This window comes from Lynx rufus, unplaced genomic scaffold, assembly GCF_022079265.1.
Source record: "Lynx rufus isolate CCGP_SWC_20201006 ecotype Redwood Valley unplaced genomic scaffold, mLynRuf1.p SCAF_9, whole genome shotgun sequence".
Lineage (NCBI taxonomy): Eukaryota > Metazoa > Chordata > Mammalia > Carnivora > Felidae > Lynx > Lynx rufus.
The window spans coordinates 30617721-30689809 of NW_025814897.1; the positions used below are offsets into that span (position 1 = coordinate 30617721).

Genomic DNA, 72089 nt, shown 5'->3' on the forward strand with positions numbered 1-72089 from the left:
AACAGAGCATTTTTCTTTAGGCCCCTGCCAGGAATCCACAAGTCAGGACACTTCACCAGTAGGAGAGGAAGAAAGTCGTAGGCTTCACAGTCCTAAGGAAAAGAGACCATACTTGTAGCACCTTGGCCCCAAACCATCCTTTCCCTTGGCTCATGGAAATAAATCTTTTTTTTTCACTTGTACATGAAATAAGGGAGGGTATAAGGGGGTAGAGAAATCCTGAAGCTTCCCCTTGTGTCCCAGGTAAGCTGAGTCCCTAGGTCAGTCATCACTTCCCTGCATAAACCTGTTAGGAATCTGACTGTATCTCCAGTGTCTTCAGGGTCCTCTTACTCTCACCTGAGCTAACATGATGAAAAGCCAAATTACTGATGCTGTGGGAGTCTTCAAATGGTGTTTCCTGTGGGTATTATTTCCAGCCTAATGTTGTATTAACATAGCTCTGCTTGGTGATTACTATATTATTATATATTAATATATATTAATCATAGGATAATGATGCATACTCACCTTGCTTCTCTCCTCAGTCAGTTAGATCCTACCTAAAGCTCAAGGCACAACACCTGCTCTCCCTGAATCTGCACCCCCATCCCACCCTCAGGGGTCAACCTTGGGCTTAGCACCCCTTCTTACAGGTAAAGTCAGAGGAGGATAATTTTGTGTGTGTGTGTCTATGTGCCAAGCTAACAGTGTCCAAAACTGGAGTTTGGAGCCCACGAGTCTGGACTACCAATTAGCCCTCTTTCTTACCCTTAATTGGGGAAAGGTCTTGAAGGCAAAATAAGGTCCAGAAGAAATGAAAGATGGCTTTGATGGCTTTCTGGGTCCAGAAGGAGAAAAAGACTGGAGCTATGGCAATTTGAGCCTTGTTAACTCATCCAAGTACTGATTTAGCATTACTTTGTGCCAGCATTCATTCATTCATTTAGTAAATATATGTTCAGCCTTTATTTGGCAAGTATTTTTTGAGGCAAAGAAAGAGATCCTGCCCTCATGGAACTTTATTTCTAAAATAGTTTCCATGACAGGCCTCAGAGATACAACAGTGAAAGGTTGTTGTTCTTTACCACTTACTGGAGACAGTCAAACCAGTCATTTAAGGGTGTGGTCCAGGTCCTCACTGGGACACTGACTTAGAAGGAGAGAAAGATACCCCAAAGGGAGAAGACTAACTCCCTGACATCAAGGAATATATAATCTAGTAAAAAAGAAGTACAAATGAACATATTACAACTGATGAGGCACCAAAGAACCAAGGGAATGTGCCACTGAAATGAGCCTGATGGAGCTATCAGGGAAGATGTCATAAGAGTATCTGCTCCAAGGGGTCAAAGCCTATGCCTGTGATTTATACTTTTCCCTTGAAGGCCTGTGCCTTTCTTCAGGAGTCTTTGTATATCATGAAGGCCATTTATACATGCACACCCACAATATGACCAGGGCACAGACCACGTCCAGACATAGGGTATAACGTCCTGTGCTTAATGGCTATTAATGATGGTAGAATGAAAAGAAGGAAGCTAGTGGTGGTGATGATACCAGAGATAAGAGGATTTCCTAGGCAGGAGAATTGGTAACCTGGAGATAATATAAGCATATGCAAAGATCAACCCACACCAATTTATTCACAAGACATGTGCACTACAGGGAATTTGTTCATCTTACTTATCTTTGTATCCTCAAGTAAGCACTCTACAAGATGGCTCTCAATGCTCTTGGACTTCTTGTATCCATGTTTTTATACAGTTCCCTTCCTTAGGGCTGACCAGTGTTTCCAACAGAGTGCTATGGATGTGATGGTATGCAACTTCCAGTGTTGGATCATAAAGGTATTGTGGCTTCTGCCTTTGTCTCCTGAATTACTCACTCGGAGGAAGTCCTTGCCATGGAGAGGAAATGAACACTCCCACCAGGAGCCAGAGCCATCTTGGCAACATGTGAGTAAGCCACTTTGGAAACGGGTCCTCCAGCCCCAGTCAAGGTTTCAAATGATGACAGCCCAGGCTGACACCTGATTATAATCTCATGTGAGACTCCAGGCTAGGACCACCTAGCCAAGCCACTCCTGAATTCCTGATCCACAGATACTATGAGAGATAATAAATGTGTGTGGTTGTTTTAAAGTTTGGGGATGATATGTTATGCAGCAGAAATAACCAATACATACCCCTAGTGTTAGCACAATTCCCAGGACACAGCAGGTGCTCAGGAAATATTTGATAATTGAATGAGTGAATGAATGAATGAAGCCTGTTAGCAGAGGAACTACATGTCAAACATTGTGACCATTGGTGGGAAAGGGGGAGTGGTCATAACCAGAACAAATATTCAAAACTTGGAAAGATAATAAGACTTAACCCATAAATGTGCATGCTCAAGAAATGTCCTAGTGCTTCATTTTCTTTAACTCAAAGTAAATTGACTCAAAGCCACTATTGTTACCCAAGATCCCTTTCTACCCCTACTTCAGCTTCATTCAAGAATCTGAGAAAAGACCCCATATGGGGGAAGTGCCTCTACTCCCCAAGTCTATTAATAGTCACCTCTGACGCCTTCAAAGCCCACACACCCTGGCTCCTTAAAGCCATACTACTCTATAACTATAGGGACTTTCCTGGAAGTCTCAATGTCCAGAATATAGTCTCTTAGAAATACAATAAAGTCAATCTCTTCTGGAGTCCTACACTTCATTTAGTCATTCATTCAACAGATATTTATTGGGTACTATATTAGGGGTCACCTGACAAAAAAGATCAACACAATATATAGAGAGATACACATATAGGGTTACATACAGATAGGTAGATGGATGGATGGATAGATAGATAGATAGATAATAGATGATACATAGATACATAGGTAGACACATATAGATGATAGATAAATAGATACACATAGATAATAGAAGATAAATAATAGCTACATAGATAAATGATAGATGATAGGTAGGTAAGTAGATAGATGATAGATAGATAGATGATAGATAGATAGATTTAAAGGAACTGGCTCACATGATTGGAACTGCAAAATCCAAAATCCCTAAGGCAGGCTATCAAATTGGAGACCTGGGGAAGAGCTGATTTTATAGCTCAAGCCAAAGGTAGTCTGCTGGCAGAATTCCCTCTTTCTGGGGTGACCTCATTTTTTTTTCTCCTAAAAAGAGAAGGCCTTCAACTGATTGGATGACCCACACACTTTATGGACTGTTATCTGCTTTACTTAAAATCTACCAATTTAAATGTTGATCCCATCTAAAAAGTACCTTGATAGCAACTTCCCGATTGTATTTGACCAAATATCTGGGTACCATGGCCTAGCCAAACTGACACATAAAATTAAACATCATAGCTGCCATTAACTGAACTAGGCATGAGGCTATAGTAGTAAACCAAAACAGACAAAATCTTTGGCCTGCTGGAGCTTTTACATTCCAGGGGTGGGAAAATAAACAAATAGTCACATACATATATGCCAAGTAGTTCTGATGTTAAGAAGGAATATAAATCGGGCATAGTGAAAGAAACCACTGAAGGTTGCCATTCCTGAAAGGCTGGTTAGGGAAGGTCACCATGGGAATATAACGCTTGGGCAGAGACCTAAATGAAGTGAAAAAAACAAGTCATATGAGTATCTAGGCAGAAGAACCCTCTAGACTGAGCAAACAGCAAGTGCAAAGGCCCCACTTATCAGGAAGGTTGGGCATGTTTCACTCACTGCTGACACAAGAAGGACCCTTGCCCCAGCCCCACCCCTCTGATGTTCTCTTCCCACCTCTTCCATTCCCAGCAGAATTCTTCCAAGGAGCCCAGACTTTCAGGAGACAAAAGCTGGGAAGGAAATTTGTGAGCATGTTCTCTTTTGGCAATACAATCTGTTTAAGCAAGGGAACAGAATGTAAAAGACCTGGCTGCTTTCTTGGAAAGGAGTGGGGTGGGGAAAATATAAAAAATAAGAAATTAATTTCTCAGAAAATCAAACAACCACAGGAACAGCTGCTCCCCACCCCACCCCCACTACCAGCTGGGGTCTTCAGGCAGATTTGGGGGTGAGGAAAGGGGACCCAGGTTGGAGAAGCAAGAACTTTCTCAATTTTAGAACTTTCTGATTCAGAAGAATTCACAAATTTCCTGACAAAAATTAAACTGTAAACTAAACCAAACTGTAGGCTTCTCCTTCCCCAAGAAATCCAACATAGATTGGTGGGCTGAGCACTGTAAAAGGCAAAGGGGTAACTCTCCTTTCACACAACCTAAGAAACAGGAACCAAGAGCTCCCTGGAGAGAAAGCCACATGGCACCTGCTATACATGACTCCAGCCTGGGGTCAGGCCCTGGGGGCTGAGAAGAAGCCTTCTGGAAGCCATCCCCAGACAGATTTGAAGCCATAGTGACCACTCCCCAAGGGACAGGGAGTCAGTAATGGGCAGTGGCCTCCATGATTGAGCCGTTATGGACTTAAGGTGGAAAGACTGGAGGAGAGGTTAACTGACATTCAAAATCTTCTGTAAGAATACTGAGCCTAAAGCCAGAGACCTGGAGGGAGGCAGGAGAGGAAAAGGGGTCAGGATGGCTTAAGGCCAAATGGTCATGAAAAGATAGTATGGCTCCCCTGAACCTTTTCTCTCCCTCACCCTCTTACACTCCAGCTCCGACACCCACCCACACCCACACATGCACATGCACATGCACATGTACTCACACACACAGCCCCCAGAAAAGGTGGTATCCAGGAAATTGAAATCAGTTCCATTCAACAAATCTGTATCCATTAATTCTCTCCTCCATGCTAGGTACCCCACCAGTGCTGGGAACGCCAAGAGAAACAAAAGTCACCTCCTGCCCTCTAGAAGCTTACCCAAGGTTGTGGCATGAGAACTGGTGTGTCATTGTTATGAATAAAGTTTGATAAGAGTACAGAGGAGGAAAAAATTAATTCTGCCTAGGGGCTTGTGCAGGAGGAGCAGATTCCTCCCAGGAGGTGACATGTGACCCTTGGAGACTGAGTTGGGGTGTGCAAAGATAGCAGCTTTGTCAAGGGTGAATGGCAGTGCTCTTCCCAGAGTGGTCTCAAATGAGGCTGGGGAGGGGCCTGTAGTCCCATTATGAAAGAAATTGACCTTAAGGCAATTCCTTAAATTAAATATTACTAAACAGGGAAATGCTCCTATGAACCCTCAGCTGTATCATCAGCATGGGGTGAGGGTGCAGTAGAGGGGAAACGTTATCAAGGAGAACATGGAAGAGACTGGCAGTCCAGGTCAGTGGTCCTGCAAGAAGATTTGCCAGCCCCTGTGAGGATGGAGAAGAGAGGCATATCTAAGCAAGATTTCAGTTGGAATACCTAGGGTTGGGGAACAGCCAAATAGGGCAGATGGGGGCATAGAGCACCCAAAGATCACTCTCAGGTTTCTGATTTGGTTGGAAGAAAATGGGCTAAAACATGAGCCCCATGAGGGCAGGGCTAGATCTATCTCATTCACTGTCATCCCCTAGCCCTAGCACAGTGACCAGTAATAGAAGGCCCCAGTAATGTTTATGGACCAAATGAGCAGAGGAATAAAGGCAGAGTGGTGAAAAGGAACAGTCAACTTGCCTGGCACTTTTGGAACTGCTATGCAATCCCTCCTAGGAACAGCTGTGTTTCACAAAAGGGCACTTAACACACAGGAAGGGCCCACTGCTGACAGAATTCTGAGCATCACTGTAGAAAACATTTCTAGTTGGTGGGATCTGCCACTTGCTCCTGCTCTGCCTAGCTTTCAGACTAGGGTCCAGTGGTGAGTGAGAGCAGCAGACTCTGTAGTGAAATGAAAGCTGTCAGGAGGCAGAAGGTACAGTGACCACAGCAGAACAGGCAAGAAGAGAAAAGCAAAAGAACTCAAATCTATTAACAGCAGGAAATCCTTAACTGGGTCTGAGGCCAAGAAAGGGATTTGCAAAGAAAATTCTATTCACGGCGTATTTCCTTCTTATCACAGTAAATGGTCTGCCAAAGTGGTATTGCTCTGTATTAAAAACGTGCTATCCTTTCAAAATTGCACACAGACACCCATGCATTGTATCTGCTGTGTGTACATAGAGAAACATATCCATAGCTGCCATTCACAAATGCAGGGCCTGAGGCATTCTGATTGAGGTGGGGTGGGAGAGCAATTTCTGTAGTAGAAACACTTGTCCCTGATGCAGGGTTCATACTACAATTGTGGATTATCCTAGAACTTGTGCTTCTGGATAAGTTCCATTCCTTCCCTTTTTAAAGATATTTTAATTTATTTAAAAAGTATTGACTCCCTTTTCCATTGGTGTATAATTATGTGAGTTTTTACATATGTATAGATTCATGAGACCACTACCATGACCAGGACACCTAAGCTGGTCACCCCCCAAAAAACTCCTTCAACCCTCACCTATTCCCTCATCCCTACCCCTCACAACCATTGATTTGTCTTCCATTACTATCATTTTGCCTTTCCCAGCATTTCAAAAGCATACAGTATGTAGCCTTTGAGACTGGCTTTCTTACTCAGCACAAGGGTTTGGATATTCTCGGAGCTGTTACCTGCACCAGCAGCCCATGCTTTCTGTCTAGTTGTGTTCCACAGAATGGAGGAACTACAGTGTGCTCCCCTGCTCTTCTAGTCCACTTCATAAACCCTTAGTACCTTTCTCACAGAGTGGACTGAGAAAGAAAGAAGTAATGACCCACTGACTTTTCATCTTCTTTCACTCAGTAAGTACTGTCTGGGCCTCCAAAATGTGCCTGCCACTGTTCTATGCCTGGAGATGCACAGTGGAACAAAGCAGGCAGCACTCCCTGCCTTTGTGGGACTATAGTTCAAGAGCACCATGAACATATAAGCTAATGGTATGGGATGGTAAGAGGTGATAAGTGCAATGGGGAAAAGCAGAGAGGAGCAAGAGGAGTCAGAAGTGTGGGGAAGAGCCTGGGTTTAGAAATGGAGGAGACATTCAAGGACTTGAAGAAGACAGACTGTGCTTCTCTGGTTCCTGAAGAGCAGCCTGGCAGAGGAAGACACCTTTGTGAGGGAAAGGTCTGGAGGGTTCTGTGGATGCAAACTAAACAATGTGGCAGGATTTGGGAGAAAAGCTCAACCACCACCAAGCCCCTACAGCTCCCTGTCACTGCAACATCTAAGAACATCCAGGATAGCTAGTGTGTCTCAATCATCTCTTAATAGCCAAGTTCAGAAGAGGTTCTTAAGGTAGACTCAAGCATGTGCTCATGGTGGGGAGCCTTTGGCAGGCTTCCCTGAGCCCCATCATGACAGCCAAACCCGAAAACAACTCACAAACTGAAAGACTCCTGGGTCCTGACCCAAGAGACTTTTCTCTGCTCCCAGGAAAGTGGTATTTTTGTCACACTCTGCCAGCACTGCCTTAAGCCAAGGAGCCAATAGGGTACATCGGGGGTCAGAAACAACCTGAATCCTGGGGGCACAGGCCCCATGAAGCTGAGGTCATAGGGACAATTGAGTCTAGCAGGCATCCCTCAAGAAAGCTCTTATTAAACTCTTCTCCTAGAAGCAGTCAGAAGAGCACTGATCCATGCCTGAACCATTGGCTAGGGTTCCAGATCTCATTAGCATTTACAAAAATTGAATTAATCCTCCCCTGAAAATCTGGTGGTTATTGATTTTTATTTTTAACTCTTGTTTTATGAAGATAAATAAAGTGCTTTCAGCAGCACAGATGTTCCCAGAGGTGCAGAAAAACAGGAGAGAAGGGAACCAGGTGTTCAGACAGATCAAAGGATTTCTTGTGGCCTGGACAATCGGTCCTGGGAACAAGATAGTATGCCAGAATGTGGCCAGTCAATTCAACTGATCAGGAGCACAGAAGATGCCCAAAGAGGACATAGAGACCCAAAACTCTAGTGCCCCAGTTAGGACCATCTGCAGCTGGTAGAGACAGCTCTGATTCATCTTAATCACATGCAAGTTAAAAATAAACACCAATAACCAGTGCCTGGAGAAAGGGGGTGAAATTTTGAGGTGCAAATGAAGTGGGAAGTCCCAAAGCTAGGCAATAAGAGTGCCCAATCTTTGATCTCCTCAGCATACCTGGCCTGAGAACAATGTGGAGGCCGCCCACAAGCTCCCATAACCTCTGAGGAACCAGCACAAACAGCAGCTACCAATTTTCCAGCGCTGGAAGCGTGATGTCCTATTGCATCCAGCACCTTCACAGTCAGCAAAGGTATGCTGGAAAAACTTGGATCCCGGTGGTAGAAGCTCAGCCATGTCCCAGCTCACATAGCTGAGTCATAGACCTATAACACCTCAGTTAAAAGACATGATACAGGTACAACGCCCAGAAAAGTCATGGTGCATAATAGGTGCCAATAAGAACTTCTCTTTCATTCATGTTCTGCTTCTCTCAGAACACAAAATTTACCACTTAAAAAGTTGGTTTAAATTATAGAAAATAAAAATCTTAATTAAACATCTCATACTAAATCAGGTGCCAAGGACTGTACAGGAATATGTGAGATCCTTGGAATACATATTAAATAATAAATTCCCAACCCCTACCCACACAGAGCTTAAGAAATCAAAGAGGGGTGTCATGGCCACTGAGCATGAGAGAAACTAGTTGATAAAGGCTGTGTTATCCACTTCCATGTAGATATTGCTGTTCGGCTCAGATTCTGTCCTGCCTAGAAGTAATGGTGAGATGGGAGGAGAAAGGCAGTTGCCTTTCTGTATTTTCTGCCTATGTGCCAGGCATTTCCACCTACAATATCATATTTGATTGTCACAGGTTTGCACATGAGGAAATCGGAATTCAGATGAGCAGGGGGACTTGCTCAAGCCTGGGAATCAGCCTATCATCCTAGACCCTTGGTTGCTGCTCATCCCACCCAGACATGCAGTTAAGAGAACCTCAGTCCAGAAAAGAGATGAACTAACTCACTGTGATTGACTCACTGTGGCAGCCTGGCAGCAGAGCCCTTTCCTGACAGGGCCCCTTCAGGGCTCCAGCCCCTCAGAGCACATCCAGGATTCTCTAACTTGCCCTCATTACCACAAACTCCCTGAGCCCCTTTCCTCATGTGGTTCCGCTCAGCTTTCAGCGGACTTTTCTCCACTCAGCTCCAGAGCCCACGGGTCTGATAGTCTCCCAAACCACCACCACAGCCCCTGGGGGGCAGCGGGGCCTGAGGGAGGGCTCAACCCACTGTCCCTCTGCTGTGGAGCCAGCTCACCTCTGGGGATAGGAGAGACCTATATCTGTAGAGAAATCTTCAGTATCTCGTCCTGGTATGGGGGATCAGATGCAGCAATTGGCTGATTAGGAAAACTGCATTAACACCCAGTCAAAACAGCTCCTTAAAACAAGCTTTGACAAAATTGTCACATTAGATGTTTCTGAATAAAGTCAGCCGGGCGGCTGGCAGAGCACAATTCTATATCATTTTGACAGCCTGCGTTAAGAAGCTGCAGGCACCACTGGGAAATTACCTCCAAGCGAAGTCCAAATTATAGCCAATGCAGCATATTCAATCTTTGGTGGGTGAGAGGCTGCCAGGGAAGGGGCTTGGAGGGCAGAGGATGGACATTTTTCTCCCCTCTCTTCCCACAGTCAGGAGTGGAGAGGCTCCACCGCCTGCTGGGGAAGCAAAATGGATTTTAGTGCAGCTAGGGAAGACTCTTCTTCCTTCCATCTGAGTAGGAGTCCTCGTGCCTGCACTTCTGTCTTGGCTCCCAAGTTCGGGGCCTGGGAAATCCTGGATGTGGAGGCTGTAAGTCCAAGTCTACCTCCCTCCTTCTGTTCCTAATGAGCTGTTTGATCCTGGCAACTTACCTTTCCTCCCTGGCCTTCCATTTTTCTTTCCTGGAAAAAAAAAAAAAAAAGAATGAAATCAATGTTTTGTACACTGTGCTCCTTAGATCTCCAGAAAGTGTCCCAGAGTGATCTGATGGGAGGATACGTGAAGAAGGCAGAATTCTTTCCATCCTCAACTATGCATTAACTGAACTGCTGCTGTTTTTATCCGTTTTATATGCTGTGCATCTAGGGAAGATGCCATTGAAGGGAAGTTTCTGTTGCTAATTAAAAAAAAAAGGAAAAAGGAAGGAAGGAAGGAAGGAAGGAAGGAAGGAAGGAAGAAGGGAGGGATGGAACTAAGGAAAGAAGGAAGGGAGGGAGAGAGGGAGGGAGGGAGGAAGGAAGGGAGGGAGGAAGGAAGAGGGGAAGGAAGGAAAGAGGGAAGGAAGGAAGGAAGGAAGGAAGGAAGGAAGGAAGGAAGGAGGAAACCACCAGCAATCAGGAATAACCAAACTTCAAATTGCTCTAATAGTCTGTGCTTAAAGGACCACATATTCTAGTGCTCATGGTATGTCTTTTCCAGAAGTAATCATCCTCATAGGCTTTGGGCAAGTAAGGCAACCTGTGCATTTTGCATTTTTCCAAATAGGGAGATCTGATGGCCTGAGCTTTGTGGCCCCTAGAAGAGGGGAGGTAGTGAGAGCTAGGACCTCAGCCCTCCTGCATTCTCCCATCCTTGCAGCTCAGGAAGGAAGCCTGAGCTCTGTGGGCCTCCACCCCACCCCCATCTGCAGATGTGAGAATACAATCTGATGGAGCAGGCTGGGTTGGAAGACACTTGAGGGAGGAAGATGCAAAAGGGCGTGAGGGCTCTGAATATTCATGTTGCTAATTAAGCAACAGCTAATTGGAAAATGTTGGATTTTATTAAGACCTCAGACTTATATCTTTGCAACAGTCACCAACACAATAACAATTATCTAATGGGCACTTTGGGTTCTTTCCAGGGTTGCTTTCCTCTCTCCCTGGCTATTAATGTGCAGGAGAGAGCAAGCCAGTGAGCAGATGAGGCCAAGGGAGCTAGATTTAGAGCTTGGTTTGTGCAATCTAGAAGCAAAACAGTGGACTGGATGATGGCCTATGGAGACTCCTTCCACATCATCATGAGTGGAGCTGCGAAAGGAAGGATGGAGGGATGTTCTGTCTTCTCTGCACCCAGGATTCCTGAGATTGGAGGGGCAGAGAAACATGTGCAATGAATATATTTGCTAACCTCAAAGGTGGAAGGAAGATTCCACACTGAGCATGATGCCTTTGACTCAGCAGAGAGTCAATAAAAATTAGTGGCGCTGATAGGAGCAAATGGGCTTTAGGATGAAGTTCCTAGAGGGAGGTCTGCAGTCTCACTGACTTGCTCTCTCATGGAGCTGGGTACCAGTTATTCCTCAAATCCTGGGAAAACATTTCTCAAGGTCTATGCCAACTGGAAGCATAGAAAGTAGCTCAGAAGTAAGGGAAACTCAAGTCTACTAATTTAATTTCCCTTCCCTGTAGAAAGGAAGAAACACCACCTTAAAAGGAAAAAGTATAAAAAGTAAAGAATACCCTGGATCCTTTGAAAAATGTCCAATATGACACTGATATTACATTCGAGGGCAAAATGCGATCATACCTTCTCTACCTTCAGATTTGCTAAAACAAGGTAGGATATGAAGTAGAACAGGGAGGGGCAGTCCTGGAAGCCCCCTTCTTGTGTGTGACAGTATCAGAGCTCAATCCTACCACAAGCACACAGTTCCACCTGTATTATAGAAATGACAGAGAAGGAGGAGTAATAAACGCTGAGTTAGAAAATAAGAACTGCACATTGGAATCAGGGAAGGGAAGTGGCCATACATACCTCCTGATGAGTCATGTATTTGATTAATCCACCGCTTTGCAGAATAGCCATCATCACCAGTAACAGGTGGCTACTTCTCTGGCTCCTAAGACACAGTGGGGGAAAACAGGGGCCCCTGAATTAGGAGCAGGATGCAGAGTTGTTCTTGCGTCCCATCCAAATGAGAGGTGATTCCCTTCCCCCACATTCCACTGCAGACCACCACCACCCTCTCTCTATCACCACTACTTTTCCCAGCCCAGGCCACAGGCCCTTCTAACGTGGCCTTCAGGTAGGTCCTTTCAGGGGTGGTCTTCCTCAGGCAAATGGGGCATGCCTGAAATCCCACACAAGCACCAGGTGAGGAGGAACTGGAACACAGGTTCAGGCATGGCCAGGAGACACTGGATCCGTGCAGCAGGTAAGAGTGCTTCTGGCCAGGAAACAGAAGCAGTCAAGACAGGAGCATCTTGAGGAATGATTCACTATTTGAGGGACTTTTTCATGAGGAAAGGATCAGCAGAGGCCTAAACTCTCAAAATATCTCATTAGTTTCCTTTTTTTTTTTTCAACTGTGGCAAAGATTTATTTTTATTGGCAAGGAAAAATGTTTGTTATATTAAATCAAAAAACAAGTTGGAGGGGAGCCTGGATGGCTCAGTCAGTTAAGCATCTGACTTCAATCCAGGTCATGATCTTGCAGTCCCTGAGTTCAAGCCCCACTTCAGGCTCTGTGCTGACAGCTCAGAGCCTGGAGCCTGCTTTGGATTCTGTGTCTCTCTCACTCTCTGCCCCTCCCCTGCTCACACTCTGTGTGTGTGTATCTCTCTCTCCCTCAAAAATAAACATTAAAAAAAATTATAAAAAAGCAAGTTGGAGAGCAGCAATTTCTATGCAGATTAAAAGCAAACAATATATTTCTTTAAGGTTTTTTTCCTCATTGGTTTGCTATCTGGAGGATAGGCCAGATTGCTATCTGGGAAAGGCCTTATGTCCCTCCTATAGAATCTAGTTTGAGATGTAGTGTTACTTCTGCCCATGGTTCTCTTACCTCTATCATCAAAAGCTTATCGAGAAAAACACGTTGATGAGGAGACCGGGAACCCTCATGCACTGTTGGTGAGAATGGCAGTTGGTGCCACCACTATGGAACACAATATGGAAGCTCCTCAAAAAATTAAAAACAGAACTACCATATGATCCAGCAATCACATTTCTGGGTATGTATCTGAAAGAAACAAAAACATTAAATTTGAAAAGGCACGTTTGTTGTGACATTATTGACAATAACCAAAATATAGAAGCAACCCAAATGTCCATCCATAAATAAATGGACAAAACACATGTGGTATATATATAGTGGAATATTATTCAGCTGTAATAAAGAAGAAAATCTTGCCATTTGTGACAGTATGAGTGGACCTTGAGGGCATTATGCTAAGTGAGATGAGTCAGACAGAGAAAGATAAGTACTATATGATCTCACTTATATGTGGAATCTAGAAGCACAAATAAAAACAAAACAAGCTCATAGATACAAAGAGCAGATTGATGGTTATGGAGGCAGAGGAGGCAGGGAGTAACATGGGTGAAGGGGGTCAAGGGATACAAACTTTCAGTATAAAATAAATAAGTCAAAAGGATGTAATATACAGTTAATAATACACCGTAACATATTTGAAAGTTGCTAAGAGAGTAAATATTACTTACAAGTTCTCATCATAAGAAAAAAGAAGTTTCCTAATTTGTATGGTGAAAGATGTTAACTAGATTTTTTGTAGTGATCATTTCTCAACATATACAAATATCAAATCATTATGTTGTACACTTGAACCTAATACAATGCTATATGTCAATTATATCTCAATAAAAATTAGTTAATTAATTTCTAAAAAAGAAAAAAGATGATGGATAGATGGGTTGATGATAGATAATAGATGATGATAGATGTAGATACAGTTGTGACAAGAGATGATAGATACAGATATACAAAACAATGCAAAAGCTCAATGCTTAACAATATTTAAAGCACTTTCCCAGAATATTTTTAAGGCACTTCTCTGTCTTTCCTTAGAGGCTGTAAAGGTTGCAGGGCAAATGCTCTTATGCCTATTCCCACAGATGAGGAGCATAACACCCAGAGAGGAATGTTATTTGCTCCAGATGGCACAGTCCAGAGTTTTTTGTCTTCTGATTGACTTCTCTCTTAATTCAAGAGAGCAATTAGTTATTAGCATTTCTTTTTTGAAATGCTTATTTATTTTTGACAGAGAGAGAGAGAGATTGAGAGAGAGAGCTCACAAGTAGGGAAGAGGCAGAGAGAGAGAAGGGGACAGAGGATCTGAAGCGGGCTCTCTGCTAACAGCAGAGAGACAGATGCAGGGCTCAAACTCACGAACGGTGAGATCATGACCTGACCGGAAGTCAGACGCTTAACTGACTGAGCCACCCAGATGCCCCAGTCAATAGCATTCCTGAGTCCCAGCTAAGGACTGGGAGCAGAATACAACAAATTCCGTCAAGGACGGAAGCATAGCTACAACCTCTGTGGGGATAATGCTGTATCTAAAGCCAAGAGGAGTCACAGATGTGAAGTTTTGCTAAGTTTCCAGGGTTCTTCTGTGTCATTCTCTCAAGGTTCAGAGGAGCCCTCTAACCATCTGTGCATCCTGTGGCCTGCTTGTGGATATACCTCAGCACTTTGGAGAAGTCCCAAGGGAGGCTCCTACTCCCATGGTTACACACACCTACCTGTCCAGCCTTCCCGGAGCCACTGTCATCTCGCTGCCTGCCCCATTTTAGGAGCAGATTAACTAGTGAAGGAGTTGCCTCATGGTCTGCCAGTCACAAGGCTAAGAGAGAAAAATGAAGATATTTATACTTTTCCAGCAATTTGTATCAATTACTACAGTGTCAGCATCACCCAGGGGTGGCTTCCTAGCAGGACAGACCGTGGATCTTAGGACCCCCTGGGACTAGCTCAGTGATGTCTGCCCTTATCTGCCCTCAGCCCCAGCAATAATCTCTCAACCCCTGATGTTCTGGGGATAAGGGCTCCAGTGAACTGACCCAGTAAACTCTGGCCCAGACAGACATCAGTCTGAACCATGGTGTCCCCATCTGCAGGTGGCAAGAGTACATAGCGACCAGGGTCCGTGGAGGAAAAGTGCCTGGACATCTTTGTACATAGTGTGTTAGTCAAAAGCTTCCCATAAGGTCTGGGGTTGGTCATAATCCCAGGCTCTGCTGCACTACAGAAACTGAGCCTGGCTCATACTTAAAAATCTTGGGGAGGTGGGCTCAAGCAGTGGATATCAGTGAAACTGGGCACGGAAATGAGGGAGCTTACATGAGAGTGAGGGTCAAAAAAAGGGGAGAGGGCATGACACAGAGGGTCACACTGGACAGAAGTGAGGGCAGCTGCCTCCACCAGCGCAGAGGGAAGAGCAGCAAGGCCAGGCCCATGTGGCTCCCTGCCGTGGGATACAGGCATCCTAGCCAGAAGCCTGTCCTCACTGCAGGCAGTCTGGCGCCAAAGCCCATTCCCCCCACCATATCAGGCTGCCTCAGAGGAATCTGCAGGGAGAAAAAAAAGAGCCATTATTTTCCCAATTTCCACGTTTTCTTCTTTTTCTTCTCTGCATGACCGTGTTTCATTGAGAGGAGATAGCCAAGCCAGATGAGGCCCTGTGAGCCTGTCTCTCCCCACTGCCAGCTTCACCCACCACCATCACCACCACCCGCCCTACGGCTGGATCCAGACTGTTCTCCTGGGGCCTGGAGCAGATCTGCTTCCCAGACACAGATAGCCCTGCTATGGAACTGCTTGCTTTGTGCCCCTTTGGTGGCACAGTGTTAATAGCTGTCCCCATCCCACCTACACTCTGAGCTCCTGAGGACAGAGCCTCTCTTTCCTTCTCTATTCTCCCACAGGGTGTCGGGCAGCAATAGCTAATGCAGGGTTCTCTCCTTTCAGCAAGTGTGCATCCGGTCTCCCAGGTGGCAGCCACAGTGCCAGGCACCAGGGATCCCAACATGAAAGGTTTCAGACCCTGGTTGACTGACGCTTTAGCAGAAAATGCTGGGGGAGGCCAGAGACCTTAGCCTGCCCTATTTCTCTGTCTCTTCACCATCAATAATGAAAGACCCAGGAGCAGACTCCCCCAACACTTCCTTAGCCCAAGCAACCAAGTAGGAAAGCAGGTCCAGGCAGCAGCCCCACAGGGGGTCTCCAGGAAAGGACTGCAGACACAAGCTGCCCCCACGCTGTCTCGCATGTCCCTGGCCTCATCCTCTGAGTCTTTAAGTGACAGATTTGGCTTCTCCTCACCCCACTGTCTGGCTGTCTCCCTGCCAGGCCTGGGTTTCTGCTCCCTCTGAGTCACCCTGACCCCAGCTGCCACTATCAGCAGGCTCTGTCGGCCACGGCCGTCTTTTCCTGGTAAGTGACAGGTCTGCTACATCACTGCAGCGCGGCAGCACACTGCGTCCTTGAAGATTTTCTCCTGCCTGCAGTGCATGCACGCGGCTGTCCCCTTGCCTTCTGCAGCCATCTCCACACTCTGCGACCAGACTGCTCTTGCCACCCTGAACCCCCAACATCTGGGGGACACCTGAGTCACCTCAGCCCCGGCTACACCACAGCTACATGTTTAACCTTGGCAAACCTCTGACCCTTTCTAATCCTGTTCTCTCACCTGCGAAATAGCAATAACAATGCATCCTCACCCACGTCACAAGATTACTGGGAGGTGAAATGAGATCACGTATGCCGATTTGCAAACTACTGTAAGATTCTGGTTATTATTATTCTCATTCCTGTCCTACAACACATCCCAAACCTGAGCATCATAAAGCGGGACTGAGGGCAATTTCAATGCCTAAGAACTGTCACCTCCTACCTTCCCCAGTCACATTCTACTGGAGTCTCTCATGGCTTAAATCCAGCAAGCTCAGTTCTCCCAGGTCTTAACATGCAGAAAGAATATCAAGGCCCTACGTGGTTGTGATGGTTAATTTTATGTATCAACAGGATGCCCAGTTATTATGTGTGTCTGTGAGGGTGTTTTTGAATGAGATCAACATTTGACTCTGTAGACTGAGTGAAAATGATTGATCTCCCTAATGTGGATGGGCCTCATCTAATCAGTTGAAGGCCTAGCTAGAACGAAAGGACTAACTCTCCCACAAGTGAGAGGGAAGTCCTACCTGACAGCCTTGAGCTGGGACATCAGTCTTTTCCTGCCTTGGATTCAATCTAAAACATCAGCTCTTCCAGAGTCTTGAGCCTACTGGCCTTCAGACTGCCACTTACACATTGGCTTTCCTGAATCTCCAGTTTGCTGACTGCATATCTTGGGACTTGTCAGCCTCCATAATTCCATGAGCCAATTCCTTATAATAAATATCTTCATATATAAGTGTCTTGTTGGTTCCATTCCTCTTAAGAACCCTGACTAATATACTTATCTTCCAGTGGTCTTTATTAGGCAATGTGTGGGAATGGAAATATGTTGGGGAATTTTTTCGTTGTCAGAATGACTTGGGAGAGGAGGCACTACTCGCATTTAGTGAATGAGGGTGAGAAATGCTAAATACCACCTAATACCCATGCTTGACTCACCCTAAATACCAAGAGCACTCCTTTAAGGAAGTCTGGACTGATGCCCTGCCAATCTCTCTTAAGTTCATCCCCCCTTGGTGAGGCTCACTCCACCAAAGCCACATGAGCAACACTGGCCTGCTTTCCTGTTTCTCAAACACAGCAAGTTAATTGCTACATAGGAATTTCATGCTCCCCATCTTCTCTGCCCAGAGCAGTCTCCACCCCCACCCCCAAATGGTTGTGTCATTGGTTCTTCATGTCCCATGTCACCCCTGAAAGAGGCCTTTCCTGATAACCTGATTGATCCACGGTGGTCCCTCCACCCATGACACTAATCCTCTATTCTCTCTCCTGAGAGCACTCCATTCCTTATGAAATGATCACACACATTTGCTTGATTGCTTTGTTATTGTTCATTCACTCCCATGAGGACACGAACTTCATGTCATTCACCCTTGTATTCCAAGAACATGGTAGGAACTAAATATTTATTAAACCCTAGATTGGGAACTTGTAATAAGCCAGACACCCTGCTGGGCACTGAAAGATACAGAGTAGAATAAGCTCTCCTCCACTATGGGGGAGGGGGCAGCTCAGGAATTCCTTTGGCAAAAGCAGTCATGACCCCTAGCATTCCTGGGTGAAAGCCCCAGACACCTACATGTTCACCAAGGTCTTTGTATAACCAGGCTTGCCTCCATCCTCCAGAGCACCTCGTCACCTCTAGGCTGCTTCACCACAAACTCAGCCCTCTTCCTCCTCCAGCCCTCACCAACTCCCTCCTCCAGGGCACTTCAGACCAATTGTCTCCACAAGTCTGATTCAACGTGTGCTGAGGACCCACCAGGGCTCTGCAGCCAGTCTCTTGCTGGGCTCTTCCTAAGTTGCCCTCCTCACATCTGTCAGCCCAGAGTTGTCTTGAGTCTGTCCTGCCTCTCTAAACACTTCATCAAGTGCCACCTGTAAACACAGGAAGCAGCCATGGAACATGGGCACATTTTCCAAAGCTCTTACTCTGTGTAGGTCTAATTTCTTATGGTTCTCCAATTCAGGTTTCCAGAATCCCAGCTTGCTTTGTATACACAAGCCCACTTAAATTCAGAATGACAGACACATCCTGCCCAGGATTTGGTCTTAAGAACATTTGAATAGTGACTGGCTTTTTTTTTTTAATTTTCTAATATTTACTCATTTTTGAGAGACAGAGATAGAGAGATTGGGGGAGGGACAGAGAGAGAGGGAGACACAGAATCCGAAGCAGGCTCCAGGCTCTGAGCTGTCAACACAGAGCTTGATGCAGGGCTTGAACTCACAAACCGTGAGATCATGACCTGAGCCGAAGTCGGATGCTTAACCGACTGAGCCACCCAGGTGTCCCAAATAGTGACTGGCTTTTAACTTGGTCCCAAGTATCTCCTCACTGGCCCCATGGCCCTTCAGGTTAGCAAAGTCTCGGAAGCTCATTGATGAATCTCTTACCTGATGACACATCGGGGAAACCCAGTGCTAGGGCTGTCTCTGCAGAGAACAGTGGCCTTACTCAAGACAACAAATGGTGTAAGAAGAGGCCTCAGGCATGCCAGTGACCTGGCCAAACTTGCTCCACGGGTAAACACCCCCTTGCTGTGACTTGAGGTATCTGCTCCCTGCCTCTAATTCCCTCACTGTTTCTAGAAGCTTTTTGTTAAAAATGTAAATGTTATTATTAATATGCAAACTGGAAGAAGTAAAACATCAATATTACCACACTATCATTTTATCATACCAACAGATCACTCAAGGAGAAGGGAACCAGAATAGGGTATAGAGAAAAGCAAGGGAAAGCAAGTGCTGCAGACAAAAATTTTTGTTTCAGGATTTTGCCTCAGGTCACACCTTCGAGATATTCTCTCTGGAAGGGAATACCCCAGGCAGATCACCAGATGTCATCCAGCTCACTTGGCCGTCTGCCTCAGCAGTACCCTGTTCCCTGAGTGGGAGCAGTCACTGCCATCCCTCCCTGCCCTTTAGGGATGCTGATCTGATCTCTGAACTACACTAGAGTGTGAACAATGATCTTTGTTACGTTAGATAAGCCGATATAACATGGAAATTATTCAAAGGGAATTCTTGAAATGTAAGAGGAGAAAAAGCAAAATGAGAAACCAGAAAATAAAGGCAACTTTTTTCTTCCAACACAAGGTATCTTTTTCTACAGATGGGAATAACCTTGCTTACTGATAGAATGTCCAATTCTCCTCAGGATTTGAGATTCCTGTTCATTAAAAATAGTATTAAATCAGGGCACCTGGGTGGCTCAGTCAGTTAAGCATCCAACTTAGGCTCAGGTCATGGTCTCACAGTTTGTGAGTTCAAGCCCCGCGTTGGGATTTGTGCAGAGTGTGGAGCCTGGAGTCTGCTTCGAGTTTTGTGTCTCCCTCTCTTTCTGCCCCTCCCCCACACCCGCTCACACTCTCTCTCTCTCTCTCTCTCAAAAATAAATAAACGTTAAAAAAAGAATTAAAAAATATAAATACATAAAAATACTATGTCCTATTTCTCTTCAAATTGAGTTTTATTATAACTTATTTGCACAACAGCAGTATACATTCTAATAAATAATATAAACTCTAATATAGACTGGAGGCAAATATTCTACTATCAGGCATTTTCCTTTGACCTATAAATCATATCTAATGTATTTATTGAAACTACCTGGCAGCTGGGAACAGAGGCCTCACCTGGACCTCAAACCCGAAGTAGCTGCTGGTTGAGTCTTTCTGGGGCAGGGCTCACCTGGGTGTCTAGTCCAAGGAGGGCTGTCTTCCTTCCCTCAGCCCAGGCTCCCATGGCCACGCCCTGGTCTCTGCCCCCAACCTGAGGGAGGAATTACTCCCTCTGACCCACAATGCATTTCAGTCCCTGAAATTGAACCATGAGGACTCTTCCTTTGTCCTTCTGCTGGAAGAGTCTGTGGCTCTCAGCCCTGGAAGCCTCTTCTCACCTCAGCCGTATCTCTGTCACTAACCAACAGTTGTCAAGGTTCAATGAGATTTATATTTGGGACTAGGCTCTCTACTTCTGTGCCATCCAATAGAACTTTCTGTTATGATGGAGATGTTCAATATGGTAGCCACTTGCCAGCCACATATGACCTTTGAGTCTTAAAATGTAGCTAGTGTAACTGAGGAACTGAGTTTTTAATTCTATTTAATGGCAATTAATTTAAATTTAAAGAGCCAGATGTGACTAGTGGTACCATGTTAGTGCGACTCTAGTCCACATGGCCCATGAACACTACTATCATGCTGGCATTGCCTGGCTCATGTCAACTGCCTGCCCAACATTCCCTTTAAGTTACAAGAACATGTACAGTGGATCTTACATTCAAACCCTTATTTAGTCTAAGCGATGTCTTATTTTCATCATAGTTGCAAAGCAGATGTACATCTTTAACTTTCAGTTATACCTTTAACCCACTGAATGATCTGTTTCTTTTCAGTTTAGGCTACTTCCTGCCACTTCTCCAGTAACTTCTTTCTCGTGGGTGCCTGAGAGGCTAAGGAAAACCCCCTGACTGGAAAGGAGAAAGAACCTTAATATCAAGAGGAAAGAGTTTAGATGTGATGACTTAAGAAATGAAAAATCATTGAAAATTTCATAGCCAAAAGTGACAAAGATAGCAGGCATTTGAAGAAAACCTGAGAGATTGGAAGTCTACACGAGCAGGATTGGCATCTTCCTAACTAGCTGTGAACAAGTGACTGGACATTTCTGAGCTTCAATTTCTTTGTCTGTAGAATGGGAATAATACTCACTTGTATTAATCCAGTTTCTCCAGAGAAACTGAGCCAATAGGATGTGTATACCAAAAGACCAAGAGATCTAGTTTAAAAAAATCAGTTCATGTGATCTTAAATCTGCAGGGTGGGCTGACAGGCTGGAGACCCAAGGAAGAGTCAATGTCACAGCTCAAGTCCAAAATCTGTCTGCTGGCAGAGTTCCTTTTGCTCAAGAAGGTCTGGCTTTTGTTCCATTCAGGCCTTCAACTGATTGGATGAAGCCCTCCCAGAGCTTTGAGAGCAAACTGCTTTACTAAATGTTCATTTATTTAAATGTTGTTTTCATCCAGGGATGCCTGAGTGGCTCAGTCAGTTAACATCTGACCCTTGATTTTGGCTCAGGTCATGATCTCATGGTTCATGAGTTCAATCCCCATGTCAGGCTCCTCACTGACAACATGGAGCCTGCTTGGGATTCTCTCTCTCTCTCCCTCTCTCTCTCTCTCTCTGCCCCTCCCCCAATTGCTTTCTCTCTCTCTCTCTCTCTTTCTCTCTCTCTCTCTCTCTCTCTCACACACACACACACACACAAAATTAATACACTTTTACAAAAATAAATGTTGATTTTATCCAAAAGTCACACTCACACAACATACAGAATGATGTCTGACCACATATCTATATACCATGACTCAGCCAAAATCAACGTAAAATAAAACTAACCAATATGCTGCCCTGTAACAAGGGTCATATTCACTTACATATTGACAGAATATATATGAAAGTGTTTTGAAACTCTCAAGTGCTGTAAGAATGCAGTCATGATGAAAACAATGCCCGTGGCCCAGAGGTGATAAAAAGAACTGAGCTGAGTGAACCTAGAATCCGAGCGGGTAAGGCAAGGCAGGACAGTGCAGTAATGGCTCAGAAGATGTGGCCTGGTGGCCATGGATGAGTGTGGAATGAGGAAGCAGTGGGTGTGAGTGCTGTTTTAAAGAAGGAGCCCCTGAACTTGATAAGGAGTCAGACATGGCAAGAGAGAGAGAGAGAGAGAGAGAAAAGGGGCACTGCTTCCTTAAATGTGACAAAGTACCACTGGCAGAGGCAGGAATGCTGTACCGCAGGGGAGGGGAGCAGTAGGAATGTGAGTGACGGTTTCAGTTCTGAACATGTGGAGTTTAAAGTGGCAGCAAGTTATTACAAGGAACTTTTTCATAAACAGTGGAAGATTCCGGTTTTAAGTAGTGTGGAAGAGATTTACTCCAATTGCAAGTTAACAAGGTAGCCTGCAACAGCCTAATGGATGCTAGCAGAAGATATGAGACCACTGGGTCAGAGACAAAGGACTCACAGCAATGACAATAGCCACAATGTCAGAGCTTATGCCAGTTCCCCAAGCCCTACTCCCACAGAACACCATGAAAAATGGCCTGGCAATGCCTGTACCACTGGGATGGGTGCATTCCAGGAGGGGAGCTCTCAGCTCAGAAAACTCAGATTCTTTATAGTGAGCTGTAAGCCTGCTGCCCTTTGTCCTAGGGGAGGACTAGGACTGTACTGGACAGTAATCAAGCCTGCCCTTTACTCTGAAGGGAGACCAGATCTCAATCTCCCAAATCCATTTGCTCAACAAACAACGTTAGAAAGATCATCTGGAAAAGGGGAGTCAGTACCTGTGTCCACAAGATGTGCAGGAGCATGAGACCCATGGAGAACTGGTTCCCAATATCAGTATGGATCTTAAGGAAGAGAAACAAACAACTGGGGTTTGGATTTGGGAATCATCACCAGAAGTCCAAACCAAGCGAATGGATTCATATTCCTCAGTCTTTATCAGGAAGAGTCCTGGTGGAAAAAACGAATTCACCCCTGCTGATTCACAAGTAGAGATTGTAATGGCCAGGTGACTTACAGAGGCAAGTGCAGGGTGAAGGGAGGGTAGGAATATGCACAAAGCAAGCACTAGCCCTTGATGATTTGCAAGGGTCTCAGGTCTGATGTGGATGTGGTGCTTTACAGTACCAAAGCAATTTCACCCCATCCTCCTACTTAACCCCCACAACAGATTGGGGTATCTGGGGCTCAGAAATGTTAGACAACTTGCCCAAGGTCACAGAGTTGGGTCTTGTGTAGTTCAATCTCTTTCTACCATGCCACACAGCTGTCCCCAGATGGGGGGACATGGTGACATGCCTTGTGAAACATTTACGATTTAAGCATATATCTCCTGACAGTGCCTACTCTATGGTAATTGCTCCCAACAGCAGTGGAGCACATAGCAGCTGGAATGATCCCTTTAAATGTACATCAGATGATACCCCTGCAATGACTCACCACCCCCAGTGAATAAAAGGAAAAGTCCTTACTTTTGTCTATAAGGCCTTCCACAATCCATCCCCAGCAAGATGATCTCTCAGCCCTAACTTTCTCATTCTCCCCTGCCCTCAGAATATTCCAGCCAAACTAGGCCCTTGTTCTTCCACAAACATGTCAATCATGGGCCTCATCTCAGGGCCTCTACACTTGCTTTTCCTTCACCTGGAATTCTCTTCCCTCAGGTTCCATATGGCTTGCTTCCTCACTTTATTCAGGTGTCCACTAAAAAATAAAAAATAATTTTCAGGAGACCTCTAAACACTGCAGATGTAGTCTCTCTCTCTCTCTCTCTCTCTCTCTCTCTCTCTCTTTCTCGATGTCTCCCTCTCTCACTCTCTCTCTCTCACACACACACACCTCACCATCTCTCATCTCTCTCACCTTGCCTTTCCCCTCTTCATTTCCCTGATCACTACTTGGCAGTTTATTTACCTGCTTACTGTCTGGGCTCTTCACTAGCAAATAAGCTTCATGAAGGTAGAAACTTTTTTTTCTTTTCCACTCTATCTACAGTACCTGGAGCAGCACAGGGAACATATTAGGGACACAAAAAAATCATTGCTGAATGAAGACTGAATGAACACATGTATTTGTGAAGAGGATGGGGAGAGATAAGAGGGTGCAGGGGTTCCAAACTGGATGTTTCAGCCCATCTTCTTCTGCTCCTTCCTCCTCTCCTCCTGATGCAGACTGCAGCTGTGATCTTCCAAAGGTTGACTCAAGTGCCTCCTTGTGGAGCTTGGGTCTGCTAAATATTGCAAAGCCCTCCTGGGCAGAACAGGTGCTGGATGTCAGGAGAAGGTTTGTCTTCAGGAACAAAAGCAGGAAATGCTCTCACCACTCTGAGCCTCCAGATGTTGGGGTCCCTGACACAGCGGGAGGGAGCGTTGGCTAGAAGTCTTTCCCTTTAATGGAGAGAGTGATGCTCATCTCATCCCATTCCCTTGTACCTTATGGGACTTTCTTCAGGGTAGATAACTGCCCTTTGTTCCCCCCAGTAACTTCTCCCAGTTTGCCTTCCTTATTATCCCACAGAAGTACGAGGTTCTGGTGAGAAGGGCGAGGAGGAGGATTTTACTTATTTTTCTCCCCATCCAAAGGAGAGTGGTTTGCTAGTTGAAATGATTTTTTTTTAAGGCAGGGGCAGGGTGTCTGGGTGACTCAGTCGGTTGAGCATCTGACTTTGGCTCAGGTCATGATCTCATGGTTCATGAGTTCAAGCCCTGCATCATACTCTCTGCTGCCAGCCTAGAGCCTGCTTCAGACCCTCTGTCCCCCTCTCTGCCCCTGCCCTGCCTGTGTGCTCCTCTCTCTCTCTCTCACTCTCTCTCTCTCTCAAAATAAATAAACATTAAGAAGAAAAAAGACAGGGGCTTCATGAGCAATATTTCCAAATACAAAGTGCCTGACACATAGGAGCCTACTACATATGTTGTAACAAAAGAATAATGCAATATTGCCAACCTACATGAGTTCAGGGTGGGGTGTACAAGAAGGCCACTACCATTAGTACCTTGAGGAGGCTCACATGAAAATGAAGCCAAAAGGTCTATTTTTCATGCTGACACCACAGTTTTGTTTTACCAAGCTGGCCTTTGATGTGGCATCAGGTCATCTCCCTCTTTCTGGCCATCTCCAAGCACACTTGATATAGTCCTTTACATGGGGAACCTTAAACAAGGAAAGAGGTAAGGCTGCCCTCAGAACTCTGAGAGGTATAATTACAGATTTTCCGGATCATTCACCACTGACACGGTGATCTCTAAACACCAGAGGGAAGACTCTCTTCCAAAGTAGGGAAGCCACCGCAGTGCCAGCTATGGGGCCACAGGTCAGGGCTTCCATGGTGGCAAAATTGCAGCCAGCAGTCATGAGAGCCCAAAGTGGACTCCAGCCATGTGGATGGGAGCTGGGCAAGGCATGCATTCAGGCCTCTCTGGACAGAGCAGAGGCAGGCTGCAGCCCACCTCTAGGCTCCTGCCACAGTGGACACCTTGCCAGAGCACTAAAGGCTACACAGAGGCCCATAGTAAAGCTGAGGGGCCCCCTTCTGGGAACTAGAAGGCCTGTTTCTGGATTCAGCTCTGCCACTAAGTTACTGTGTGCTTTGAGCAAACCATTTTACCTGTTGGAAGCTCATGTTTGCAAGGCCAGTGATGCACCCCTCAGACTTGAGAGGATTCCATGGCCCCCCACACAGTGCCCACCTCCAGCCCTGCTGGGAATGACCTGCATTTCCCACCCCCTCAGTCCTCTGCTTGCCCGGCCCTGCTCAGTGTGAGCTGGTGGAGGACACTCCTGCCTCCTTGGCCAGGACAGGGATGAATGTCCATACCCCAGTTCTGTCTCTGCATCTCCAGCTGTGGCACATGACCTGATACAAATGAGAGGCAGGGGGCAGAGGAGGAGCCCAGGAAGCAGCCCCTACTGCTGGGCCTTGAACCAGAGGGACAGGGAGCAAGCAAGTCCGTGGAGCAGAAGGCAGGATGAGGAGAAAGCCAGGAATTCTCTGGATTTTTTCCTTCAGGTATGGATATTTGTTTGTTTGCTTGCTGAGAGGAAGCTGTGCTTGGGGCCAGATCACAGTAGAGGTTAAGAGGGCCACAGGGACACTGATGCTGAGGTCCCCTAATTCCCACCATTGTACTTCATTTCTCCTCTTGGATTTAATAAAGGGATCTAATATACCTACAAGAAAAGGCTTTGAGACAAAGCTGGTCTACTGGCTCGAGGTCTGTGGTAGGCATCATTAGAATCCTTCTGGGGTGACTAGCTAATGTGGTTTGTCAGGTACTGAGGAGTTGCCAAGACACCACCGTATCCTTCCCCGCTCCCAGCAAGCACGGTCTCAATAACAGGACAGGTGACCTTATTATTCTAAACCTGCCTTCTCTCTCAAATCTCCCCACTTTCCACAAAACCCTCCAGCCCCTATATCTCCCTCCACTCTTGCACTGACAGCATCTCCTCCAGCCCAGGAAAGAAAGAAGTAGGGAAGTTCTGTGTCCATCTGAGTCCATGTTCAGGGTAGGACTAGTCTTTCTAGAAGCTGACCTGGGATAAGGAATGAAGGCAGAATCCAGAGGTGAGTGAGAAACCAGAAGAAGGCCCAGAGCCATTCTATTAATGAAATACCACCCACATTTTTGAAAGCCGGGCCCAGTCCCCCAAGATCTCCCCCTTGGGACTCTGCATGTTCCTAGTTCCTTGCTATACTTGAGAAGCAGTGACATCCTGCTGACAACTTTGACAGAAGCACATCTAATTTAGACACAGCAGCAAAGCAGTCACTGTCTCCCTGGGCCCACAGGGGATGGACCTTCGCCCCCAAGGGAGTCTCCTTTGTCCCCTCCCCTAGGGCCAGGGTCAGGGCTCCACTGCTTGGACAGAACCTTATCTTTGAGGAATCATGATATTTCTGAATTTTAAGAGCATTTTAAACCTTTATAAATGATATTGTCCATACAACATCTTTTTTTAAAAGAAATTTTCTTTATTTTTCCATCTTTATTGAGATATAATTGACATATAACACCATGCAAGTCAAACCATCACATTGTAAACCTTAAATATATGTCATCTCTTGATCTTCACACAACCCTGGGAGTTCCTGGAGTCTGGGTGATTCACTCAAGGTCACACAGCAGAGCTGCGCTGAGGTCCAAATTCTGTCTGTTTGCTCTTTTCTGTGGCCTGTTTTGCTTCACTCGTGGACAACGCTGTCAAACAAGGCCTGCCAGACTCTGGGGTGGCCCAGGCAGATGAGGAAAGTGTCAAAGCCATATCCTGATGAGCACCAAGCCACAGGCACCAATGACCTGAGACATGGCCCAGATGTCACCACCTCCAGGGGCTCCACTTTAGCTGTCTCAGCCTGGCCTGAAGCCAGAGGAAACACCTTTCAGGACAGACTGTACCTGCAGAGCTGTCCGCAAGAGCTCAGCGGGTCCCTAAATACCAGTGCTCTTTCCAATAGACACCAAAATATAACAGAGCTCTTTTAAAGCTGCATTTTCTATAGTTTTTCCAAGTTAAAGAAGCATTCAGCAACCGTATAGTTTCTGGGTGATTTCCTGCCAAATGAGAGGGGAAGAAAGGCCATACTTACACACCAATGTTGAAGATGTCTGGAAATAAGATGTTTCCTACATAGTCCTTCTTCCAATACATTAGCATTAATAGGAGACCAACAATAGGGAGACAAATACAAAAGGATCCAGTCTCTCCAATCTTTTCTTGGAAACTTCTTTGAATCATTGTGTCAGGACAATTCTTATTCCAAATGGGAACTGCAATCTTTGATGACAAACTGGAGAGTATTGTCCATGGGCCTTAATTCACACATGCTAAACACTTACAGTGAAGCTGTGGGCACTCAGCTTCTCTGTGCCTCAGCTTTCCTCATCTGTGAAGCAGGAACCTTCATAATGCCCATATGTGGCAGTACAGACTTGTAGAGATGGGTTAAGTGAAAACAAATCAATAGGAAGTGTCCTATAAATCTTGGCTACTCTCATTCCTATGCACAGAGAGCACAGAAGGAGGTACTCATAGGGACTTACATGAGCCATTTTGTCTAATCCTTTTTAAAGGATACCTTGAAATGTATCATATTAATCCATGTTTTACAGATGAGGAAATAGAGTCTTGGGTCGCAGAGATTGGGGGTGAAGGTGGTGCTAGGAAGCAAAAGATGGAGGTCACTTTTAAAAACACAAATCCTGCTTGAAGCCTTCCCGGGCTTCCTAGTGCACTGAGACTGAAGTCCCAACGCCTGGCGTGGCCCACAAGGCCCTGCTCCAAGCCCACCTGCATACCTGCCTTCCCTGCCTCTTCAGGGCCCCCTCATGTGTTCTGAATCTTGTCTTTTTCAGAGTCTTCATACATCTTGTTCCCTCCTTCCCAAGCACCTGTCACCTTGCTACCCCTGGTGGCACCTTCTCAGGGGCCACCTGCCCAGAGAGTGACTGTTGTGAACAAGGAAAAGGCATCCACACTGGGCGGTGCTGGCCATGCAGGCACTCGGCCTGGAGGACACATGCAGGCAGGACCTGACTGCCACTCCCACTCACAATCGCCACACAATTCAGAGTGACTCCCAAGCTCAAATATCCCTCAGAGAGGCTCCCTGACACATACCACTTGCAAGTCATGATTGTGTATTTATATGTGTTTATTTGTCCATATTTGCATCTCATTCTAGACTCAACGAAAGCAGGAGCTGCACCTGATCTATTACTGTCACTGGCACATACTAAGTACTAAATAAGTAAGAATTGAATGAACAAATGAATGAATGAAACAACAACAGATGCCTGCATGAACTAGGTCATCTATCTGGATTTTGAGAGCATCCTTGATTAGGGTAAAAGAATATCTTTGGTGAGACCTACAAAGGGACCTTAACCTGAAGATCTGGACCCACTTATAGTGCTCAGTATCATATTCTCAATTTCCAAAATGGTGACTGCCATCACAATATGAAGGCAAGGACTTGCTCTTCTTGCTTACAATTATTTCCCCAGTAATGACATTTAGATGGTCAGTCTTAATATAGTTTTGTTAAATGAATAAATGCTTCTAGCAGGTGTGGTTTCAAAGCAGTTACACTTCTGTGTTTAAGCCAGAATCCTATTTCATTGATCAAATGTAAACAGAAAAATCATATTCTTTGGAAATTGTAAGGAAGCTTCCTGGAAATTATGGGTCTGAGCTTTCAAACATCAAGATGTTGAATGGGTAGATGTTGCTGCTGTAGTCTCATTATAAGTAACTAATGCAATGCACACAGTAAATACTAATAATCTCCATCCAAATCCAGTCTCTGCCATTTTCCATCATACGTCCTCTGAGCCTCAGTTTACTCATCTGTAAATATAGGGAGTAAGAATGCCTACCACCTAAGGGAGTTGTGAGATATTACCTGGCACACAGAAAGCAACTATTATTATAATTGCTTAAACAGAAGGCATCATTTCAGAACCAAGCTGTTTAAAGCTCTGAGAATATACTGTCAGAAAATGTCCCTGACATCATTAGAAATACAGAAAAAGTGAGGAAATTCCTTGAAATGTACTATCCTAATGAGAGTATTCCCTCCAAATTCCACTTCTGCCACAATCAACTATCCAGTTTGAGGTGGATTCTGATAGAAATTATATAAAAAAAAAATTGGCAACAAGAATGTATATTGCAAAACAAAATGTGTTGCTTTTAAAGTGATTTTGGAGCTTCAGTAATTAGTCTAGCAAGTTCCAAAGATACATTCTGTAGTCATCATTCAGTATTTGTTTCATTTGGTAATCTGCCTTTTTAAAAAAATAAAATAAAATAAAATAAAAATAAACTGGGGTAAAAACATCTGTTATGAAGCTGTTTGGGACCAAAGGACTCCCCCCTCCAGGCTTTGTTGAGCTCCATATTACAAGGAACCCCCCCCTTGGATCCCACATTCTTTCTTCCTGCCAGGCTGCTCCTGGGTCACTTCTCAGCTCTGGTGGCTGCTGAAACAAGACAGATGCTGCTATACAAAATAACTCAAGAACATACCAGAGCCTGTTGCTTCCAGCACTTGGAAAATTTGACATTCAAATATGCAAATATTTTATGGCACGAAGAGAAAAAAAAGAGAGAGAAGGAGCTGGAAAGTCACATTTGAAACGAAACATACTAGAGATGTAAGCAAACTGGAATTTACACTTCTCGATTATAATTAAACTGGTGCTATCATCAGAGAAGAGCGCGGAATTTGCCTTGATCCACTGCAAGGGTCTCTTTTACTGCTGAAGCCACCAGATATACCACCCAGTCTTCAGCACTGACCGGTGATGGCATGGCTGTAGTTGAAGCCCCAGGATGTGAACCTCCTCTGCCTGACTGAAAGCATCCGTTGGCACAAAGGGCAGCTGGGAAATCAGAACACAGTCTTCACCTCATTTTCAATAGTGCAATATTTATGTTTATTTAAGAAATGGGATGCCTTTAAATATGTGGATTAAAATTCTGTCTGATATTCATCAGAGAGATCCTAGACTTTGAGTTGGTTTTCCAGGAGCAAAGTCAGTCTCACTGCCTCAAATGGTGAAGTGAAAAGAAAAACAAACCAGAAGTCCAAAATCAATTTGGGTCACACCATTAATAGCAGAGCTATTTTGATCAGTCGCTTAACCTCTTGGAGTTTTTATGTCCTCACGCATGTTAGTGGAGTTAGACTACATGATTTCGAAGTCACCTTCTAGATCTTAGATTCTGTGGAAAACTGCCATCAAAAAATATGAATCAGACAGACCCGAATTTGAATAATGTTTTCATTATTTACCTGTTTGGTGGACTTGGGCATGTTACTTAATAGCACAAGACCCTGATTCTCATCCATAACACAGGGATAATAATAGCTTCTGTCTCACAAGGTTGCTGCAAAGTTTAAATGCAATTATGGTAAGTGAAGCTTTTGCAGTGAGGTAAAGTCTGGTTTTACTTCCTCTTTTTTAATAAAAAAAAATCTATTTATTGGGCACCTGGGTGGCTCAGTTGGCTGAGCGCCCAAATTGGGCTCTGGTTGTGATCTTGAGGTTCACTGAGTTTGAGCCCTACATTGGGCTCACTGCTGTCATCATGGAGCCCACTTCGGATCCTCTGTCCCCCTTTCTCTCTCTGTGCCTCTCTCTCTCTCTCAAAAATAAAATAAAAACATTTAAAAAATTATTTATTTTTTTTTCAACGTTTATTTATTTTTGGGACAGAGAGAGACAGAGCATGAATGGGGGAGGGGCAGAGAGAGAGGGAGACACAGAATCGGAAACAGGCTCCAGGCTCTGAGCCATCAGCCCAGAGCCCGACGCGGGGCTCGAACTCCCGGACCGCGAGATCGTGACCTGGCTGAAGTCGGACGCTTAACCGACTGCGCCACCCAGGCGCCCCTAAAAAATTATTTATTTAAATTCAAGTTAGTTAACATGCAGTGTAGTATTGGTTTTGGGAGTAGAACCCAGCCATTCATCACTTACATAAAACACCCACTGCTCATCCCCACAAGTGCCCTCCTTAATGCCCATCACCCATTTGGCCCATCCCTTACTTCCTCTTTCTTATAATCTCTTTTGTGATGCAAGCTACAGAGTAGAGCTGGACGATAGGAGTTTGTGGCTGGGATGCCTGCGGCATTAACCTCATGAATACTAAAATAACTTTTGAAGGTCTGGATACATGGGACTAGTTGCTTAAATGAAAGACCACCCACGGCACTTTTTCACCTGTAATTGTCCATCCTCTAATGCCAATTGCACTCCTGATGTCCTATCACCCTCAGGTGGTGTGTTAGTGACAGTGGTTGTTGTTGTTGTTTATTTTTTAGTTTATTTATTTATTTTGAGAGAGAGAGAGAGAGAGAGCAGGAACATGGGAGGGGCAGAGAGAGAGTGTGGGAGAGAGAATCCCAAGTAGGCTCCGCCGTCACTGCACAATGCATGGCCCAATGCCAGGCTCAAACCCACAAACCATGAGATCTTGACCTGAGCCAAGATCAAGAGTCGAACACTTAACCAACTAACTAAGCCACCCAGGTGCCCCGACAGTGGTTATTTTTAATAACAATCTAGCAATAAAGTGTGAACTTTACTACCTGACTTCCCCTCCCTTATAAATCACAAAAAGATATATAAAAATTAGTTTTATGGTGCTTTGACTTTATCAGTAACACTATTCTCCCTCATTTGACATAGAACCTTGACAGTCATTGATTTCATTAATTCAGCTGATTCCACTGGCATTTGCTCCATATTTTTTACTACTGAGACATACTATTTCCCAGGCACTATGCTAAGTACGCAAAATAAATGAGAGGAACATTTCTTCAGTTTGGTAAGATAAAGGAATTCTGATTTATCAATAGGCTTGGCTACATTAAAAGACATTATTGGCAAAGACACAATGAAAGAAACCGATTCTTAGAGAAACACATTGTATTAGTTATCTACTGCTGTTTAACAAATTACTCTGAAACTTAGTGGCTTAAAACAATAAATGCTTCATGCAGTTTCTAGAATCCAGGGGGAATCCAAAAGCAGCTTTGTTGGGTGGTGTTGGCTCAGGGAGTCTCATGAGACTGCAGTCAGGTGTCAGCCTGGGCTGCTGTCACCTGAAGGCCTCCTGGGGCCAGGGGATCCACTTCCAGAGTAGCTTCCTTACATGGATGGAAAGTTAGTCTGATTTCTGGCAGGTGCTCATCCCCTGGTGGACCTATCCATAGGCTGCTTGGTATCCTCATGACCTGGGAGCTGCTTCCCCCAGGAAAGAGCAGTCCAAGAAAGAGCAAGGTGCAAGCCACAGTGCCTTTTTCAGCCTCATCTTGGAAGTCACGCTCTCACATCTGCAGTTTCCTTCTGGTCTCAGGTCAAGCCAATTCAGTAGGGGAGGGCTTTGAAGGGTGTGAATACCCACCTTATTGGAGGCTGGCCACCACATGGATTAGACAGAAAGAGATTTCTGAGTTTAGGCCATGGAGGGGACACTGGGGCAGCAACTCTAATCAAAGAGTAAAAGAGGAAGGAACAAGGTCATCCACTGGGGCAGCAATTCTAATCAAAGAGTAAAAGAGGAAGGAACAAGGTCATCCACTGGGATAAAGGTCAGAGAAGAAATTGTTCAATACATTTAACCTCTTAGGAAGGTAGAGTGGGTCTCCCACCAGAGGCCAAGCACCCACCACAGGGAGTGAAGGCAGGAAGATTGTAAAGGGGTCAGAGGCAGCGGGTCCCAGGAGGGCTGATGCTGCCCATCTGGGGGTCCACTACACAGAAAAAAGAGGCTTTGGGGGGCCAGGGGCATGGGCAGTGTGATCACCTCCAAGGCAGCATCCTGCTGCAACATTCTGGGACACAAAGGGAGTCAAGAGGGTCTGGGGATAGCCATGGGCCATTGCCCTGAACTCAGCCTGTGGTTTTCTTTTCATCAAAAGAAACAGTTCAACTCTTGCATTTAGCCCACACACAGGCTGGAATTCCAGTCTCCCTTCCCTTGTTCCACATTCCAAGCCACATTCCTTTTCCTCCCATGAGGCCAGGACAATCCCAAGAAAGAAGCATTTATAAAGACCTTTCATTAGGAAGTTTTACCTGGACATAAACCTCCATACAGCCCATCAGCTTAGACCCTAAAAACCGGGTCTAACTAGGATTTTTTTCCCTTTCATAATTTATTCAGTCAGTACTGTAATTGAGAAATTATAATAAATTATGTTTAAAAGTGTTATCCTATAAGGCCCCATTCCAACACTCCCTGTTCCCCATTTCCCACTAAGCAGATAAATGTGGCTCTGTTTTCTTGCCCTGGGCATATCCCTGAGGGAGTGCCTCCTGGCCTCTAGGCCCAAGTCTACCCAAGCTCTTTGCTAGTGCTAAGTATTTCCCTGTAACCTCTGCCCTAGAGTGAAGTCCCAAGAGCAGAGATGATTGTGTATCTGCCACTTTTTGAGATGCTGATGAGTAACAAAGCCTTTACCAAGGAAGCCTCTCTCCCTTCCCTGTCTTGAACTAAAGGTCTCAAATGTAAGGAAGATGAGGTAGGGGAGGAAAAACTGCCCACCCTTATGTTACTCTCCTTCGGGGGCTGACATAGCAGAGGGCTGGTGTCATTCCTTTGGGGACCCCAGCTCTGTGGGGAAGTGAGTCTAATATCAGAGATTGGTGTGTTTTGCTGATGCTGCTTACTTCAGTGAATAATAAAATCAGGGTCAATCTGCTCAGAACCACCTGGCTTCATCCCTCAAGGGACAATATGGTGCAGGGACATGCTGACTGTGAGATGGAAGGGCAGCTGGGACCTTGTCACCCACAAAAATGATGTCATCTGATAAGAGAAGATTTGGCCTCAGATCTTCTTGGGGAAAGAGCTTCTCTCCTGACTTCCACACCCTTCAGGGCCCCAGGTAGGTGTCAGGATCTCTGCCAGAATGGGGCAAACCAGACTAAATGAAACACATTATGCAAACAGAAGACGGCCAAAGGGTGAATCTAGATGCAAAAACTAAGGGTAGAGATAACAGTATTTCCCTAAGCCCTTGGTTCAGCAAAAAGATGGTTCACCTTCTGCTTCCATCCAGGAGCTCCATAGTTGCCTGAAGAAGCCACCAAAGGCCTTGCCAACTCCTGTACCTCTGTCCCACTGCCCCACAGTGATGGTAGGCTCATGTAGAGCATCTTGGCCTCTGAGTCCTTCCCTTTCCACGTAAACCCTACACCTAAGAGATTCAGTCACTTTACTTTTCCTGAGAGCTGAAAGCTGTAAAATGGTGATAAGCTTTGCTCTTGTTGTTTTGCATGGATTATATCATACATGGTTTCAAATCTTACCTTGATTTGGAAAAGTCATATCTCCAAACGCATTATTTGTTTCTCCTAGCACAATTCCCCAAAAGAGGAGAATCTGCATATTTTCCCCTTCAAGGAGAAAAGTCCTTAATCTGAATCCCTAATCTAAGTGCCTAATCCCTTACCTAATGGCCTGGCAAAGGCATCCCTACCTTGACAAAGGCTTGAATATATATATATATATATATATATATACATATATATATATATATATATATATATAAAGAAATTTTGTATAAGAAAACATATCTAAAAATATTTTAAAATGCAGACACCTCAAAAGTAAAATGGACAAGAAACCTGAACAGGCAATTCATAGAAAAGAATATCCAAATGGCCATTATATGTGAAAATATCTCAGCTTAAATAGTGATCAAGGAAATTCAAATTAAAACCACAAAGAGATATCACTACATACCCATGAGAGTAGTTTAAATTAAAAGGAGTGATAATATAAAATTTTCACCAGGATATAGAGCAACAGGAATTCTCATATGTTGCTGGCAATTGTTCAAATTGGTACAGCCACTATGGAAAATCACTTGGCAGTACCTACTAAAATTCAACATATGTATCCCCTCTGACTTAGCAGCCTTACTGCTAGATATAGACCCAACAGAAATGCATGCACACAACCTCCAAAAGATTAATAAATAAGGTTAATGAAATGGTTAAATGTCCAAGAATATATTAAGAACCGAGTACAGGGCTAGAACATGGCAGGTGTCCAACAAATGATAGGTGAGTGTGGCAGCTTCTATTGCTTCTTGCTATTGCTATTCACCTTGATCTGTTCCACCAAAACTGTGAGAGAGTGGAAAGTACTCTGAATTTGAAATTAGGTTGAGAGAGCCATTTGTCTTCTTTAAGATTCAGTTACCATATCTTTAAAATGTGATGAGTAATACCTGCCTCAGATAGCTCTTATGAAGATTAAGTGAACTAACATACGAACATGTCTGGCATACAGTGAAACCCCAAAGTTCATTTCTTTAGCAGTTTTTGTTTTGTTTTGTTTTGTTTTGTTTTGTTTTTTAACATGGGACCATCCATTAGTGAGGCACTGTAGGAAGGAGCACTGCATGAAGAAAGACTGGCTGGGAACACTGAGTTGCTGCTCTGGTTTTCTATTGTTACATAACATTTAGATTATCCAAAACTCAATAGCTGAAAACACTTTCCTTTTATAAATTTCTTTTATAATTCCATGGGTCAGAGAAGGGAAGGAAAACAGGGATCAGCTGGGTAATTTTTGCTTGAGGTCTCTCGTGTGGTTGTATTCAGATGTCAGCTGAAACTACAGTCATTTGATGGATCAACTTGGCTGGTCACCCAAGAGGTTACTTGCTGGCGGTCAATGCTTACTTTTAGCAGAAAGCTCAGCTGGAGATATAGACTCTTACTGAGCACCTGCACATGACCTCCCCAATTGGTTTGTATTTTCTCAGAATATGGTGGCCCCGAGACTCTAAAGGGGAATGGCCTGATGGATAAGGCAGAAGCCACATTGCTTTTGATGACCCAGCCTTGGAAGTCATCTAGTGTCAGATCTGTGTCTGACCCCAGAATCTGTTGATCAAAGCAGTCACACACCTGCCCTTATTCAAAATACGGGAACAGAAAATTTGCAGCCATCTTTTAAAACTGTCACAGGTACTAGGAACACTAAGATTGCATGTGAATCCTGAAAACCTTCCCTCTAACATTATAGGCAACCTTGTATAAAGGTTAAGAATGCTGTCTGGGTTCAAATTTTGATTCTACCACGTATTGCTGCATATCTTTTAAAAGTTACCTACTGTTCCTGTCTCTTAGGTTCTTTATTTGTAAACTCAAGATTGTACCATCTTCATTGGTCCCATTAGCAGAGTGTGTGGTCCATGGTAAACATGCTCAATGAATGTTAACTTCTAATATTGTTTCTATCCATAAGTGTATCCAATTCCATGACTGTGGACTCTAGTTGTGTCACTCCCAACGTACTTGGACCTCTACATGTTTCCTATGCATATCACCTCCTTCCTGGGATGCATGCTATTTGACTGCTTCTGGAGATGGAAGAAACAGGCACCTATGTTATACTGGGACAAAGACTTGAATTGGAGTCAGCTGGTTCTCAGTTCAAATCTTAATGCTGCTTTTTTTTTTTTTTTGATGGATATGGGATAAGTTGTACATTCTCTGAGATGCAGTTTCCTTAGAAGAAGAAGAAGAAGAAGAAGAAGAAGAAGAAGAAGAAGAAGAAGAAAAATAAGACCTTCTTAATGAAAGGGCTGAAAAAATTAAATGAGAAAGTTTATAGAAGCACTCAGCACAGAGTCCAGCTCTGGGTACTTGGTATTTGGGGGTTTTCAGGGGTTTTGTTTTGTTTTGTTTTTTAGTTTCCAGGAGAAACAAAACATGACTCAGAAATGGCAGTCAAAGAAGCATTTCTCAGTGGCTGAAACAAACACCTCAATTAAACCATCCTCTTCAGCCAAGAAGAGGCTAAAAAGAATAAACTCCTGGTCAAAGATGGCATGATGATTACACTCCCAGGCATCACATTTCCTCTTTCCTCTTTGCCTCCTCGGTACCTCCCTCCCTAGTTCCCTGCTTCCCCTGAACCTGGACCTCACAGCTTTTCAGCTGTTCTCTACAAATACACAGTTTAGATGCGTAGACTCATGTGACCCACAATGCCTCTGGTTCTGGTATTTTTTCTAATGGCTTGTTTTCCCACTGTGGCTACTTCAGCACAGTGGCTTCATGCTGGGACCTTGTTAGGCTCTGCCCTCAACCCAACTCATGGACAAGCCACTCTGGTACTTACAGGAATTTTCCAAAGAACAAAACATTGGGAAAGGACTTGGGATCCTTGGTGGGAGCAAGCCAAATCCCTTTTCATCTGTTCACTTCTTTCTCTGTTTCTTCTTTGTGTCAAAGAACTCTTATTCTTGGTCTGTTCTTCTCTGCACCACATTCATTTAGTCAGTCATGCTCATTCATGTAACAGATAATTCTGAAACACCTACTATGCACAAAATAAACAAAACTCTCCTCTCCTGGCCTTCATTTTCTAGTAAGTGGGCCTTCACTGCCTCCCAAAGGGTCTTCTACAACTGCTGCCTCTGACAAGAACTCCAGAAGAAGATACAAGCCCACCCAAATGGCCCAGATGGGGTATTGCAGAGAACAAAGGTTTGCTCTGGTATTGGCCCCTAAGAACTTGTGGTTACTGCCATGGGTGGAGCACAGGTATAGTTTGGATGAATGTGAAATGAGGTTAAGGGGTTCAGTGGCAAGAATTCAAATAGCTAGAGGCATAGATATATGAATTTGTAGAAAATATCAGTGCCAGAGTTAGATGAAGCACAGTTGTTGGAAAGGAGCTGCAGCAGATCTGATCAACAACACCAGGAAAGAGGGCCAAGAAAATACGGGGTCCAAGGACATCTGGGTGGCTCAGTAGGTTGAGTGCCTGACTCTTGATTTTGGCTCAGTCATGATCCCAGGGGTCATGGGATTGAGCCCCAAGTTGAGCTCCACGCTGAGTGTGGAGCCTGCTTAAGCTTCTCTCTCTCTCTCTCTCTCTCTCTCTCTCTCTCTCTGCTTCTCCCCCACTTGTGCTCTCTGTCTCTCTCTCTCTCTCTCTCAAATAAAAAGAGAGAGAATATGGGGTCCAGAGACAATTTTTTCCTCTCTCGGGGATTTAGGACCCATGAGTAATATCAGTGGCACTAGAGATGCAGGATGAATGCTACTCTTCCGCTGGGACATTATAAACTGCAAACTAGGAGACAGCTCTGCTTTTGAATGTGGAAGATGCCATTGAACTCAGATCCCCTGAAACAGGGGCTCTCCTGCTCTCATCTCTGGTGAGAATGAGATACTGGGGGGTACCAGGGGCTCTCAGCTGTGAGAAAAGCAGAGCTGCTTCAAATTCCCTGGATTCCAGCTAGCAATGAACTTAACCATTTCTCCATCCATAAGATGTGAACCACTTTTGAGTTCCTAGATGGAGCAAAGCCTGCCTACCCCAAAGTAGACTTGAGTGTAAAATTTTTTTTTTAACGTTTATTTATTTTTGAGACAGAGAGAGACAGAGCATGAACGGGGGAGGGTCAGAGAGAGAGGGAGACACAGAATCGGAAATAGGCTCCAGGCTCTGAGCTATCAGCCCAGAGCCCGACGCGGGGCTCGAACTCACGGACCGCGAGATCGTGACCTGGCTGAAGTCGGACGCTTAACCGACTGCGCCACCCAGGCGCCCCAAGTGTAAAATTTTTAAGTAATGATTATATATACAGTATACACAGGATATTTCCATATAGTACGTAAAATGAAAATTGTAGAAATAGGTCAAAACTGAAAAAAATGAAAACAGGTATTTTACATTTTTGAAACACTGCCCAAAAGTTCATCAATAGTACTCAGTTCTCTTGAGTCACTTTATGACCTCTAGCTCAATCCATCCACATGTAACGAATCAGCATCAAATCAACATCTCTCACAAATCAGCAGCAAGATTCTATGATCAGAAGGTCACATACATCTGTTCTATGTCCTCTAAAAAGAACAGACTTAGAAAATAATTTAGGATACAAGGGAGGGAGAGTTTCCCTCATGAGGGAGCAGCCAGGGACAGATTAACCAAATTGTATCAGGGTAACAAACACACTTACCTTGATCCATGAATGATATAAATGCTTAATGTTTCCTGTTACTTTTTAAAACTTTGTTCTTTGTGTCCTGTGGATGGTTGCCCACATTGTAACATCTGTCTTTAGACTACTGATTTCTCCAAGACAAATTGTTGTCTCAAATAATAATTGTTATTTAAAAATATGAATAAGTACATGATTCTGCTTGTTTTTCAACAGCATGGAGAATAGAATTCTGGGTATACCCTCAACAAAAAGCAAATCTGTCCCCCTACCACCATTCACTTTCTATCCCATCCTTTTCCCCTCAACTTAAGATGCACTTGAGGGGAGGCTTGTGAAATTTGGAAACATCTTGGGCAGAGATATTAAAAGAAGTGGGGCCATCATGCCTAGAGAGTGAGAGCCTAAGCACTCTTAAGTTGCTGATGGAAGTTCTGGAAGAGAGGGAGAGAATATGCCAATGGCAAAATGTTCTCAATCATTAAGAACAGAAGGTTCATAACTGGAAAAAGCAGACTAGAGAAAATATTTGTCAGGGACACATGATTAAGTATTCAAAGAAGTATGATCCTGAAACTGGAGTAGACAGAGAACCAGGAAGCCATTAAAGCCAAGTTATAGTTGTTACAGAGGGCAGTAGGAAGCCATCAGAAAGTTTCAAAGATTCATGCAAACTTTCACCCAAAGTGGGTGTGTTCTTACACTTTTAATTTTAGGGTTCACTGGACACACAGGCTTCACTATCAAGTTGGACTGATACAAAAATAAAGCAAAGCCTAAAACCAAATGCATCAGCCTCCCCAACCTTATCAAACTGACTCATTGTTCAGTCTCCAGAGCAAGAGCCCGAGATGTGTGCTGTGGTCGGCCCGTGCTCTAAAGTCTCACGCCTTCCATGGAGAGCTCACACCCATCCCTGCACTTCTCCTTGATCACGCTGTTCCATGGGTATTTTTAGCTTGGCTCCTTGGCAGTTTCTCAAAAGCTTTGCAAGATACTTATGGGCACATGTTGAGAATTACACTGTACAAAACTGGGGAAACCTGCTGGCTGCATTTTTATTCTACAGCCCCCACCTTTGAGGGTCCCTATCTTTCTCTCTGTCCCAATTTTCCTCTCTGACATGCTTGGGTGCCAGAAGCCCAGGCTGGATCCAACCTATAAATCAACTTTAACTCTGGCATGAAATAAAAGATAAAGCTTTTAAAGATATTGCTTTTTTTTGTCATTAGGCAAAGAGTCAGCTCTCCAGTGGACTAACCTTTATTTGACTTTAGGGGGCTAAGCATATGGCTTATGAGCACAGAAGTTCTGATACATTAACTTCAACAAGAGAAGGCTAGACAAGTCCACAGGAAGAACAAATTTGCCTATCTTACACCTATGAAAAAATAGGTGTAAGAGTAGGGCCCCCGTCCTCTCCATTTACTGAAAGAGGTTAGGAAATATGGCAGCAAGACAAATGAAAATTAGATAGAAAGACTTAGTTGATGTTAGAAAGCACATCCTGTCTTAAAAGATTGAGAGACACTTCAGTCATCTTCTACACACCAAACTTAAAAACACTTTCCATTTGGGTGCCTGGTGGGCTCAGCCAGTAGAACATGCAGCTCTTGATCCCAGGGTTGTAAGTTTGAGCCCCACGTTGGGTATAGAGATTACTTAAAAATAAAATATTTTAAAAAATACACTTTCCCTTATAAGATATTTAGGAAGAGGATGGCTTCAAAGCAATTGCATCTAAATGTAAGGACAAGATGAACTACAGGTGAGTTGGAGTAGTGGGAAGAACATTGAGGAAGAAGTGACTTGAAGGACGAGTCCTTTAACATCTCTGAACTGCACATTCCTCCTCTATTAAAGAAGGGGTTTAAGTGAAAATCTTTAAGACTGCTTTGACCTCTCACAAAGTATAATTCTGGAGGTCTTATCCAGACTGAGAAGAATTTGGTTCTAAATAGTGAGTCCTGGGGTGCCTGGGTGGCTCAGTTGGTTAAGGGTCCGACTTCAGCTCATGTCATGATCTCACAGTTTGCGAGTTTGAGCCCCAGGTCGGGCTCTGTGCTGAGAGCTCAGAGGCTGGAGCCTGCTTTGGATTCTGTGTCTCCCTCTCTCTCACCCTCTTCTGCTCACACTCTGCTCTCTCTCTCAAAAATAAATAAAAATTAAAAATATTTTTTTAAATATGTATTTAAAAGGGCGCCTGGGTGGCTCAGTTGGTTAAGCGTCCGACTTCGGCTCAGGTCATGATCTCGTGGTTTGTGAGTTCAAGCCCCGCGTTGGGCTCTGTGCTGACAGCTCAGAGCCTGGAGCCTGTTTCAGATTCAGTGTCTCCCTCTCTCTCTCTGACCCTCCCCCATTATGCTCTGTCTCTCTCTGTCTCAAAAATAAATAAATGTTAAAAAATAAAATAAAATAAAATAAAATAAAATAAAATAAAATATGTATTTAAAAAAATAGTGAGTCCTAGAGTTTGTAAGGTTACATCACTGGTAACTAGCATATCAATTTTCTCAATCACTTGTAGCAGAGTCTTGGACTTCTCTGAGGCCTCAAAAAAGAATATATGTCAGTCAAAATGCAAGTTCATGGAAAACCCCCATTAACAGTGTCAATAGGACTGATAGTTTTCGAATTAAGAAAGACCTTTTCACTTGGTGGGGGTTAATGGAAAGAATGGGAGCTAAGGAAGACATAAGAAAATATGACAGGAGAACCAAGATCTTCTTTTGGGAAAGCTCCACCATTTGGGAGACTTGCAGGTGATAGGAGGGGACATGTATAGATACCTGTCCAAGGAAAAGAGAAAATCATGTCAGAGAGAAACTTGTACATATTTATTCATGCTCCTAGACAAATCACAAGCTGAACCAGGAGACACTGACCTTATCATATTTATGCCCGGATCTTCCATGTCCCTTTTAGACATGAGGCAGGTGACAGGGAGGGCAGACTCACTGCTCCCTGCCAGTGATAAATGTTCCTGCTGCAAAAGAGTAGCAGTCACTAGGACTGAAAGCATGGCAGTGTCTTAAAACAACTACTCTCTGGGGCGCCTGGGTGGCGCAGTCGGTTAAGCGTCCGACTTCAGCCAGGTCACGATCTCACGGTCCGTGAGTTCGAGCCCCGTGTCAGGCTCTGGGCTGATGGCTCAGAGCCTGGAGCCTGCTTCCGATTCTGTGTCTCCCTCTCTCTCTGACCCTCCCCCGTTCATGCTCTGTCTCTCTCTGTCCCAAAAATAAATAAATGTTGAAAAAAAAAAAAACCACTCTCCATTCAAACATCTATGCCACATATCTGTTCTGTATGGTCTCCATCATCTGGAAAACCCATTGCTATTTCCTTTGATCCAATACATTGGCATTGGCCTAACCTGGTCAAAAAGCACTATGATTGGGTACTAGATGCATATCTGCCCTCACTTTGAGAACTCATCTCTCTTTCCCACCTGTGAAATGATAGATATCAAATAGGCAAATTTGCCCTCCCTTGTAGCATTTTTCCCCTTCTCTGGACCAGCCTTCTTTTGTTGAAGTTAAGGAATCAGAACTTCTGAGCTCATGAGCCATGTGCTTAGTACACTAAAGTCAGATAAAGGTGACTATCGGCCACTTTTCATATAGTGGTAAGGTGATCAAATAAGTGAATGTTTATGAGAAACTCCATGCTAATGCAGGCTGTTCTCACTGTCTTCTCTGTGCTCAGTGCATCCCTGTCATCTTAGACTTAGTTGCCACACAAAAGATTTCTCTGTCTCATGCCACCTGGCACAGACATCTTCTTCTGTCTGTTTCATTGGCTACTGTCTTATTCTCTTCCTTGCGTAAAAAAATCTCTTCTCCCTTGCTGGTGTGTCTTAATTTCCCTCTCCCTTGACTGTTATTTCAGCAGCTCTGCTATTTAGTTCCATGGTGTCATATCAGACAGTTGGTGGGAAAGAAACTGTGCTAAATGACATAGCATCAAAATCCAGGACTGGTTTCTTAGTGGTGAGGAAGCCCTCTTCAAAGCTCATTGCCATTTTGTTGCTTTGCAGGGAGTGGTTCCCTTAGTTGGGAGAAGAGAAAACACCCTTTAATCCCACTGCTTCCCACCTCATGCATATATCACATGTTCCCCTAAGAGGTCATCTGGAAGGTCTTTATGGCCAAAAAGGGCACAGCTCTGACTGTTGTTCCTCCCCTGGTGGAAGAAGACACAGAAGCAAGAGGAGCTTGGGTATGCCAGTCCCTATTCTAGAACCCCAAGAGCCTGATTGCCTCTTGCTGTTAGAATATTTGCAGAGTGTTTCCCTACTTGTACATTTTCTTCTCAGCATTTGAACTTGGTAAAGCTGGAGGTAAAGCTGGTAGGCTGCCTGGCATGCATGATGATGCCTTCTGGCAATCAAGAGACTAGAGTTCCATGCCAGGCTCAGCCTCTTACATGCTGGGTCACCATGAACAGTTAGTTCCCTTTTCCTCCATAGCCTCAGTCTCCAGATCCATAACAGAGCTCACAGAACTGTCAGGACATTACTGCCTTTGTCCTTTTACCAAGAAGAATCATGATGCAGTAGAAAGAAAATGAGCCTTGAATCAGGTGGTGTTCTAAACTGAGCTCTGTGCCTACTAACTATGTGACCATGGGTGAGATGTAAAATGAGAATCAAATGACGAAAGATGTAAATCTTCCATTTCTATCCACATCTTTAAGGATTTTAAAGACAAAATAATAGAATTTACACCATGCAAGTCTGTAAGGAAATTGGCCAGGACTATAAGACCCCTTATGTTCCAGTAGTTTATAATTCTGATTCTTTAATAGACTCATAAATCCTGAAGCTAGGGTTATAATCATCAGCAATTACAAAATCAATTATTTATTGAAAGCCTATTGTGTATTACTCTACTCTTTCCCTTGAAAGACTTAAAATATATATGGGCTATATATTTTTTAATTACTAAAATATAAGATAAGTATATGCTGAGTGACAAATGATGGAATTGTACAAGCCAGATGCCCTCCTGATTTCTGAGGAGGAAGTGATTATCCAGGGTGCCATGGTAACATGCTTTTCCCATCCCATCCCCCACATGACTCAGGGCTCCACTGACCAATTTCCACTGCAATCAGAAGAAGCCAAGCAAAATGGGTAATTGGGAGGATTTCAAAAATTCCAAGGTTTTCATTTCCAAAGATACAGCAGATGATCCTTAGGCCTTCCATGAAAGCGCTTCTCCTGCTAGCCCCATGGTTTGGGAAGTAGTTTAATGGGAGTTCCCCATGATGGCCTCTATGGGGGAAAAGGGCACTGCTCTCAGCTGTGTTCATCTTTTTTTTTTCAGATGGGAACAACAGAGGAGAGAGGCATTGTTTTTATCTAACCAATCATCAGGCCAGAACCCAAGTCTTAGCATTTATCTGGGCTTGTAAATGAAAGCTGTTAAGAAATTTTCTTCCCCATTTCAGAGATAGAAAACTACAGCACAAAGTAGAGAGCGAGCGTTGTTTACCCAGACTTCAAATACATCAAAGTAGAAACTTGTAGAGAGCACTGCTAGGCCAGAACTGTGAAGGCCAACCATTCTGGAAAGACTCAAAGATGAAACCTGAGTTCCTCTCCTTGACCCCCCCCCCGTGGCCCCTCCCACACAGAGTGGGCTTAGCCTGAGCATGAGGAAGGCACTTTAAGCCTGGGAATGGCTTGCAGGAGGAGAGAAAGAGGAAAGAGCTCTTCCTAGGGAGCCAGTTGTTCTTTTGCTGCTTGGTTTATGTTTTTGGAATAAATCGCTTTGTATAATAATAGAAATGAAAGCGCTGGAGTGAAACATCATTACAAAAAGATTTCCCACTGGCATTTCAATCAGTTGTGGTTTTTGTCCCCAATGTCCTCTTGCTCATAAGCAAAGAGAACCCTGATCCAACAAAGGGAATGAGCCTCTCTTTGTCCTCTCTGGTCCAATCTACCCACCAAAAGGGACAGTTTCTCTCATCACCACCTTTAATGATCCCAATCTGACTTCCTAGGAGGAGGTCTTACTGTGTATGAACCTTATATGTTTTTGTTTTGTTTTGTTTTGTTTTGTTTTGTTTTGTTTTGTTTGGAAGACACTTCCAGAGCTGGAAGAGACTTTAAAAGTCATCTTATCCAATTCTCTCACCTTTCATGAGGTAAGGTTCAGTGATTTGCAAAGGTCCTGTAGTTAGTTCACAGGAAACCCAAAGTCCATACCTGTGTCTTTTTTACTCCCTTTGCAGAAGACCAATATAGGTCCATTATGCTATAGTGAAGCCCTGGGTATAGTTGATTGCTTCCTCATTCAACCGAACACTCCTCAGAGGGCAGAGACCCTGTTTTAGGTGACAGTGCACTCCCAGCATCTGGCATAGTGCCTGACACATAGCAGGTATGCAACAGAAGTTTTTTGGATATGTATAGAATTGCACATATTACCAGTAGGTGTCTGGTCTGCTGAAAGATGTATGCCCTACCTCTGGGCACTAGTGAACCTTCTGTGCTCTTCTCCAACTTGGGGAGAAGAAAGTATGTCTGACAGGGACAGACACAGTACTGAAAGGAGCAACACGTGGAGTGGAGGAGGCAACATGGAGGTGGATGGAGGGGAGGGAGCACTCTCAAGATCAGTTGTGGGAGTAGTGATGATGACAAGTCCAAGTGTAAGGAAATGACAGCAGTCACTGGGAGAATCATGAGCCACCCTGGATGTAGGAGAAATGAAGGAGACTGAGCAGAAAAGCCCAAGTAATGAAACCAGGAGACTCAAAGAACTTTTGTGACTTTGTTCAGAGCTCTGATTTGTGCAAAGTCTGAGATGCCTATCCAGGCTTAATGCCCAACGGGTCATGCCTCCCAATGTGTTTCTCCCAGATGTTTTCAGGCCAGGACAGACCTCAAAATATGCATGACTGTTGGTGAAAGGCACAGGGTGCCTGAAAAGGGTTTGATTGGCAGGGTTGCAATTCAACAACCAGAGCGATGCGGCCATGTCATCAGCAAAGCTCCCTATTTAGACAAGGCTCAGTCAGCACTGTGAGGGCCAGGAGTTCGATGACCTGAGTTTTAATCTTGCTCTTCTGCAAGATTTGCCAATGTGCAAGATCTTTGGCAAATCGTTTCATCTCACAAGGCGTCAGTTCCCTCGTCTGGAATCCCAAGTGTATATTCTAATTCTATGCTTCTATGGTTACCTGCCCCTCAAGCTCCCTCTGTGTGATCCTGTGCCCCAATCTGCTCTCCTGCTCCCGAACAACTGGGGGGAGGGATCAATTTTGCATCTCAAATGCCTTATAGTGACAAAGATCTGGTTGAGGCAGAAATTCAAAGTAGGAGGATTTGAGGAGGACCAAGACCCAAACTCGCAAATAGAGAATGAACAGCAGGAATCTCAGCAAGGAGGACACATTCTGAATGACCACTTGCTGACTGACAGATGGAGGGAGGAACAGAGCACAAGACCAACAGCCTGGGCCCAGCTTAGGTCCTCCCTTCCCCTTCCTATCTGCTCCTGTGTGTTGCAGATGGGGGTAGGCATTGTGATAAACCCCCTATTAAAACACTTCCCCACCTCCTTGACAAAGTGGCAGAAGCAGCTGATTTCCCCACGTCTAAGAAGCTACTTTCTCCCTCAAAGAGGCTAACCTGGCTCTGTAACATTCTCTTCTCCTTTCTTGCTTTGCTCTCCTTATATTAGCAGCTCAATCTATATGCTGATTGCTGTTGTCCATGCATTAAATGGTAAGAGGCTGCAACCCATGAATGTTAAGTGGGGAGGAAGCTTCACAGGAGAGAGTGGTTTACTTCTCTGCAGCTGGTGGAAGCTGAAGCATGTGTGAGGAACAGGATGTAGAGGAGAAGAACTAGACTCCGGGTTGCAGAGAAGAGTGCTTTGTAGGCCATCGGGCATCTCCCACTGTAGAGTAGAATGCCTCCAAGTAGATGCAAGAATTGGGACTTTATTTCTAATGGTGTCCACAGGTGATGATTTGGTTACATGGCTACCCAGTCTGATGGTTAAATCATCTTCATTTGTGGAGTTCTTCTAGCTAACAAAATACTCTGGGTGCAGTCTGGATCCAGAATTCAGGCAGACCCAAAGCCCCGACCTGCCAAGGGACACTTGTGAAAAAAATGACCTTTGCTCCTCCCAATTTCATAATAAACACTGAGCGATGGAAGAAAAGCTCTGTATAAATCATGTGCACCTCCTGAACAGACTGACTCATAGCATGAGTCCCTAAAACAATCAGGCGGTCAAGGGTATCAGAGCAGAAGACAACAACAACAAAAAACACACAGAATGGAGAAAGAACATCTCAGAGTGAGCCCTGGAAGAATCCTAAGTCCCTTGGTTGGGCCACCTTCAGCCATGGATCCAACACAAGAATTCTGGGGCACTTGAGAAGCTGTCTAGGAGCATGCCTTAGTCTCTGGCTAATGTGTCCTTGAGGTTAAAGAAATGACATCCCTAATCTTGTCTATTTGCATCTCCTGTCAGTCATACCCTAACTCCCAACCCTGTCCCTGCATTCTGGCAGCTGTGCAAAATCTAATCTTCATTCTTCTTACTGGTCAAGTTTTCTTCTCCTTTGAGATAAAGATAAGTCAAAAAAAGAGTTAGATCTTTCCAGGCATATTTTGATGTTGCCCCAGCCAGAGATGGAGCATCTGATGAACCCATTCAAAACTAGCCACTGCCCCATGATACTATCTGCTCAACCTCCCTCAGAGTGACAGCATGAAAATAGCTGGACTAAAGTGTGTTCATTGTTCTATAGTCAGCTCTTCTGACAGCTCACTGCTTGATTCCTAATTCTTAAGACTCTAAACACAAACAGAAGCAATACCAACTAAGTCTCTTCAAAAGCCAACCGAACACTTTCAAGATAGGTGTGCTTTGGTACCTTCCCCAAAAGTAGTTGCCAATAATAAAACAGTCTCTTTTATGAAATATTTATTGTATTTTCTTGGCGATTTGCATCTTCATGTCACCCATCTTACCATTTCACTGTGACAACAACGCATAAGGTCAGGTTTTATTCTCTTTGGAATAGGAAAGAGAGAAACTAAGGAGAAGTTAGCACTTCTTCTTCTAAGGCACAAGCTTCATGTTATCTCTGCTTGTGGCTGTTTCCCCCCACAGGTCCAGCCTCTGCTCTGCTGAATGCTTCATGTGAACCATCTCATTCAGTCCCCACAGTACACTGTGAGTAGGAACTTTTATCCTCTTTGTAGAGTTGAGGAAACTGGCACTCAGAGAGGCTGAATTATTTGAGCAGAGCTTGTGAGTACACATTGGGATCCAAGTCCACATCTCTTTAACTATACAGCCTTGGTTTAGCATCTCACACCAGAAAGTTCCCCAGAGACCCCACTTCTTCTGACGTGGGCACATCACTGCTTAGCCTGTCCAGAGCCCTGGCAAGTGCCCATCCTGGGCTCCTGCCCCTCGTTCTCATAGAAGATCCCCAACCTCTTCACATTATCCCTGGAAAATTAGAGAAAATATCTTTGATTCAGAGTCTCAGAAGCTCCCCAGCTTAAGAAATGTTGCCTTTTTTTAACTGTCTCTGAATCACTCACCTTTTCAACCAGCCTCCCCCCTCCAGGCTGCAAGTGGGGCAGGTGAGGCAGGAGAACAGAGCAGCAATGAGCCAGCTTTAGCCCTGAGTCAGTGATGATTCCCAGCGGTTTCTCCTCCACAGATTAATCACCTCCAATTACAGCTTCTGACTGGGCCACGAGTCATTCACAGCATCGCCTCCTTTGTCTGACCTGCGCCTCCCTGCCATCAGGCTGCCTATTTGTCCAAAATGCTGGCTGCGTGCTACACTTCCCAGCACCCCGAAAAGGTACCCCAGCAGCCAAGTGACTCAAGAATAAGGACTCCACCCTCTTCCCCCTCACCATCTGCTCTCAGCACCATGAGCCTTTTGGGGGCAAAAAGAAGAGGGAACATGAAATTGTTCTCCTTAGGAGCCTATAGATGACTATGAACCCTCCATTAGCTGATTGGATAATACCTTGTTGTGTTTCTCCTCAGCAGTGGCTAATAAAGCTTTTTCTCATTTCTACCAATTACCCCCTCCTCACCGAGAAGGATGCCACACAGCCCTGGAGGGTGTTCCATGGCTCACCCCACAGCCTTGCCCTCACTTCTCCCTCTGGCCTCACAGGGACACCTGCCTCCCTCCCACCATGCCAACAAAACCTGGGGCAGTTGGGCCCCTGCTGCCTTTCTGCTTCCTCCATGCAATTCTTAAGTATCCTCACTTTGGCTGCTGACCCAGGCACATGGGTACCACAAGACACCATGCCATCTGCCCACCTCAGTGGGTATCACACTTGGCTCCCTGCCCTGAGCTGCCAGCCAAGGGTGGTGCACAAAGCCCCCCAGGAGGTGTGAATGAGAACTCAAGGTAGGGTATTGAATACATCTCTGTAGCTTGGCTCAGTTTACCAGAACTTTCCTAGGTCTTGTTTCACTTGACCTTCATGTAATCAACTGGGATTATTACACCCACTATCCTCTGAGGAAACGTGGTGCATTATTATTCCTGTTCTTTAGAGATCAGGAAACTGAGGCCCCATAAGTGGCTATGACTCCCCCACCCTCAGTGAGTGGCAACCCAAGTCTAGAGCTTGTGTTTCTTTTTTTTTTTCAGCCTTGTATTTATTAATATTCACAAAACATGGTGAACTTCAAGTTTCTTGAGCTAGTTTCCAGCAGTTTCCATTAACAAGTGCTCACAAGAGCTGTGTTTGCCTTTTTAACAGTGCGTCTTGTCAAAAGGAGACAGCAGGCTGTGAGACCAGATTTCCCATGACCTCTGCTTTACAAGGCAGGTTTCACACACTGATTTACAGATGGAAATCAGTTTCATAAGGAAACCATTTATGATAGAAAAGCAATACTCAGATACTCAGTTTAATCTAAGTTACCAAAGAAAAGACAAAATAACTAGAGTATCTACTGGAGTCCCCAAACTTCTTCCTTCTTATTCATGTGAGGACTCCTCGTGCCTCAAGGACAAGAATGTAAGCAGGTTCCCAAACAGAGAGGCAAACATGACGCAGTCCTTTGAAAATACCATGTTAGTTCGAAAATCAGAATCAAAAAGCTACGGCCCTCGCACTGCTCTTAGCTGACCCTCCTCCCCACTTATGGATAAATGGAGTTTAACTTTCCTAACCTAGAAACACTTATTGTCACTAAAAAGATGTGGTTACACCTTATCCTAAAAAGGCACCATGCAGGCATTTAAGACTGAACCAGTTAACTCTAAGGGTGTGCAGGAGCGGTAGGAAAATAGAACTAATCAAAACTTCCAGCACCAGATCATGCTAAACCCAGAACATTCACCCCAACAGGCCTTTTGCAATGTTTCCCAGGAGGGACACTCCAGCTTCCGGCAGCTGCTGCTAAGGACCAACTAACAGAACCTCCGCAGCACAGAAGGAGCTCCACCACCGATGGGACACACGTTTGCCAGAGCTCACACACCTCACCTCAGGGACAAGGAGAGGAGGGAGGTGCTGGTCTCATTTGTGCTATTCGTGACCCAGAACAGGTCCTGGCTGGCTCAGAGGACCTGAGAGATGCACACTAAAGGGGAGGAACGAGAGTGAAACAAGGGTAGGTGGAGAACCTGGATTCTCTTCCAGAAGGGGAAGCAGAAACTCCAGGGAGCAGCTGAGGGCAATCAGAGACCAGACACATGACAGAGTTAACAGTAGGGGAGACCCCAAAGGAAGGGACGGCTCTGACCTGGGGACCTTTTTCCCTGTCAGAAGTGACCACAGCTCACTTCCAGGTCTGTTGTACATTGAAGGTGTAGGAGTCACAGGTTTCACGCCCAACACACAACGGACGCTCTGGAGCACGAGCTGGACAGTAGACACCGCTCACTGATCGATGATGGAGCGCTGCAACACCTGATTCATCATGTCCTCTTCATCAACATCGTAATCCACAAAAGTGTCGTAAGAAAACTGGTGCCGGCGCTGGATGTGCTCTATGAAGTTGGCGCTGCGGTAGTTGGGGTCTCCCCAAGGCATCGAGGCACATATCGGACAAACCACAGATTTGGTGTCCGTGCTATGGGACAGCTTGCAGTGTTCCACTAGCCCTTCCTGATCAAAGTTCTTCTCAGGACAGTACGGGCAAGGGAAGGTGTAACGGTTTGGGACGTTCCTTGGTTGAAGGGAGGCATCCTTGGTGGTGGCCTTCACACCTTCCATGATGTAATTCTGGTATTTGGAACAGGTAGCCACGTGGGCCCGGATCTTGGATAGGAAGAAATTTTTACGGCAGCCATGGCAAGAAGTCTCTGTGCTCTCGATCTGCCGCTCGAGCTCCGCGGCTCGGACACCAGGTGCCAGAGCGCTGCGACACACCTCACAGACAGGCTTCTTCGGCTTCAGACATTCCTGCAGGCATGCAGAGCAAAAGACGTGACCACAGGGCACCTGCACCGGCTTCTCGTACACTTCTAAGCACACAGGACACGTGAAGCGGCCCAGGGGGTCGGCCTCTGCAGCGGGCCCAGCCAGCTGCGCACCACCCTCACGGTCCTGCTGTTGCGCCGCCATCTTGCTTAGAGAGCTTGTGTTTCTCCATGATATCATGATCTAGCCCTAGCATTAGGATTGTGAAGCACCACTGAAACCCTTGTGGGCATGCTACAGGAGCTTAGAATTAGGTAGACCTATGGTTGAATCCTACCCTAGCTCTATTTTATTTGGTAACAGAGACTATTCCTAGCACTTTTCAAATACAGCGCCAACCCTTTTAACTCCCACAACTTCCTTTGGGCAAGGAATTATCGGTATCCTCAATTTGCCACTGTGAGAACACAGGCCAGGCCACACAGATAACAGGGTGCATCCTGGGGTCAGACACAGGCATCTTGGTCTAGGGCCAATCTCTTAACCCCTCCATGAGGCTGCCCTCACTTCTCCGACTTCTGACTATATAAACTTGGGCGATCACTTAAGTTTCTCGTTGTTTCAATATTCTTATCTTCTAAATGGTGGTCATAAGAGAACCTTCTCCTTAGAACTGTATGATGGTTAGATGGGAAGACTGTGCATAGTTTAAATAAAACACCAAGTTCAGGGTCTGACACACAGTAAACATTAGTGATTAGCACAATTAAACCAGGGCAAAGCTGCAAGACAGGAGAGTAAGGACAGAATATTTAGGGTGGCATTAGGAGAAAGATTCCCAGGTCCCTATTCCCAGAGATTTACAGTGGGGCAAACAGTAAATCTAAGGGCACTCTACAGATATGGACCAGGTAGCATGTCATTTGCTCCTATCCTGGCCACACTCATTCCTTTTTCTAAGCATATCTCTCAAGCCTGCCTGATAACCACGATCTAAGATAACTCTGAGACTGAAAGCAAAAGCCTCTGTAGTTAAGGTTCTTACCTACTAGGGACCTTAGTCATCTTTGAGAATCTGATAAAAACTATAAACCCTTTCTCTAGAAAACTCCACATATACCCAATACACAAATTTATTCTTAGAAATTCAGGGATAATCATCAGATTGCCAAAAGTCCATTGACCCCCAAGTTTAGCATCCTTATAATTATCATGGCTGAGCTTGCCAAACCCTTTCCTTTCCAACTTCTTACCTTGGCACTTTCTTCTCTCTCTCTCTCTCTCTCTCTCTCCCCCTCATACACACACACACACACACACACACACACACACACAGATGCATACTCCCTAACTCCCTGCTTCAATCCCAAGCTTCCTTGGACACTGCTCCTGGCCAGTGCAGATGCTACAGTGGTGGTTGCGATGGCAATGGTAATGGCTGTTGCTAAGGGAGCCAGGAGGCCGGGGAGGTGGTGGCAGGGAGGTGAGTGGGCAGCAGCCCAGCAGGGCAGCAACCCCCCCATGCAAGTCTGAGTGCCTCAGGCCCTGGAAACAGTGTTCCCAGCTGGCTGCCATGGCAACAGCAGGCTTGGGAAAGAATTCTTCATGGTCTAGACAGATTTCTACAGCTTGCACTTGCTCTTTCTTCTCCCTAAGTGGCTAATTGAGGTTTGAAAAGGTCTGCTGTGAGTGGGCAAGGGGCACAAAGGGTAAAGGGCTGGTCACATGTCCTGAATGCAGCAGGCTCCCTGGGAGGCTGAGAGGCCAGCAAGGGTCTGAGCCAGCACCCAAGCAGACAGCCTAACTGCTGGGGAGGCAGCCCCAGAACACAGATACTCATCCCTCTTCCAGGGACCTCTGCCCATCCTCTTGCTAGGAAGCACTTGCGCGTTTCCCAAGAAGTCATCCTAGGACGACAACAATGCAATGTGGTCACCGCAGTAGATCCTGGGCTTTAAAAGACCTACAGGCTATGTTCAGGTGAGCCAGCAGCCAGGTGTGATCTGGTCACTCACAGCAAAGCCATTCAGGAGATGCAGACTCTAGAGGCTCAGGCTTATGGGGAAAGGTTGAGAGACTGGGTCTAATTTACATGAGGCTAAAGGACAGATCAGATCAGAGTTAATGAAGAAGTTTAAAGCCTCACCACAGTGTAAGACCACCAATTCACTCATCTGATTGTAGGTGATTTACATTAGCATCATGTAAAAGCACCATTCCTGTTATCATTTATTGGGTGGTGATTACATGAGGTGCTTATCTCAACTTGATCTTTGAAGCAAAAGAGATTGTCCTCTTTTTACAGATGGAAAAACTGGGGCTTAGAGAGTAAAAACCACTTGAGCAAGTCATGCAGCCAGAAAGCAATGAAGCTGAGACTTGAACTTCCATCTGTCTACAGATCCCATCTCTTACTGCAGGTAACAGACGGCCTGGTGCAGGTATGACCTGTTCACCTCTCAAAACAAGAGCAAACACGTCAGCGTGGGGTTTTGGGGCCACTTCATGGCCAAAAGTGCTCCCTGCCACTGTGCATCCTGCAAAGTGTGGTTTCAGAGCAGCCTGATGTCTTTTGAAGCCCAGGATCTATTGTAGTGACCACATTGCATTGTTGTTTTTATTTTTATTTATTTATTTAGTATTTATTTTTGAGGGGGAGGTTGCAAGCGAGTGAGGGGAAGAGAGAGAGAGAGAGAAAGAGAGAGAGAGAGAGAGAGAAGAAGGGTTCACCCAGGGCTCATGCTCACCCGAACTAGGGCTTGAGCTCACCTGATGTAGTACTCGAACTCACCAGTTGTGAGATCATGACCTGAGCCAAAGTCAGATGCTTAACAACTGAACCACCCAGTCTTTAAAGTACATGTACAGGGGCGCCTGGGTGGCGCAGTCGGTTAAGCGTCCGACTTCAGCCAGGTCACGATCTCACGGTCCGTGAGTTCGAGCCCCGCGTCGGGCTCTGGGCTGATGGCTCGGAGCCTGGAGCCTGTTTCCGATTCTGTGTCTCCCTCTCTCTCTGCCCCTCCCCCGTTCATGCTCTGTCTCTCTCTGTCCCAAAAATAAATAAAAACTTTGAAAAAAAAATTTTTTAAGTATATGTACAAAAGTGGAGCAATCTCACCTGTGACCCAGGGCTCTAGTTGCCTGGTGTGACTCCCAGGGAGATCCCACTGGAAGATGACCCTCGGTGAGAATCACTGGACCCTCCACTGCCAGAACTGGGTGAAGTAGGGCATCTCAAGTTTGTCTGGTCTTCTCTGTTCTCAGAAGCTGAGAGCGCAGAGAGAGCTGGCTAGGCCCAGCTGGGATTAGGGAAGGGAAGGGAACTAGTATTTAAGAACATGTATTATATTCTAGGAATTCTAGTACATGTATTTGTTTAATATGCACAACAAGTCTTTATGGTTGGTATTATCATCGCCCCATATTATGGAGTGAGAAACTAAACTCATAAAGATCTGGTAAGTTGACCCAGGGCAAAGAAAGCTTCAGCCCAAAAATAACTGGCTCCAAAATCTGTCAGGTTTCTATTCCAGTCTCTGACCTCCCACAGGTGCTAGCTGCTTCTAATGGCCCACTGAGACAGGAATCCCCAACTCAACCTCTGAGCAGAGTGTCCAAATGGTCTTCTTCTTCCTAGGGGCTCCCTAACCCCCCACAGAAGATGATCATCTTTCATCTTCCAGCTGTATTTATTTCTCTTTCTCCATTCTTCTTACCCTCCTGTTTCCATCTAAGCAGGAGCCCAGAAGCCATAGCCAACAAGTCAGAAGCCAAAGCAAGGCTCTCACCCCATCTTCCTCCAGCTACAGAAAGAAGAGAGGGGTCTTCACTAAGCCTGAGTGCAAAGGAAGAGTCACCAGGAAAGCCTGGAGATTGGGGACTCCATCCTCAAGCTGGCCTTGGTGCAGGCTGTGACCTCTCCAAACTTTCCTCCCTGATCCCTGCTTCCTTGGGAAGCTCTCACACCTGCAGGTCCTGCTGGGATCAAGGAGGAAGTGGGGGTGGGAAGCCAGTGCCCTCAAGATTCTATTCATTGTCTGGGATGGAGTCTCTCAGCCTACATCTGACCTCCCCTTCCTTGCCAGACACAGACCTCAAACTCAGTCTCTTTGGAGTGTCGTGTCCCCTGTTGGATTCAATTCTTAGGAGGTAGTTTGCAGTCCTGGGAAGAGCTCAAAACCAGGAGTCAGGGACCTTTGCTCTATTTCCAGTTCTGCTACCAATAAGCCACTAACTTAGCTTTTCTGGGCCTCACTTTCCTCCAGTAATTATTGGACCAACTGGTCCCTTCTAACATTCTACATTGCTTCTCTGAGTTCTGTAGCTCCTGATACCTATTCCACATCTCCCTCCCCGAACCAACAGTCCCTTCTCCCCCCAGTAGTCGGATGTCCTTACCCTAGCCAGACCTGCCAAACTATAAAGAGTACAAGGCAGTGGATTTGTTGCTGTTATGATTTCTTTTCAGGCAGGAAGCTGAATTTAAATTGTGCCCAATCAGTAGAAATGCTGGGATGCTCAGGTCTTCTACACAATGGATTATATAAAAACAGCTCACTTCTTAATGCCGTCTCTCTTTGTTCCTGCTCTTTTCCAATCACTCAGTCAAGTAATATGTATTAAGTGGATGTGTCTGCAAGGCATGGTGCAGAAATGTAACCCAAAATGACAAGGTTCTTGTCCAGGAGGAACTTACAATTCCACAAGGATACAACCCAGACAGGAGCATTAAAGGCAAGCTTGCTGCCTTCTTCAGCGAGGAAGGACAAAAGATTTCTCACTGCCTTTTAATGTTTCCTTTACCCACTTTCGTTGTTAATTTCATAGTGATATCATGTATCTGGTACCTGTCTTTGAGTCACAATGCTTCCTTCTGTCTTCTTATCTATGATGGAAATCAAGCTGCTCAGAGACACCAATCCCCTCTCCTGCCTGGGCCTCACCTTCCTACCTGGATGTGTTGACCTAATTTCCGCAAATCTGCAATGCAAAGACAAGGGTTTGAAGGCTGGGACATGTAGTCTGCGTCTGTCCAAGCAAAGGATGATACTACATACAGGCAGAGGTTGTAGAGACAGTGGAGATCTGCCCTCCTCATGGCTGAGGTCTCTGGCTGCCAGGTGTCTGTGTTCTCTGAATTCCCTCACTAAGCCTGTTAGAGGGCAAGTGCTACTTGCTGTCTCCCTCTTCTCCTTTAGCCCCAATGTCTCAACATCTGCTCCATAAATAATAGTTTCTCTAGAGCTCTTTATAATTTACAAAGTGCTTCACTTGTATTTTCTCATTTAATCTTCTCAACAATGCTGTGAGATAGGATTATTATTGCTCCTTCTTTACAGATAAGAACCTGAAGCTCAGGGAGACTTAGTGAGTGGCCCAAGACCTCACAGCTGGACCCAGCTGAGCTGTGCTGGAACCTAACTGAGCTCTTTCAGCCCGAGATGCTCCCTCATGGTCTTCTACATGAAATCCGAGGGAGAAACTGCCTCTCGCCTGGATCTTCACTCTCCTAAGACGTCACAGCACCACACTCTCACTCCATCTACTTGTACTGCACATGAGCCCAGAGCACAAACACAAGAGATAGGGCTCAGCAAAGGAGTAAGAGGAGGGGCAACAGATGAAAATGAGTCAGGGGTGTGCTTGTGCCCACTCCCCACCTGCTGGTCTGAGGCCCAGACCAATGCAGTTTCTTTGGTGGCACTATTTTAAAATGTAGAGTGGGTTTTGAAGGGTTTGTTTGCTTGGGTTTGGGTTTGTTTTTTGTTTTCTTTTTTTTTTTCTGGACAGAAATAAAAAAGAAACATTAAGGAAAAAGTAAGTCATTGGCCAGGAGTCCCCTACAAAAACAAGAAAGTACCTGGGTGTGGAAGAAAAACCAAGCCAAGCTAGGGAGGCAGAAGGGAGGAGTCCCAGGGCTAAACTATTCTCATTGACTACTGGAGGTTGGTGTGTGTTAGGCAGGAGAAAGGGTGTCTGGAGTTTCCCTGTGAAAAGGATGTCTGTCTACTTCACAGCTGCTGAAGGGCCCCACAATGGGGCCTCTAGGTGAGCCTCTGGCTGGGGAGCAAACCTGCCACAAGTGTACATTGGGTGGGGCCTCACCTGACAACCCCCATGAGGCCCATAAAGAAGACAGCCACACGGGGAGCACCCTGGGAGTATAGACCAGAGTCAGGAGCCATAGGGGAGGAGTGTGACAGGCCAGTTCCCATCCATTCCTACATGGACTCTGCTTCTGAGCCACTTTCCAGCCACCATGAGAATACACTGGCTACTTTGTCAGTGAGCCAGGAAGTGGGGCTTATGAGGAGGTGCTCAGGGAGCAACGAAAGGTAAAGAAGAGACATAGGGCAGAAGGAAGGGCTGGACCCCGAAGATGTAGGGGAAAGACAGGCAGGTGACCTGAAGGTGGGATGGAGAATGAAGAATAAAGCAGAGAAGGGTTTCTGAGGCCAGATGATGAACAGGCAGAGAAAGGAGATGGAGGAATAATTGGGACTGGGGGAGTGACTCATTAACATGTGGAAACAAGAGGACACAGTGCTGCCATCCCCACCTCCTCCCCCTGGTGGCTACTGTAAAACTAATGGGCATCAGGAGAGGACAGGACACTGGCACTCACCTGCCACTGGCCCCTCTCCCTCTTCTCTCTTCTCCCTCTCTCTTCCCTGCTCCCAGCAGACTGGGTGCAGTTTCTCACCTGACTCCTTTAACTGCTGCTTTCCACCTCTGTTGGGTTCTTTCTGTTTGTTCACCTGCCACATTCAAGGGACTGAAAATCCCAAAGTGGAGATTCTGCTTCTAGTTCCATTCCTCAAGTGCTGGGCTGCCTGTTGGAGTGACATCCACACTAAACCACAGTTTCTTCATTTATGAGACTCCCATGAGAGTTGTAGGGGGATAACAGAGCAATGTAAAAGAATTGTAAGATCACCAAAGGATCAGACACTTTAGATCCTAAGTTTATTTCAGGACTGAACTCGTCAAATCCCTTGAAGGGGAGATTCTTGCCCCAGACGCTCTGTGCCCTCTGCCATGTGTCTTGACCGAAGCACTGTGGCTTGTCTGTCTGGCTTCCATACCCCTTACAGCTGCCTGGCCCCAAATCAGAAGAGCCAAGAGTGAGCCATGCTTGGGGGAGAATAGGTGGGTTTACCAACATTTTCTAAGCAATTAATCCAGACTGGGGTCAGAGACAGGGACCTAGAGTCACAGCCTGAGAAGTTTTATTCCTGAAGCAGATCTAGGCTTTTAGCACATAGAATCATCTAGCTGGATTTTCAAGGAGCCATTGAATATGCATAAGAGAGAGACAGAGAGACAGAGAGAGACGGGGGGGGGGGGGGAAGAGGAGAGGAGAGGAGAGGAGAGGAGAGGGAAAAATAGCAGAGAAGCAAGAGAAATGGTGGCTAAAGACAAAGGGGAAAGAAGACCGCAGGGACTGTGGCATAAATGTGGTTGGATAGAGACTGGGGAAAGGATAGGGAGAAATGAGGAGCAGAAGGAAGGTTCTGGGAGAGAAATAAAGAGGCCGAGAGAGCAGAGCCAGGAGCTGGTGGCGCAGGCAGATGGAACAACAGAGACAGAGAACAGAGCCAGAGGAGTGGGCACGCAGCGAGGCCTGGCAGCCAAGCCCTGTGGGTTTCCGTGGGAAGCAGATGCTTCCAGGGACCAGCAACCGATGGTCCCCAAGCACGTGGATCCTTGTTGACTCCAGGCCCAGGGCAGCCTCCTCGGCATCCAGCCTTAGCCTGGAGGAGCAACCCAGGTTCAGAGAGGTAGATGAACAACAGCCCTGCCCCTGTGGGGCTCCACTGCTTCTCCTCCGTTCTCCCCCAGCCTCCACCACCCCTTTGTGGGTCCTGGGAAGCCATAAGCTGTCACATCACGCCTGGAAGAAAGCAGGCTGTGTTGGAGGGGTAAGTGTGAGCCACAGCATGGGTGTGCAAGTGTGTGCAAGGGTGTGCAAGCTGGTGGGAGGGGCAGGGGATGCGGAGCAGTAGCTCTGGCAGCATGGAGCCTAGTGCCAGGAGTTTGCAATGTGCTGGGATGGGATTGATCCCCAGCAGGGTACTCCTGGCCAAGGGGAGCAGGGAAGGCCATTCCTTCCCCTCTGGGTACACACCATGAACAAACTGCAGCTTCCTGCTGCCAACATTTTTTTCTTTTGCCCAAGCCACTGGACTGCCACAGCCCCTTCTCTGCAGGAAGGAGCTGGAAGTAGGCTGGGGTTCTAGGTCAGAAGAACCTTGGGGCTTCCGTGGCCTCATTCTCTCCCGCCGCTACTCACAGGTCACTTTCCAATTGCTGCTGCAGACAGAGAGCAGTATGTACAAGACTCTGACTTGGGAGACCCCACCCCTACCCCCAAAATGCAGTCTAGTAGGAAGGAAGCTCAGAAGGATCTGAGAAGGAGGTTTTCACGAGCACCAAGCCCTCTCTCCAGTCCAAAGGCTATTTCCATTCTGTACTCCACCACCCACCTCAACACCCCTCCAACAGCATCCCCAGAACACTGCAGTGACCCCCACAACAGGCTCCCCAGCTGTGCCTGGGGCAGTCCCCCAGGCTAGAGGAGTCCCTCACTTCCCTACACCAAAGGTCCAGGGCTCCTGCCAGTAACCCGAGTGAACAAGAGCAATGCCCTGGGAGGGAAGTGGTAGAGGAAGAGGAGGAGGGTGGGGAACACAGCGTTGGCGTGGAGGCACAATTCAGTCGAGTGAAAGACAGGTACCACGGGAGCCAGATGGGCCAAGCAGAAACAGAAGTTAAGTAGGAAGAGACGGATAAACAGCAGACACCAAGCAACCAGCCAAGCATATGCTCTGCAAGCAGGCGATACAAGCACCCAGTAGGGTTTTGGGTGGGGGAAGGGACACGGACCCACAGGAATGGGACAAAGGGTTTGCTGTGGGCTGACTGTTGCCTGGTCAGAACTAGGTATCCAATCTTTCTCCATGGAGCCTCAGAAAAATGGAGCGCAGCTGTGCTGGCAAGGAAAAGGCGCATTTGGCAGGGTGGGGGGGAGGGGTGCTTGGGCGGACTGCCGCTGGGATTGGTCTTCGGTGGAAGAACCAGAGCCCCAGGCATGGAAGTCTGAATAGCCATGTGCCATTTCCGAGACCCCCAAGCAGAGACCCCTAAGCTGAATAAGATTCAGGACACAGAAGAGAACCACCGCCTGGCGAAGCCGGGAAGTCCTTCAGCCATGCAGGTGCGGCTTCCCCGCTAGCGAAGCCCTTCTCGGCTGGAGCCCTCAGTCTGGGTGATGTCATCCCTTTGAGCTCCAGGCTGGGAAGGGGTGGAGCCAGGCTGGAGCTTTGCAGTGTTTATAGGCTCCACCCCCAGGTCGGTTCTGTTTCTGGTCCCTGTCTGCCCAGCCCCCTCCAGGCCTGGCTTTCATGCCGGCCTGCTGGAAACCTGGTGCTGCTGCAGAGCTGGAGGAGGGAGGAGGGGCACGCAGAGTCACTCCCTGCAGAAAGCGGGACCTGTGCAAGGGATAGGCTTACCTGGGGCCCCTCTTCCACTACACCCATGTTCATTCTCAGGTTCACTTATGGGAGCCCTGAGCTTCCAAGGCCCATTAGCCAGTGGCAGGAGCCCAGTTTCCTGGTACCCCAGCCTCAGTCCACTTGGCGTGTCTGGAAACGTTTATCTGTACCCGGTATCCCACTGGAATTTTTTCTCTGCACAGTGATCCAGGGAGGAGTAACTGAAGGAGACAAGTACTATCCCAAATTTGTTATTGCTGAGCTAAAGAAATAAAGGCTCTGAGCTGAATCTGAGATTATTCTAAGCCCCAAAGCTAGACAGCCCTCCCTCAGAATGGCCCCTTCACCTCTCACATGCTCTTACTGGACATAAGCCAGCTCTGTGCCAGCTGCTGGCCTCTTTCCAAAGCTGGCATTGGCCTCAATTGTCCTGCCTCCCCTCTTCCAGGGCTACCCTAGCCTGTACCAGCCGCTGTGGCTTGGAGCACTGAGGACTCACTCTGGGCTAGGCAAAAATTGGCCTTCCTGTACCATCTTAGATGTTAAGGTGCTTTTTGGGGGTTGCCACAAACCTAGGCGGGGAAACACAGGTAAAAGATTCAGCCCTGGAGTGAATTGTCACGTGGAGTTCACCACACCATGGCGGCTCTAATTCTGGACTCAGCTGGTTAGCACAGCCCTAGAGTCCAGGAACAGAGAACTCTCTCCCAGGTGTAAGTCTGGGAGCCAGGCCCATGTGTAGATGCTTGCCCAGGGCAGATGCTTGCTCATGCCCAGGGCAGATGCTTGGCTCAGTGCTGGTGATCCCTGGCTCTGTAACCATGATGTGTCTAGAACAGACAGAAGTGAGAATGAGGGTGAAGAAAGAAGAAAGGCAGGACCAGGAATGAATTCCTTGAGTCCTAGACCAGCAGCCCTTGGCAAGACCAGCAGCACTAGGACCAGCTCACACAAGGAAAATATGGTCCCTACCTTTGCCAGCTCTTGGACTGCACTCATGAAACAAATTGCCCTAATAGCCCAGGGTATGATGCACAGTACACTTTCAGGCTTCTTTCTTATGTATCAGGTTTGATGCGCATAACATTGCCATCATGAAGATAAAGCAGACAGTATTTTAATCCATTTTATGGATGAGGAAACTGAGGCTGAATTTTAGTATCTATCTATTGAAGGCCTTACGAGGCATGTGAGGTTATACAAAGATAAATGAGAAAAATAACTTATTAAGAACCCACGCTCTTAGACTCCTACCATCATAATCTTTCCCTTCTGTGACAGTGCTTCACATACTCAACTCCAGAGGAAGAGATGTGGCTAGGGGAAGAAGTTTCCACCTATGGGATAGCTGCTCAACCAAGAGGTGAAGGAAACAGAGCAGAGCAGTTGTGTGACAGAGTGAATTATCACATAGGTCTGGGATGGAGAAGCATGGTGTGTGCATGTGGGCTGCACAGTCCTGTCTCTAGGTATGGCCATACACTGCAGGTTTAAAAGGCTGAGTTAAGAAAGGGTATATGCATGAGCTTTAGATAATTCAAAGTTTTATACGTTAGCATATATGCTGATGACAATCACATGTACGGGAAGAAAGAAAGAAAGGAAAGAGAAGAATGTTTATATGGAGATGTGAGTAGGGTCTGCATATATTTTTCTGGTAAGAAAGAAATTATATAGACAGGTTTAGAATGTGTCTGTTAGCATACGACTGGTATACTGGGTGTGCAAATATGTACTGTATAGGCACGGGTGAGTGTGTGAAGACAACTAGCACCAACTGGAGAAGAGCATTTCCTGCAGCTGAGTCAGTTGCCTCTCTATTCTCCTTTCCAAGGGTTTCCTCCCTGAGACAAAAAGGTGAGCATTCCTGAGCCCTGGCAGTGGCTCCATGAAGCCTCTGCTACCTTGCAACACCTCAGGCCTCCACTGCTCTTCCCTCTCAATCCCTCAGAGGACCTAAGCAGATCAATTATAGTTAATAACATTTAAATTCTGGCCTGGAGGTGCTGAGGAGGCCATGGGAGAGAAGGAAAAGGTGGCATGGATTTCAAAGGAGGGACTTGGCAGATCAAATCACTTGGCTCCTGCAATGTCCAGTCCCAGAGTCAGATACTTGAGCCCTCTGATTTGTGTGGAAGCCATGGCTGGGCCAGAAGATTAAAGGCCACAGGTGACATTAGGAATTGCCCACTTCCATGCCCCAGGAACAGCACAGACCCACAGCATATTGCGTCTTGGAGCAGACCTGCTATGCTTCTCTACCCCTCTCTACCCCTCTCTACCCTTCAAGTAGGTGACCCAACCAGACAATGGGAGGGGAGAGGACTCCTCTGTGCAGGGCACCCCTTCTCAGATATCTGTAATGAGTACCAAGGAACAGAGAGGCCTTGCAAGATCACAGGAGGGGCCCAGCTGCCCAGGAAGCCCCCAGTGGTTATTACCACAGAAAAGCGCACTTCCCCTCCATCACTAAGGCTTTGGGCTGTGCTGAACCCTCCCCCATGGAACTGTGATTTATAAGGCTGTAACCTCTGCCAGAGCAGGCAGCCTTAGCTTCTAAATCCCCATAGCAGCCACTGCAGCCCTGGCCCAGGCAGTCAGCTGCAGGGGGAAGCAGAGTGGTGCAGGGGGAGGAGGCCCTGAGCTCTGGGGGTGGCCAGGAGCACAGCTCGGAGCAGTAGCTGGGAGTTTTCCTCACCAGGGCTCAGGTCCAGCCCCTGGAATCAAGGGCTGCCGCGCCTGGAGACTCCCTCATCACCCCCGCGCCCTCCCCCACCCCCGCTCCTTCTCCTGTCTCCTCAGTAAAAGACATACCTGTGTGCCACCATGACAAAGACTCAGGGCACATCAGAGATGGAAGGAACCTCAACTCTACTTCAGTGTCCCAGCCCTTCTTCACTTCACAGACAAGACAAATGAGACCCCAAAGAAAGGAAGAGAATTGGCCAAGGTCACAGAGTTCACTGGCAGCCTCACCAAGATTATAATTTAGGATTTTTGCAAATGCATATTTCTGCTGTTTGGTAGAATTTAGAAATTTTTCAGAAAGTTAGAGTCTGGGCCAAGCAGCCAGCTTCCCCTAATCCACTCTGGTAGAACACTGTGATTACAATTCAGCTACACAGCTCCTGCTGGGAAATGCAGTGATATATCCATCAGTGCAGGCCACACAGCTGCCTCCCACTCTTAAAACAGGGGCTCTAAACCCAAGATCATTGCATCAGCTTCCTGGGCTCAGATGCCCATCAAATTATAGGCAGATGTTTGAGTGTCTATGCTCTAGGTATTTTTCTGGAGAGAAGTTCACAGCTTTAATCAATTTATAAAGAGATGCATGACGTGGAAAAGGTTGAGAATCACTGCCTTAAAGCATCAGGAATCCAGGATCCAGAGAAATCAGATCTTAGCAATCAGTTGCTAGGTGCCTTAGCAGCATTCACAGACATAAAAGCGTTGGACTATTGCTCCCTAGATATATGAGTATATGTTTTGCAATATGAAAGAGCTTCTAAGCTCTATATTTTAAATTCCTCAAGGGTAAGGTTGTTATCTATTTGTTCACCTATCTAAGATATCATCCTGGTTCAGGGCCTGGAGTAAAGAAAAATGTGATTAATTAATTTTTGAGTATCTCTCTCCCCATATCCACTACTGCTTGGTCTCCAACAATGACAAGAATTATAACAGAGAAGGCCTGATGTGAGAAGTGCAAGAACTATTTTATGGTTCAACGTTGAGTTTCAGGACCTTTTTCATCTACTGTTAAAGACCGATCACCTTGAGGAAGTCAAGGCAGTCCACCCAAAGCCCAAATTTAGATCTCCTGATGCAGTTTGTGTTGCATTCCACAACAGCCCAAGAACTTGGGGGGATGCCTCCTTCTCCAGTCAGAAAGAGAAAGCTCCTGCAAGCAGGGCTAGATGGGCTCAGCTTGTCTCAGACCCTGGACCTCAGGAGTCTGAGTTCTCCATTGTTAAAAGAGAAAAATTCTAAATCTAGAAAGGATCCGGGTGGACCTTAGCCTCAGAACACAGGCCCCAATTCCTCAGCCCCTTGATCTTCTGTTTGATCGTCCTTCCTTGTCCCACTTTGCAGCTTCTACGTGCACTGGAGATTAAGAAATTGGGGGGAGGGATGGGGAGAGAGCTCATCTTGGGAAAGGGTGGCTTTCTGAGAAGGGAGGAGGGGATGGGGTTCTCAGGGCCCTGCTGGGCCACTTTCCTCCCCTTCCTCAGCCTCGTCCCCACAGCCTGGACCCTCCTTTGGAGAAACGTGCTCTGAGAGGTGGTTATACAGTAATGAGAAGCCAGAGCTGGGCCAGAGCTGTGCAGAGGACTCAAAGGCAGGAGGGAGAGAAGGTAGGGTGGACACAAGCGCCCCCAAGATGGGGGAACAGAAAGAGGGAGGGTACCACCTCAGGACTCTTGACTCTGCCTCTTGACTCTTAACTCTGGTCTTCTCTGTTGTCCCAGAAAGTCCTCTAGAGAAGGGATAGCCTTTCTCATTCCCATGCTTCTGAGGGGACAATAAGGCATAGAAAGGTAAAGCCAGCTGACCTGAGTCATGTACCTAACATTTATGAAGACCTTACCACCTGCCTATTTTCACTGTTTTAAGCACCACAGACATAAAGGACCCTATGATGTAGGTATTGTTAGTATTATTCCCTTTGACAATTAAAGAAATGAAGGACCAGAGACATAAACTCATCAAACTCAGAGTTGGAAAGTGGGGGCAGGATTCCACCTCAGACAGCCCAAGGGCAGAGCCCACGCTGCTAGCCACAGCCAAGGCTGAGGTCCCAGATCACTCAGGGCACCAAAGGCTGAAGAAAAGGAAACAAAGTCCCAGAGTGGCCCCAGAAGAGGGCACCCCAAGTGAGATGGGCATGGTTACCTAACATCCACCTTCTAAGGAGCTCATCATAACCATGGACACATGACATGTTTCTGGGTCCACTGCCCAGCAGCCACTTCCTCAGACTGGCTTCAAATTTTTAGGCAAATCCTCTCTAGCTGTCCCTTTCACCTTGCATGTTTCCACTTCCCCATTTTCTTAAAAGGTTCAGAGACATGGTGCCTAGTTAAGTCCTGGGAAGTAGGGACCCCAGAGACTCAGCCAGTGGGTCATGTTTCTGTGAATAGATGGTTAGGGGGCACCTAGGGACCTTTCTAGCCTGAGTGATGTAAATACTTAGAACCAAGCAGATTTGGGCTTCACAGACAGGGGTGAAGGTGGACAGAGGATGGAGGAAAGGATGTAAAGGGGAAAAGAAGATAAAGGAAAAGAAGAAAGGAGGGAGAAAGAAGAGGGGGAAGGGAGGGGAGAGAAAGAAAGTGAGCAAAAAGTGGGTTCTCAAGGCTGGCTGCCAACCTGGCCACTCTTTCTAGACTAGAGGAGCCTAAGAGGGGAAGGGTTAGTCCTGTGGGGTATGTAGACGGTTGCAGTGGAGGGAAAGAGGGTGTCAGCAAGAGGGTGGGGGAGGAGTGGACCGTGGTGTCCCCAGGATTGCAGGATGCTGTAAACACTGCTTCAGTCCTGTCTCCTCTACAGATGCCTCTGTTGCACTTGCCTGTTTAAGGCCCAAGCACACACCATTCTCCCACAGAGCCACTAATGCAATTAACAAAACACATTCATAAATCTTGCATGGCGTCCGGAGCTGTCTCCTCTCTCCCCAGCAGTGAGGCCAGCTCCGGAGATCCTGTGCAGAGAGCCGTCTGGCCCTCCAGCATTAGAGCCTCCTGAAGAAAGCAGCGCAATCCTTAGTAGGACAGCAAGACCACCTCTTCCTGCGGGCATCCCATTTCAAGATGGGGGAGGGGACCAGAAATAGTGAGAAGTCAGAAGAAGATGGGAGAGGAGGTGGATATGAATATGTGTTTGCAGGGGACTGGGGAAGTGGATCATGCCTTCCAAGCTCCAGATGAGAGCATTCCCCCAGAGGCCACAGCATCACCCCTCTGGGGGGTATTTTACCTGGGAGTTCAGAGTCTGAGCATGTATGAGACCGAGGGCATCTGCATGAGGATGTGTGCATGACTTGGCAGCGTGACTGGGTGTTTGTGTTTTGTAGGGTGTGTGTGTGTGTGCACTCAGTCTGGAAAATTTGTGAGTCACTAAAAAAGGGAGCTTTCTGATCTGAAGAGCTTATTTTCAGCTATTTTTATCTCCTCTTGTCTCTTGGCCCTTTTTTTCCCCTTGTCTTTTTCAAATGTAGAGGAATTTGGGGGCTGTGAGTGCTGTATGTGCTTATGTGAATTTCAGCTTGAGCCAAGAGGTCAGAACCCCCCTGGAAGTGCAGAGATAAATGCACATGTGGGCTCCATGGGTGCGCAGTGGGGACACACTTATACACAGATTACCATAAGGTATAAGCAAATGTGAGTGAGGCCAGAAATGTCCCTGGACGTTTCCATGCCAGCTGCCTGAACTCTCTGATAGGATAGGTATAGAGCTCTACGTGTTCACATTGAGACTACGCCCTAGCTCAGGCTGCACATAAACTCATGTGAACACACGGCCCTGCGCCCACCTCACACTTACCCAGGTAGGCACACTCACTTGAACATGTGGCTACAGGCACAATCCTGGGCCCCTGTCTTAGGAAGTGGCCCTGGCCCCTGCATCTTCTCTCTTTGTCCAGCCATCGTCACCCCCAAAATGTTGACATCTTTTCAGGAAGGTCCTTTCTCTGTTCTGTCAACAAAGAACAAGACATGAGCTGCTAACTGGGCTTTGGCCATGACTCATTCAGCTCATCCCACTCACCGCCACCTTTGGCCCTGAGATACCATGCTCCCTAATCCAACAGTCATCCAGTCATCTGGGGCCAGCTTGTGTCTGAGCTGGCAGGACAGGGCCAAGAGATATATTCCTCCTCTTGTCCTCATGGGAGCTCATTCCTCCAGCCCATAAAGAGGGAGAAGAGAGGGAGCTCTCTGAGTACTCTGCCTCAGAAACCCTGCCTGCAAAAGAGAGACCAATGTGGCTTCCAAGGAAGACATTCCAAAGCATCTTTCTCTCCCTCCATCCCACAAAGGGAGCAGGGCAGAGAGCAGACTGCATTCTCTAGAGTTCTAGAATGCCTGTGGGTTCCTTGACCTACATTCTACGTTGATAGGACCATATAAGTGCACACATGTGCTAGTATTGCAGTACAGAAATGCACATGTCCTGACAGAAATGCACACAGCGTGTGGCACATGCTCACAGTGTCACTCCACACAGGCATGGGCCCCACTGCCTACCTTCCCACATGAGCACACATATTAACACATACTCACAGTGGGCACACACATGCATGCTCACTCCTACTAAACCTCATGAGAGCTAACGGGAGGATTCTATCTGATAGGCAGCCTGAGGTCCACCACTTCCTTAAGACTGCAGTTTATGCATGTCTCAAAGGCCTCCTGCCAAGGGGGCCAAACTCCAGCCATTTGTGGCTCCTCCAGCCTTGTACTCTTTTGAGGGGCCAAATCAGCCCATAGGAGAAGTGCTTTGTCTAGTTTGTGTGCCCAAAGACACTGTTGCTCCTGGTGTCCGGTATATCACACACCTCCCCACTTCATCCCATTCCTCAAGCATCTGGGGGGCATGGGCTCATGCAGGTCATCATTACAAAGGACAAACCAGACCCCCCAGATCACTCACAGTCTGGCAGGGAAGACAGACATCTGCACAATTAGCCTGACAGAATGTACCACCAAGGCTGTGTCTGTGTGTGAACTACAGGGAGTTATTACTTCTTCCTGCTGGGGCATAGGGGCCTGCACAGAGAAGAGGTCAGGGGTTTTGCCTAGGCCTTGAGTGGTGAGTAGACTTCACCAGGTTGCGGAGGAGCTCGTAGGGGAAGCAGAGTGCAGTGACTAGGGAAGGGCATGATGAGTGGCAGGAAAACAGCAGGCTGGACAGGGCACATGAGGGAGAAATCTAATCCTGCCAACAGGTAGCCTGGGTTCGAATCCTGCCTTGACTAGTCTGTGGCCCTGGCCTCAAGGAAAAGAGATTTTGAATTATCTCCCTCTGTTTTACCCCACTAGAAGGAAAAAGTCTTTGCTTTCTTGAAAGATCTGGATACCTTCCAAATGGGTGCCTTTTAAGCATCTATAAAATAGGGATACTAAGAGAGCCTACCCTCCAGCAATGTTCTGAACTTAAATGACACAATCCATAGAAAGCCGTTAGCACAGAGCTAAGTAGGTTTGTACTAAGTTATTAGCCTGTGTTATAGCTAAAACAGTGATTCTTGACAGGGGCAATTTTGCCCCCCCAGAGGACATTTGTCAATATCTGGAGCCATCTTCGCTGTTAAAACCTGGGAGGCAGGGCAGCGTGCCATTGGCGTGCAGTTGATAGGGCCTAGAGATGCCGTCGAGCATCCTGCAGTGCACAGGAAGACCCCACAACAACACATTATACAATCCCAAATGTAAACAGTGTAGAGATCAAGGAGTTTGCCTCTCTCCTGAAGACAACGAGGTGATGTCTAAGCAGAGATGACATAATGAAATCTAAGTTCTAGAAAGAAAATTCCAGCAAAGTGTGACATGACTAAAGAGTTCAGCCAGGATGCCATGCAGGTCTGCAGAGGGGACTTGAATGGCAGCACAAACTCAAGGGGCGTGGGAGGGAGGAGAAGGTTGGGAGAGGTAGCTGGGGTGGGGAGAGGGGAACAAGCATGAGGGGTAGCACTCTGAAGCTTGTGGGACTGAGCTGATGTTGAAGCCACCTTTCAACCCCTTCTGAGGAGGAGGAGGCTATTTAGCTCTCCAGAACTCCTACTTAAGGGTGAAAACTCCTCCAACAATCTGGATGTCAACTGTGACCCCTCCATGCTTCCACTACTGCCCCCCTCTCCCAGTGCAAGGGACCACCCTTCAAAAGACCCTTCACCACAACTTTTAGGGCCCAGGAGAGGTGGCCCAGTGCAAGGGACCACCCTTCAAAAGACCCTTCACCACAACTTTCAGGGCCCAGGAGAGGTGGCCCAGTGCAAAGAATCACCCTTCAAGAGACCCTTCACCACAACTTTCAGGGCCCAGGAGAGGTGGCATCCCACTGTGCCATTTCTCTCTCCATCCCTTGAATGGATGGAGATGGAGACCCTGAAAGAAGGAAGGACTCCCTGTGGCCCTAAGCAGACCAGTCACAGATGAAGATGACCACTCTGGGCTCCTGATGTCCAGCATCCATCTGTCTTTCAGGACACTGAAGCTCCTATGGCCTGCTGTTGGCACAAAACAGGGACTCTGGAAGCACGGGCACACTGGGTCAGTCTGTGTGAGGAAAGACTGAGCCTCTTTACCACCCCAATTCCCCACGTCCCCTCAAATGAGCCCTGAAGACAAGTTAAAGTGTTGTATCCCAGTGCCTTGGGGCCTGAAGGTCTCTACACCTCAAAAAGCTCCAGCTACCTTACCCATATAGATTACTTCTAGTTGTCTGGCTTGTGGATGGTAGTAGCACTTCTGATGGGTTAGTACTGATCTCCTGAAGCACTGTGTTCAGAAGGACTCTGAGGCAGCATTTGGGCTTAGCAGAAGTGCTATGGTTAATTAGTGATGCCTGGGTTGAGTGCTAACAGATGCTGTAGCAGTGTAATCGCTGCTTATTAACTACTCCTGAGTAAGAACAACTGACCGGGATCATTTGCAAAGACTCTTCCAGCTCTCAAGTTCTATGGTTTAAATGGTAAATTTCAAGGCACTGGCTGGAAGCACAATAAGTCAGGGGAGGAAGAGCTTTGTGTGGGTTAGAATCACCAGGAAAGACTTTGGGAAGAGGCGGCTCTTTAGCTAGGCCTTGGAGTGGGGGAGTATGAGTAGCTGTACAGAAGGTGGGAGGACATTTATGTGCATAAAAATTGGGCTGAGCATGGGCTGTTTTTGATACAGGAAGGAGGAGGCCAGCATTGCTGGAATGCACTGTCTTTGTTTGGGGCAGATGAGACATGCAAGGCTTGGTCATATAGAAAAACAAGAACTAACATTTATTAAGAGCTTACTATGCGGAAAGCCACAGAACAAAGATGACTTTCCACAAAATATCTTGTTCAACCCTCACAACACGCCCACAAGGTAAGTCCTATTACTAGCCTTCTTTTATAGAATGGAAACACAGAGACATAAAGGACTTGCTCAGGGTCATATGGCTAGTTGGAGGTAGAGTCAGGTTTTCAGCCCAGGCAATGTGGTTCTGATGTTTGCAGGTATACCCTCTCTGCTCTGTTGTGCCCCTCCTCTTAAAAGTAAGCACAGTGAGGGAACCCAACGAAGCAGTTGAAACATCATGGGTGATTCTCTGAGGTCCAGAGAGAGGGCAGGAACAGCTGCATCTTGAAGAAAGGAGACCTAGGACATCAATCACAGGAGCAAATCTGAGCCAAGAACTTGGCAGTGTGGATACAGATCACAGTAACCACTAAGCGCCCTGGGTCCCTGCTCCTGGACACTTTCCCCAAGCCCTAAATAATCTACTGGATGGTGTCCCAGCACTGCAGATAAGGCAGCAGGGCATGATATTCCAGGGATTTGGGGCTCAGCATGTGAAGGTAGAAATAGATCCAACCCCGCTTGTACCACAAGCTCAGAAACAGAAGGCGGCAGCCTGAATCAAGATCTCATTTTAGAGATCTTAGCTTAGCCCTGCCTTAGCCCTGGGCTGCAGCCTCTGGCCATCTTGGCACTGTCCCTGCCTGGCACCTGGTGGTGTGCAGGGGAACTTATGTCCCTTCTCCCTCTTTTCCTAGCACTCTCTCATTCCTTCATTCCTTTCTGGGTTT

The 72089-nt window shown here is 46.2% G+C and overlaps 1 protein-coding gene across 1 annotated transcript; it reads right to left on the minus strand.

Moving 5' to 3' along the window:
• Positions 1 to 51152: 51152 nt before the first annotated feature.
• Positions 51153 to 52013, minus strand: LOC124505017 (E3 ubiquitin-protein ligase RNF114-like). The gene has a single exon (XM_047070736.1). It carries the CDS (start codon positions 52011 to 52013, stop codon positions 51327 to 51329), a length of 687 nt encoding a protein of 228 aa, XP_046926692.1. The 3' UTR covers positions 51153 to 51326.
• Positions 52014 to 72089: the final 20076 nt, after the last annotated feature.

Excerpts from the sequence above, each read along its gene's own strand:
- LOC124505017 (XM_047070736.1), bottom strand. The coding sequence starts at position 52,013 with ATGGCGGCGCAACAGCAGGACCGTGAGGGTGGTGCGCAGCTGGCTGGG.